The sequence below is a fragment of the Lampris incognitus genome, chromosome 9, assembly GCF_029633865.1.
Source record: "Lampris incognitus isolate fLamInc1 chromosome 9, fLamInc1.hap2, whole genome shotgun sequence".
Lineage (NCBI taxonomy): Eukaryota > Metazoa > Chordata > Actinopteri > Lampriformes > Lampridae > Lampris > Lampris incognitus.
In genome coordinates this window covers 53,636,362-53,697,309 of record NC_079219.1, presented here as the reverse complement: position 1 = coordinate 53,697,309, position 60,948 = coordinate 53,636,362, and the positions used below count along the sequence as shown (strand labels likewise).

The 60,948-nt window shown below is 45.7% G+C and overlaps 4 protein-coding genes across 5 annotated transcripts in view; 2 read left to right on the top strand and 2 right to left on the bottom strand.

The window, feature by feature from the left end:
* Positions 1 to 432: 432 nt before the first annotated feature.
* On the bottom strand, positions 433 to 12,112 carry zdhhc11 (zinc finger DHHC-type containing 11). The gene is made up of 11 exons (XM_056287020.1): positions 11,826 to 12,112; positions 7,558 to 7,805; positions 5,617 to 5,795; positions 4,890 to 4,991; positions 4,664 to 4,788; positions 1,993 to 2,148; positions 1,736 to 1,857; positions 1,599 to 1,648; positions 1,454 to 1,517; positions 1,278 to 1,359; positions 433 to 599 (listed from the first exon to the last, which is right to left on the bottom strand). The coding sequence occupies exons 2-11, from the start codon at positions 7,777 to 7,779 to the stop codon at positions 433 to 435; spliced, it is 1,269 nt and encodes a 422-aa protein (XP_056142995.1). The 5' UTR covers positions 7,780 to 7,805; positions 11,826 to 12,112.
* A 602-nt stretch (positions 12,113 to 12,714) lies between these two features.
* brd9 (bromodomain containing 9) lies at positions 12,715 to 24,000 on the bottom strand. Of its 2 annotated transcripts, none has more exons than XM_056286200.1 (17): positions 23,870 to 24,000; positions 21,970 to 22,190; positions 21,774 to 21,899; positions 21,551 to 21,680; positions 21,273 to 21,330; positions 20,955 to 21,099; positions 20,691 to 20,801; positions 20,060 to 20,247; positions 19,603 to 19,735; positions 18,340 to 18,415; positions 17,727 to 17,822; positions 17,456 to 17,588; positions 16,922 to 17,033; positions 16,111 to 16,167; positions 15,921 to 16,026; positions 15,650 to 15,820; positions 12,715 to 13,029 (listed from the first exon to the last, which is right to left on the bottom strand). In XM_056286200.1, the coding sequence occupies exons 1-17, from the start codon at positions 23,916 to 23,918 to the stop codon at positions 12,929 to 12,931; spliced, it is 2,013 nt and encodes a 670-aa protein (XP_056142175.1). In that variant the 5' UTR covers positions 23,919 to 24,000; the 3' UTR covers positions 12,715 to 12,928. The 2 variants fall into 2 exon arrangements, with proteins under 2 accessions (XP_056142175.1, XP_056142176.1); XM_056286201.1 differs by having other exon boundaries at positions 20,060 to 20,187.
* A 67-nt stretch (positions 24,001 to 24,067) lies between these two features.
* On the top strand, positions 24,068 to 52,067 carry trip13 (thyroid hormone receptor interactor 13). The gene is made up of 13 exons (XM_056286662.1): positions 24,068 to 24,486; positions 26,652 to 26,802; positions 26,932 to 27,058; positions 36,656 to 36,711; positions 36,840 to 36,930; positions 37,072 to 37,144; positions 37,235 to 37,298; positions 37,393 to 37,479; positions 39,335 to 39,441; positions 39,616 to 39,769; positions 46,401 to 46,513; positions 51,311 to 51,380; positions 51,471 to 52,067. Exons 1-13 carry the CDS (start codon positions 24,413 to 24,415, stop codon positions 51,564 to 51,566), a joined length of 1,263 nt encoding a protein of 420 aa, XP_056142637.1. The 5' UTR covers positions 24,068 to 24,412; the 3' UTR covers positions 51,567 to 52,067.
* A 6,732-nt stretch (positions 52,068 to 58,799) lies between these two features.
* Positions 58,800 to 60,948, top strand: part of nkd2b (NKD inhibitor of WNT signaling pathway 2b) — a 43,384-nt gene continuing 41,235 nt past the window's right edge. Inside the window, exons 1-3 of the mRNA XM_056286741.1 lie at positions 58,800 to 58,824; positions 58,992 to 59,018; positions 59,188 to 59,279. Of these exons, the coding sequence (XP_056142716.1) occupies positions 58,800 to 58,824; positions 58,992 to 59,018; positions 59,188 to 59,279 (144 nt within the window). The remainder of the gene's footprint in view (positions 58,825 to 58,991; positions 59,019 to 59,187; positions 59,280 to 60,948) is intronic.

Genomic DNA, 60,948 nt, shown 5'->3' with positions numbered 1-60,948 from the left:
CTGCGACAGCGCCCCCGTGTGGTGGCGAGGTGGAAATAAAAGTCCCCCCCCCCAAAAAAAACGATGGGAAAATATTTTTCAGACTTTACTTCCAAATCACGAGAAGTTGAACAAGGCACATCATCCCAATGGGAAATAATCAATTTAAAAAAAAAAAGCATTACATTTAAAAAATGTGCTAAAATCGCATTTTAAGATTAACGACAACACGTTATAAAATTTCAGTAAATTACAAAAGTGATAGCAAACGTGCCAACACAAAACATTAAAAAAGGATAGAGGAAAAAAGATGTCCAGTTGACGTCAGGGCTCTGGCACCGGGGCCAGTCCTCCTCCGTCCGTGGTAACACATGGCTCAGTTTTCATAAAGCAGTTTTTAAAAATGTCCTGAGTGTTGCGTGTCGAGGCACACCGCGCCGCGGCAGACATCCGCTACTGGGGACCGTCGTCTGGGGCCATGACGGAGCTCCCCAGTGGGTTCTGCACCCCAGGAACACCGTCCACAGACCTCACGCTGCTCCGCTCGGGACTCTGAGCCTCCTCCTCCTTCTCCTCCGCTTTGGGCATCGAGGTTTTCATGTCACTCAAGGCTGTTTCATCTTTGACAGACACACAGAACAGACAGACAGAGTCACACAGACAGACACACAGACACACAGACAGACAGACAGACAGACAGGCAGACAGACAGACAGACACACAGACAGACAGACAGACAGACAGACAGATACACAGACAGACAGACAGACAGACAGACAGACAGACAGACAGACAGATACACAGACAGACAGACAGACAGACAGACAGACAGACAGAGACACACAGACAGACAAACACACAGGACAGACAGAGACACACAGACAGACAGACAGACAGACACACAGACAGATACACAGACAGACAGACAAACACAGAACAGACAGACAGAGACACACAGACAGACACACAGACAAAGACACAGAACAGACACACAGACAGACACACACACAGAACAGACAGACAGAGACACAAACAGACAGACACACAGAGATGAAGCAAAGGTCCTGAGTGTGAAATAACCCATCCACATTGAACCCCATGCATTTTACTGCATCTAAAAAAAAAAAGTCACAGTTGTTCCAGATCATCTTTACTTTTTCTACTCTTTATACACGTTAGTTGAAAGGAAGACCTTGGTCTTTTCTCTTCAAGATAAATCCACTTTCATTTTAGGACTGTAAAATTCAAAAGCAAAAACGCATCACGTTGCAGTAATCCAATGAGGTTTGCAAACCTACTTTTTATCCTCTCTGAGGGGTTTTCTATTTCATAATGAAAGCCGCCGTTCTCCTTCTCTTCCGGGTGCTCGAAGTTGTCCAACTAGACCAGAAACATCCAGGTTTTTAAATCGCGATAATTCAAAACATCTGAGAAAAACCAGACAAATAAATTCGTCAAAGGAGCCTTTCCTCACCTCAGTGCAGGCGGACTCCGGCAGGCGGCTGGTCATCGGTCTTCCATTGTCAAATTTGCACATACTGCAGAAAAGCCCAGGCAGAGCTAGTAAGTAACATTACCAGAACCCCTTTTAAAACCCTACATGTTAAAACTGAGTTTACCTTGAACTGTGTGGCATCGCTGGCTCACAGTTTATAGTGTTGCCCGAGTTCTGGAAGTGAAGACACAAATGAAGTGAAGATATGGACGACGGTGTGAAGGAGAGCGACAAGGGGAACGGAGTGGAGGTAGAAGTGACCTGCATTGCCTTGTTACTGCTTCTTGCAACTTGAGATAGTCTTGCTTTGCGGTCTTGATTCATGGCGGCTTCTTTCTGCCGCTGCTCCTTTATGTAGTCGAACGTGCTCATGCCTCTGTACACTGCATCGCCGAGAGGGAAACACCAAAACAACAATGATTAGGTTCACTGAGGGCAGGCAAAGTTGCACGAAAAATAACGATAAAGCTTCAAAATGAAGCCGCTGCATTTACAGAAGGAAAACGACTGTTACTCACAGAGATAAAAGTGTAGGCATAGCAGGTGACCCAAGAGCAGCAGACAGGTAATGCACATCATAATGGTTATGAAGGCTAACACGAGGAGACCAGCAGAGCTAATCTGTATTGATGCCAACGGCAAGAACACTAGCCAGGTGCCATTTCCCAGTACACCTAAGGAGACAAGGGGTATGAGATATTACAACACACATACACACTATCCTAATATGTGACTACAAGGTTGATATTTAAGATGAACTAATAATATGAGGATGTACAAGTTTGATTGGCAATTTTCATATTTACCTTGTCAACACACAAGCCTCTGACCTCCTCCACCTCAACTTGTAACTGTGCTGCCTCATACTACCTTTCTTACTTAGCGTCGCAACCTCTGCTCTCCATCTCCTATGAACCTATCAACTTCTGTGTCCTCGAGCCCACCTCATATACGAGACTCTGATGCTCGTTATTCTGACGGTGGAACTCAGGGTGCGGTGTTTGCCCCACTCCTTTTTACTATCTATGCTACTATTATTGGCTCAATCCCTGCACATGGCGTTTCTTACCATTGCTATGCTGATGATACCCATCTCTACTTTTCCTTTCCACCGGATGACACTGAAGTGTCGACAAGGGTTGCCACTTGCCTGACTGACATGTCTGCTTGGATGAGGGAGTACCACCTACTACTACTACTTTCGGCTGCTCCCGTTAGGGGTCACCACGGTGGATCATCTGTTTCCATTTCTTCCTGTCCTCTGCATCTTCCTGTCACACCAGCCACCTGCATGTCCTCTCTCACCACATCCATAAACCTCCTCTTTGGCCTTCCTCTTTTCCTCTCCCCTGGCAGCTCCATATTCAGCATCCTTCTCCCAATATACCCAGCATCTCTCCTCCGCACATGTCCAAGCCATCTCAATCTTGCCTCTCTTGCTTTGTCTCCAGACCGTCCAACCTGAGCTGTCCCTCTAATATCCTCGTTCCTAATCCTGTCCTTCTTCATCACTCCCATAAAAATCTTAGCATCTTCAACTCTGTCACCTCCAGCTCCGCCTCCTGTCTTTTCCTCAGCGCCATTGTCTCCAAACCATATAACATAGCTGGTCTCACAACCATCCTGTAAACCTTCTAAACCTTCTTGTAAATCGTTGTAAACCTTGTGAGGGAGTATCACCTCCAGCTCATTTATCCAAAACAGAGCTACTAGTCCTGCTAACTCCTCCATCCCCAGGGATTTATTGATCAGCCTCAGTACATCAATAATCATGTCTTCCGGTTCAGTGAATTACCTTGGGGTGATGACTGACAACAGATTATCATTCTATGACCATATTACGACTGTGTCCCGTTCCTGCCACTTTGCTTGATATTACATCCGCAAAATCAGGTAGTGCCCATCAGTACATGCCACACAGCTCCTGGTCTAAACACCAGTTCCCTAACAACTAGACTGCTGCAGTGGACATCTCACTAGTATCCCAGCCAGTGCAAGCCAACCACTACCACTAAGAGTGCCAGCAGGAGTATTTCACTGGGGTCATCAAGTGAGCATCTTCCTTCACCAATTTTTTTTTTTTTGGAATTAGGCCCACAACACCTCAGAAGGCTCACTGTCGAGCCCTCCAACACCCTCTGTCTACCAATATCCTCCAGGTTTATTTGCTCATCCACCACCAGCATAACACAGACCTGCCCATTGACTAGCAGCCGTGGTACCGGTTCCATATGGGCCTCCTAGGTAGCTGCCATCCATCTCTAGTGAATTCAGTGGATCCAAAATGATTCTGCGTGCCGGGTTTCCCCAACTGTCTCAATCTGCACACAGCAGTCCTCTCTTTGTGTCCTTACGCTGGCTACCTGTTGCTGCCCACATAAAGCTCAAAACTCTGATGTTGGCATTCCTGGCGTTCCGTTTTATTAGCCGAATTTGATTCTGGACACGACAAATTTGAGCTACATGAAATGTGGGATGCAACACAAAGTTGTAAACTAGAATATCTTTTTTGACCCCCCCCCCTTTTTTTCTCCCCAGTTGTATCCAGCCAATTACCCCACTCTTCTGAGCCATCCCGATCGCTGCTCCACCCCCTCTGCTGATCCGGGGAGGGCTGCAGACTACCACGTCTCCTCCGATACATGTGGAGTTGCCAGCTACTTCTTTTCACCTGACAGTGAGGAGTTTCCCCAGGGGGACGTAGCACGAGGGAGGATCACGCTATTCCCCCCAGTTCCCCCTCCCGTCCTAACAGGCACCTCAACCGACCAGAGGAGGCGCTAGTGCAGCGACCAGGACACATACCCACATCCGGCTTCCCACCCGCAGACACGGCCGATCGTCTGTGTCTGTAGGGACGCCCGACCAAGCCGGAGGTAACACGGGGATTCAAACTGCCGAACCCCGTGTTGGTAGGCAACGGTATAGACCGCTACGCTACCCAGCCGCCCCAATAAACTAGAATATCTGTGTTCAGTAGGCAAGGGAAGCAAGGAAAACTAGTGAATGGAGTGTCTCTTTTGTGCAGGGTGCAAAATAAAACTCTAGTTCCCAAATATGGAAAAATTACAAACAGTGGGTCTCTTCACACTGGAGTACTGCATCAGCAAGAAACATGACCAGTACGAAGGTCTGCCGCGTCATTCATCCCGTCAGGTAAAGCAGGTCACACACTGCGTCGAGTCTCACCGTCAAACTGCGGGGCTGTCCGCAGGCTGCCGGGTTCCAGGTAGTGCTGTATGAATATGAACAAAAGGACCAGAAGAAGCAGGAGGGTGCCGAGCGTCGCAGAGAATAACGCTGAAAAGAAGTACCTGGAGGGACGGCACCAAAAATAAAGCCATTAATTCACCAATCATACCACACGTTCCAAACACACAGGTCAAAATTGATCATAATTGAAACTCCCTCTTACCAGTAGTTGCGTCCACCGATACAGTTGTTCAGCCATTTGCAGTGGTGATCGAAGTCTGCCACACACTTGTTGCAAACGCCACAGTGTTTGACCTTGGGGCCGCTGCGTGAAGATCAGAAACAGGAGTCAGTTTTGTGTGTACAATAGTGGTCCATGTGTCCGGGTAGGTTCGGTTTTAAACAGCAGGAATCCGACTCGGTTTGTTTGCGGGAACTCTTGGATATTATATATGAGCATCGGTGGAATTCTATGTCTACAAAATTAGAGAAAATATTAGATAAAGTCTATGCACGACAGAGGGAGTTTATCAATAAAATATGGGGGTGGGCCTCAACTTTACAGTAGCCACACTATACAGGATTCATATCATATAAATCACTGGAAGAAATAATGCATGGAGATCTGATGCAAGGGGACGCGGGGAGAACATGCAAACTCCGCACAGAGGACGACCTGGGATGACCCCCAAGGTTGGACAACCCCGGGGTTCGAACCCAGGACCTTCTTGCTGCGAGGCGACAGCGCTAACCACTGCGCCAACGTGCCGCACAGTAACATAAACGATAAATAACAGCGGGGATGGGTGCTCGATGCTTGGAGTAGAGTAATGGCAGATAACAACGAAGCAATCACATCAAATGCAACCTTTAGATAGTTACCAAGCATCATCATCATCATTACATCCAGTGATAACTATTAAGAGGCGACTGCTGCGTGGGATACCTACACCTGGACGTCACAGAGGTAACAGTGTAGATCCTGGATGACATGTGGCTGACTCGACCTGTCAAATATTGGCATCGGACTGACGTAGCTGGTTTTGGCCCTGACAACGGCGTCTGCTGGATCCACACTCGTCGCCGCTAGATGGGTGACAAAATGTACAACAAAGGTGGTGCCGATCACCTGCGCACAGCGAGAGTCAAGGACAGAGAAGTGCTGAAGTTTGGGACATGTTGCCATCTCGCCGTGATAAAACGCAGGAGTTCAGCTGCAGACAAGCACATGTGGACAAGTGTGACCATTGGGGGGAGCCGCCGCTGTACACACAAAGCATCTTATGAAGAAATCAACCGTTACCGTTACCAGCAACCCCCCATCTGCCATCTGAATTGAATGTTGACGTCATATAGCATTCAATGCCCAACAAGAAGCCAAGACATGGCTCTTTGGTTGAATGGAGGGTATAGTAACTGAGACAAAGTAGGCAATGTCTGGCACGACAACAGCTTACACAGAAATCTTCACAACAAAACCCTTGTCTAGCTCAGAAGTCCACTCTTAATTACTAACCAGTGACCAAAGGGTAGACCAGCATTTGTGGTAGCTGGATAGTCAATTCAAATTTGAGACTGGGGGGGGTTTCGGGTAGCATCACGGTCTATTCCATTGTCTACCAACACGGGGATCGCCGGTTCGAATCCCCGTGTTACCTCCGGCTTGGTCGGGCATCCCTACAGACACAATTGGCCGTGTCTGCGGGTGGGAAGCCGGATGTGGGTATGTGTCCTGGTCTCTGCATTAGCGCCTCCTCTGGTCGGTTGGGGTGCCTATTCGTGGGGGGGATAACGTGATCCTCCCACACGCTACGTCTCCCTGGTGAAACTCCTCACTGTCAGGTAAAAAGAAGCAGCTGGTGACTCCACATGTATCGGAGGAGGCATGCGGTAGTCTGCAGCCTTCCCCAGGTCAGCAGAGGGGGTGGAGCAGCGACCGGGGCGGCTCGGAAAGAGTGGAGTAATTGTCCAAGTACAATTGGGGCGAAAATGGGAGGGGGGGATTGAGACTCGGGGATGCATTAAAGGCCTATTCCTTGATAAAATAGGCAAGACACCTTACATTTCAAGGTGCAATGAATAAATCTATACTTGAATCTCAGCCTCCATTGTTCAGTGATAATAATTAATAAAAAAGAATGAAAATAAGCCAGTGCAAGCAAGGCAAACAAATTCAAATAGAAAGGTAGTGGATACACAGCACCTGGCCAACATGAAATGAAATGAAAGCCATTTTTATTTGTCATTGTACTGTCACAATGACATTTGTTCTCTGTATTTAACCCATCCTATTGCATAGGAGCAGTGGGCGGCTGCAGCACCCGGGGACCAACTCCAGTTCTTCTTTCCATTGCCTTGCTCAGGAGCACAGACAGGGGTGTTAACCCCAACATGCATGTCTTTTTGATGGTGGGAGGAAACCGGAGCACCTGGAGGAAACCCACGCAGACACGGGGAGAACATGCAAACTCCACACAGAAAGGACCTGGGACAGCCTGGGGTTCGAACCCAGGACCTTCTTGCTGTGAGGCAACGGTGCTAACCACTGGGCCACCGTGCCGCGGTTCCATTTTTGAACATCCTCGGTAGATACGGTTTGCTGCATACTTTACTGCAGGGGGGGCAGGTTTGAACCAGGTCTTTCTGGGGGGTAGGGTGTCAAACAGCAGCTCTGCTGGCCTCGCACCTGTGTTTGTGAATGCAAGGGACAGTGTTTGTGTGTGTGCACATATTTCCCTTTGTTTCAATCAGTACCTTTCAGCAAGCCCAGCTGATATCAACTACTCTTAATATGCTTTTAGGAAAGCAGAAGTGTTTCACAAAGCACCTTAAAAAAAAAAGAAGATATCAAACCCTCATACAGCAAAACTTCAGCTCAGTATAAAGGATACAGCATAGGTAATATACTTCCACAACCGAGGCAGAAGAGGAATGTAAATACCAAATCCAGCTACGGCCATGTAGGTAAAGACCAGCCAGCAGACCACTTGGAACACCTGAAGTGGCCATGACCACCCGTTGATTCGAGGAGGCTTGGAGGGAGCCATCTTGCTTCTTATGTTGCTGCTGGCCATAGGGGTGACGCGGCTGTTTCGGGCCTTGCAGCAGCTCATCTTGACAACACAGAGGGGGAGAAAGACTGACGGACAGACAACCGAGAGAGAATAAACGGGCCACACTTTTCCTCGACAAAGACCTACACGATAAAATGAGACTAGCTACCGCAGACCGTGGCCACATTTGCCACAGGAAATAAGTTAGGGAAATGAGTTAAACACAAGGACTTTTCTCCCTCCCGCGTGTCGAGAGAAAGGAGGCCGAGGTAGACGGCTTATTACCTCCGGATCCCTTTTAGTTGTGAAAGTTACCCATGGAGAATACCGACGTGTAATAACTCCCGCATCAAAAGTGCCGCAACACCGAGACCGCGACAGAAGAGCAGCAAGGGCACAGGTGTGGTCAACCTGAGGTTTTAATACAGTTAAATTATAACGTCCATTTTCAAAATGGACGTTATATTGGCTGCAGTAAGAGATCTGACAACCAAGTAAAGCACCACAGGGCATTGGTTATATTCTAAATGCTGAATATTATTCTGAATGACATGCTGGATATGGGATGAGATCTGTCAGGTTTACGTAATACAATACTACTATTTATCCAACTTATATGCATCCAATTTCCTGCATCTTTCTCCGTCTTATAACACGAAAGGTGACCGTCAGTCTGCCTTGTTCTTGCTTTCTGCTCTGTGTCGTAATCCGATCTTTCCAGATGTTGATCAATAAAGTTTTATGATCTGGCTAAAAGATGAACAGGCTTTACATGGTCTGTCACCTCATGCAAATTTTAATGCACACACACACACAGAGCCATTGTTAACCTGTTAGATTTATCTAGAAATCAATAGTAGTCGATAGTAACTGGTGTTTCATTACAGTGACTTCTACTTCAGTTATCTGTAGTTTTATCAGCTATTCAGCTTTAATAGCGTTACTGTCCAGCATCTTCCTGCTCAGGCAGAGGCATTTTGAGTAAAAGCATGTGATGTCCATTTGTTTTTCTCTGCCACATCAGTGTTGATCTGTAGACAGCCACATCCACACAGTGTTTAAAACAGGCCTACAACTCGAACCGACTTCTAAAATACATTTGAAGTCCCTGAAAAGAAGTGGATAAAAAAATAAAAATAAAAAACTACATCCATAGAGGGGAAACCCCCCCCCCCAAAAAAAATTGATTAGAAATTTTGAAAATTCAAATTGCAATTTATTTATAGCTGTAAAATCACAATTGATAAAATGATGGGACTCACACAGGGGCTGTGCCATAAAAAGAAAGTGTGTGGGATCCACTGTGAACCTTGAACCTGGTCTGGACCAGGAGCCTGTATCATAACGCAGGATAAGCCAGATAACTGCACTGAGTAAAGCCTTTTAATAACTCGTTTTACTTCAGTCCATGTTCCAGATTTTGGGGACAGCAGATTTTACTCAGTTATCTTCAGTAATGCTGCTTTGCCATGCAGGCCCCTGGTCTGGCTCTAAGAATAAACCACCACAGCAGCACAGACGGCGTTTCTCCAAGCTTGGTTTAGGCAACAGTTTAACCCTGAGGTTCACCAGGCTGGCTGAAATAAGCCTGGTTTAAGGACTAAACTCAGTTCATGAAAGACCCTCCATCGGGTGTTTCAGGAAGTAGATGAGTGAATGGACCTCAGGTCTGTCTGGGCGACATATTGATTGATTGACATATTGATTGACATATTCCAGCTCTGATAAGACGCATACAGTTCAAGTGTTTTAGCACCTACAACACTTTTTCCTCTTGAGTGTTCTCAGTGTTTGGCCCAAGCTTAATTGGTGATTTCATTCTCAATATTTTGTCAACATGATCCAGATCTTCCACGCTCGTTTATTGTCATGGTGCAACCACCGGCGCCCGGCATTGATGGATCACGTTTCCTCCGCCTCCGGTCGATAAAGAGCCCTCTGATCAGCGTCGTCACCCTGTTTACACTTGGTTTTAAAATGAGATTTTGGGCGATCGGATCACAAGTGGGCAGCGAGACACGTCGCCGTTTACACCCACGTTTATTATGCGTCTCCAAATGCGTCCTGCGCCCCACTTGTGATCAGATTTCGTTACCCCGAAGAAGAGCGTCTGTCTACGTCACTTCCGCTACAAGGTCAAAGGGCCTCAGTCAAGCGCCAGATTTGCCGACGAGCTGTGAAAACAATACCTAACGGTTGAAGCACTAATATACATCTACAGACTATTCCAACTGCTGAGACCGACAGGACTGATTCTTCTGCATTAGGCATCTCGTTTCACCTCTACTCCAACCACATACACTCTCCTTCCTCTCCATTGTTTTTTCTCGAAAGTTGGCGCGCTGTTACCAGAGCCCTAGAAAGAGAGCGTTACGTCAATCAACGAGGGGTCAGAACGCGAGAGGGTCACGTGGTTCACGTAGCCGCCGAATAGTTCCACACGAAACTCGGCGGGTCATTTAAATCTGTTTCTCAACCGGGGGTCCGCGGACCCCTAGTGGTCCGTGGTGTAATTGCAAGGGGTCCGTGAAAATAAAATATCTTTAAAAAAAAAGATCCTATGACATTTATAGAAATAGGATTATTTTACTCAAATGTGACCGAGACCTTTATCTACCTAAACTATAAAGGGTAACAGGACTTTTTTCTCTAATTACATCTGTTTCACAAGTGTAATTTATTGTATTTTAATAAGAGATCTCGCTCCCATTTGCATTGTTAAAAGTTACTGCATAAAAATCCTGTTGTTACATATATCTGAAAGTTACTGAATACATATTCTGTTTTGTTACATATATCTGAAAGTTACTGAATACATATTCTGTTTTGTTACATATATCTGAAAGTTACTGAATACATATTCTGTTTTGTTACATATATCTGAAAGTTACTGCATAAGAATTCTGTTGTGTTAACTATTTCTAAGTTACAACTGAAAGCTCTTATTTTACACCAAAGAGTGAATAAATGCTATAATGCAATTTAAAATGCAGTTTCTACTGCTTCTATCAAATTGCAACCAATACACTTGTATTTAACGCTGTCCTCTTGTGGTCCGATTGCCAAAAAAAAAAAACGCATTTTAAAACCAAGTGTAGACGGGGCGCGCGTCTTCTGACAGACGCGTTCTTGGGTTTTTGTCTCAGGCCACCAGGGGCGCTAACGTGCGATTGACGCAAGACGTCGACTTGGAAGCGTTGTAGTGTTCAAATTTGGGGTAACGAAAAGCTAAATGAAAAAAAATAAAACAAAAATCAGGATTTTGTCTTATTGATTTTAACGTTTCGCGTGTTCTCTGGAAATGGCTTTGTTTTCGACCTTCGCTGCCGCAAGCGGCGAGCGAGCGCTCGAGTTGTAATTAAAAGCCACGGTTTCCATGGGAAACGCGCAGGGCTGCGCGTGCAATCGGAGCCGGACATCTGTGGCCGGGGCGACTCGCGCTTCAGGCTCTTTTAGGGCATACGTTGACGTCACAGAACAGATCCGTCCAACTTCAGCCCCAAACAGGTCGAATCAGCCGTAGTCTCCAATAAACCCATCTGTGTCCAGAGGCTTCAACGCCTCAATGTTTGTTTGTTTTTGTTTTCTTTTTTAATTAAAACCTAAAGTTTAATAAATGATCATGTCCCCGTCTTGCTTGAAGCAATTCTACATTTACATTTCTTTTTAAAAAAAAAAAACCCAAAACCATTCTGGTAACTACGACATCATCCAACGACCATTGATAAACGCGCAACTGGTGATCTGGGTGTTTGCAATACACAACAGTAAGTTTGGGTGTCTAGTTCAGTCCATCGGGTGGTGCAGGTTAAGTTTGTCCTGCGGGGACGGTAGTAAATCCCCATGGCGAGTGTTTGCGCCCTCGGCAGGTTCGGCAGTGGCGGCGGTTTTGCTTAAACAAATAACGCAGCCATAGTTTCCACGGTGGTGGGAAGAGGACCGAGACATGACAACTGGGATGAAGGAGGCCCTTTGTCTCACCTCTTGGCACCCTTCCCCGCTGCTCTGCTCACTTTTTTTTATTTTCACATCTTCTAACAAAATAAAATTCACAGAAATATTAAAAAAAGAAAAAAACTGAAATAGCTCTGAAGAAGTTGGCTTACCTTTTATTGATCAGGCTCAGCGACCGCAACATAAACCCGGAGGCTGCCTCCCCCCCCCAGTGTCGCTCAGGTAGTCTAACAATATGGTTTTCCTCCGCTCCACTGCCCATTATTAACGTGGCGCAGGGCAGGTGTGCTCACTAGGCGATGCGCCCGCATGGCGCAAAAAAACGCCTTCGGCCGGTCGACGAAAACAAAACACTTCAAGTCCCCGTAGACACCCTTAAAAGTGGTCGGACGACCCGCGGGGCTTCTTTCTCAACTCGAGGGAAAGGACCGTCCCCGAGCGAGAGCGTCAGGGCAAGCGCAGCGCCATGAGGACCGTCTCCGCTGGCCTCTGCTCTGCGCATGCTCGGTGCCATCGCGCAGTCACCGGTGACCGCGCGGGCTCGGCGTGTGGCGAGCCCGTCATCAGGTCCGTAGGAAAGACTCACAGGCGTCACGTGTTCTTCTCTTCGCCTCTTAAAGTCTCGGGGGTTATGGACCCCTAATAAAACGGCTCCGTGTTCCCGAGAGAAGAACTCGAGGGAGAGGCATGGGGACGGCGGGGAGGTTCCTGCTTTCACAAATAAGAGGCTTCCATTGAGTAAACCGTATTTTGCTTTCTTTTTTGTGTGCTTTTCAGCTGTCATAAGAGCTGCATTTCAATTAGTTCAGGGGCAGCCGGTCATTCTTCACAGGACAGGAGCCAACACTGAAACACCAATAACTACATTTCAAACTAAGCTTGCATAACCCAGCCCAGCAGGGTTACGGCTTCCAGCGTTGCTAAATGTGCTGAAATTGGCCACGTTTTTAAGTGAGTTAAAGTTGTTATAACGCCTGCGGTTATAATCTGATGTCAGTGAGGTTGATTTTGAGCTCCCCGCGGAAGCAAGTGAGACACCAGTTCCACAAGATTTGTTTTAACATTTTCATTATATACACACATTTGACAGTATTGGAACTCAGAAAACTGGCCCTCAAAATACAAATAGTCCATACAGTCACGAGCAGCCTTCAGCAAGGTCAGGGGTCCTTGATATCCCCTTGAAGTGTTCAAGCAGAATCGAGACCAAACGCAGAGTGCAGTTGACGCCAGGACACCAAATGGCTGTGTTCGGTCAGCTATTGGCTGTGGAGCCCGGCTCGGGAGATTGCAGGAACTCGTAAGGGTCGTGAACCATCTCAGACTGGTCACCGACACCCAGGTGTGATGGGCTTCCTGTGGGCAACGAGAACAAGAAGACCTTTGGCTGAGACTTGGTTTTAATGCTGTAGTGAAGGACAATTTGAGCAACAGTTCTGGGCAACCATCATTTAGTTGATATTTATCAAATAAATACACTGACGAGCCAAAACATTATGACCACCTGCCGAATATGTTGTTGGTTTTCCATGTGCCACCAAAAGAGCGCCAACCCACCGATGCATGGACTCTACAAGACCCTTGAAGGTGACCTGTGGTATCTGGCATCAAAACATTAGCAGCAGATCCTTCAAGTCCTGTAAGTTGCGAGGTGGAGCCACCGTGGATCAGACTTGTCGGTCCAGCACATCCCACAGATGCTCAATCAGACTGAGATCTGGAGACTTCGGAAGCCAGGGCAACACCTTGAATCCATCGTATTCCTCAACCCATTCCCAAACAATGTGTGCAGTGTGGCAGGTTGCATTATACTGCTGAAAAGAGGCCACTGCCATCAGGGAATACCATTGCTATGAAGGGGTGTATCTGGTCTGCAACGATGTTTAGGTAGGTTGTGGAATAACCTGCCTGCTGCCATCACACAATCGGAGTCTGTTGAGTCCTTTAAATCCAAACTTAAAACTCATCTTATTGCTGCAGCCTACAATTAGTTGCCTTTAAGTTGAGCGCTTCACAAGCGGTACTGCATGGCGGGTTGGTTTCTGTCTCAATGAATTTACCAACCACTGTTCTGTTTATGAGATTATAGCATAGAGATTATTGACTATTGCGAACTGTTTCTCTTCTCTCACGTCTTTTCTCTCTCTCTCTGAATGATGTCTTCTCCTTTCTCTTCTTGTGTGTGAATGGTGTGATGTGAGTCTCCCTTGTGAGCACGTGCAGTCTGTCCTCCTCCCAGGTCTCCGTGGTGTCAGTGGTCGCCACCTGGACACCGCTTGGCATCCCCCTCATCACATTTTCTTTTTATATATCTTATAAATCCATGTAATTTTGTTATCCTGTTTTAGTGTTATATCCTTCTCACACTAAGATGTGTGACTAATTCTTTTTTTTTTTTTTACAGGGTATTGCAGGTCACATGGCTCAGGTCCTGGGCTGTTCCGGTGGCGTTTGGACACTGCTTAGCCTCCTCCTCACCATAATTTTCATATATTTTATAATTCCATTATAATTCTGTTATCCTCTTTCAATTGTTGTATTGTGTAAATTGTGTAAACACAACATCCATTGCACGTTGTCCATCTTGGGAGAGAGATCCCTCCTCAGTTGCTCTCCCCATTAAAGGGTTTTTCTAGGGAGTTGTTCCTTATCCGATGTGAGGGTCTAAGTACAGGATGTTGTGTTGCTGTAAAGCCCCTTGAGGCAAATTTCTAATTTGTGATACTGGGCTCTACAAATAAAATTGACTTGACTAGGTGGCACGTGTCAAATTGACATCCACGAGTGGCCGCACCCAGGATTTCCCAGCAGAACATTGGCCAGATCATCACACTCCCTCCACCGGTTTGTCGTCTTCCCACAGTGCATCCTGGTGCCATAACCTCCCCAGGTAAAGAGAGCACATGTACACGGTCATCCACGTGATCTAAGAGAAAATGGGACTCATCTGACCAGGCAACCTTCTTCCACTAATCCAAGGTCCAGTTCTGATGTTCGCATCCCCACTGTAGTTGCTTTCGACGGTGGACATCATGGGCACTCTGACTGGTCTGCAGCTACGCAGCTCTGTACACGGCAGGGCACGGTGCGCTGTGTGTTGTGATACATTCCTCCCGTAACCATCATTAAACTTTTCTATGACTTGTGCCTCAGTAGATCTTCTGTCGGTTCAGACCAGACAGGATAGCCTTCGTTGACCTCGTGCATTGATGAGCCTTTGGTGCCCAACACCCTGTTGCCGGTTAGTGGTTTGTCCCTCCTTGGACCACCGTCTGTAGGTACTCACCATTACTGACCGGGAGCACCCTACAAGCCTTGCTGTTTCAGAGATGCTCTGACCCAGTTGTCTGGCCAGAACATTTTGGCCCTTGTCAAAGTCGCTCAGGTCTTTACTCCTGCCCATTTCTCCAGCATGCAACACGTTGACTATGAGAACTGATTGTTCGCTTACCATCTAATCTACCCAGACCTTGACATGTGCCCTTTTCTGGAGATGATCAACGTCATTCGGTTCACCTGTGAGTGGTCATAATGTTTTGGCTCATCAGTGTATACACAGCAAGACATATTATTCGGCTACAACTGACTTTTGACTGAATGTGACCAGCATCAGAGCACCAGGGTTGTAGAATGACTTCCCTGTAGATAATTAAGACTCACTAATTCCTTATCAGCTTAATCCTCTTGGTGACATTGTCTTTCAGCCATTTTATTGTCCTAGTCCAACATTTTTACCACTTTGCTCACATCTTTTTTCGTGGTACGTTCTTGTTTATTATCGTTCACATATTAAGGGTGATGTTTGCTTGCTGATGGTTAAAGTACTTTGTAAACTCTGTTTTTTTTTAAAATGAGATACAAATAATGTTTATCATTATCGAGACTTAATTTACTAATGACACTGGTACAGGGGAAATATAAATAAAATGTGACTAAAAAGAACAAGCAGACAACATTTCTGTGTTGTTCGTGTTACCTAGGTGGTGCTGGTCCCTCTCTGAGGCATTGGAGAGAGAGGACAGGTTGGAGGAGGGCCTGGAGCCGACCCGGTCCACCTGTGTCTCCTGGAACTCCTGCAAGAGTTTGTCTGTGTCGTGAAAGTGTTGCTGGCCCTCCTCATGCCCCGGCTCTTTCTTAACCGGTTTGCCTGATGACAGAGCCAGAGACAGTTAAGATCAACTTTGAAAATCTAACAGACTTCATGCTGAAAGCAGCGTTCGGTGAGTGTGCTGATTGAGGATTATCACCTAATGAGTTGAGCATGGATATGTCCAGAGACATGTCTGGGTAGTTCTTTATTGACATGAAGTCCAGCACTGAGCCGCTCTCTCCCAGACCACTGCCATCTGCCATCTGAACAAGCACGAAACAACCTATATCAGACCATCAAGCGTTTGGGGAAAAGCAAAATGTTTTCTTCCAACAGCTCTAGCATACCTGCATGTCACAAATGTTGGTCTTAGCTTCATCAGGCTTCAGTGGCATGTTTCTTTTCTGAAATATAACAAATATCATCTATAAACACAGAGCAGGTATCACTGCGGTCAAAAACAGCAAAATCTCCCAACGCTATTCTGGGGTGGATATGAATGCAAATCTGATTAGATCTAGGCTAATATGCCTATGTTGTTAGGGTTAGCACTCTGGACTCAGAATACAGAGATCTGAGCCAAATTATGTCCGGGCTGCCAAAATATGTCTGGGTGACATCATCGCAATGCAATCGTGACAACTCGCATTCCGTGACCCTTTTTTGGGTTGCTAGCTACCTAGCCAACTTGTCACTGATGTAGAACAAAAACATAATAGCAAATATTGGACATTTCATTTTAATGGAAAATAGGTTTATAGAACATCTTTATTGAAAATTTCATCGAGCTACATAACGTTAGCTAGCTTGTTTGCTAGCTAGCTAACGTAGCTAAAGAGTACACTATTAAACCTGCTTTTGCCTGCAATATTACGACTCTACGAACTACAGCAAGAGAGGAATGTCAGGAATGCGAGCTGTCACGATTGCATCGCGATGACATCACCCGGACACCATTTTGGCAGCCCGGACACAATTTGGCCTGACAGAGCCTACAAGTTATGGATTATTATTATGGATTAGTTATATATGCTCTATAAGATTAAATATATGTGAGCAACTCAAGTCAAATTAATAGTATAAATACAGATAAAGCCATTTCAACGATTAAAACCAATTCTGATGCTCTTATGAACAGCTAAAGGTGCTGTAGGATACCTGATGGATTTGATTGACGGCCTTGGTGTGATCCCCTGCGGTCATCTTATCCAGAAGCCCATCAACCATATGCTTTGTGATGCTCCCACAGTCCTTGACAAACTCCTGTACACTGAGAGTCAAAATGAACCAGTTATATATAACTAACTAAAAGGGAACATAGGATAGGGTATCAAAGACAGCTGAACTAATTGATGCTCAGCTAAGTGATGTCACTTAATTGAGTGATGAAACTTATCTGTCAATTAACGTTGTATCCAGATGAACTGATTCAACCTTCTTTGATTTTCTTACCTGGACTTTTGAGAGATTAACTCCATTTATCCCTATGAATAAAATCAATAAATCCTGTGTTGGATAAAAATGTTACCGCATTAGATGAATGTGAACCAGCCACTGACAGCTTAGGTGACCTATTATACTGCAGACATCTGGGCTTGGTAGGGATTTGTGGATCTACTTGATGGCACTTCACTAAACCACCCCGCTGCTATTTCAGTGTTAAAATTTTTCCATGACAGAAAAGCGCCCTACCTGAGAGCACACTGTACCCCCGTCTCATCTCCATAGGCTGAATACAACATGTCCATCTCATCAGTCAGCAGATCAGGAAATATAGAGTTCTTCTGAAGGCTCTGAATGTTGTAAGCACTGCTCAGGAAGGTGACTGTACAGTGAGAGAGGAAATCATGAACCATAAACCTGCAATTTACATTTCTCTCCTTATCATTCATTGGAGCAAATGAGCAAGCTGATCACACTTCTATTTTGACGAATCTATCGAATGTGCACTCTGATAACATACCCTTGTGTCTCCTATCATCTTTGAAGCCCAGGGTTGTTAAACCAGGCAGTAGCTTATTTGACAGGGAGCTCAGGTCAACAGTGTGGGTCTCCTCTTCTGCAAAACACAAAAGAGAAAAATGTACTTCTTCTACAAAACGCACATCAGCTTGTGTTTAGTAATGTGATGCATGTCCTGAGTGTATGAATAACATAAATTAGTAGAGCTTTTAATCACTAATTAAAAAGTAACCCCTCCCCCCAGTGTCAGCTGTGCTCTGCCCATTCTCATGTTTAAAAATAGGATATTTTTGGGGCATCTCATATAAGAAAGGGGAGGTGGTTGGTTGGGATCTGAATTTCTATCTGATCAGTGGAAGCGGGTCTGTGGACATATGTATTTGGACACGGGACCATTCGGGACCACGCGCCTATTGAGTTCAACCAGCAGGGATCCAGTGTTGACAGATTTATTACAGGAAATGCAGATATAATATTTCCACACTAATATTGAGAATCTTTCCAGGACTGATGTCTTTTGTTAAAATGAAGCCACATACCTCAGTGTTTCACTCAAATAACGTTTGTTAAATGTGAAGTTACTCTTTAAAGCAAAATAAGTTGGGATATCAAACCTTCTGCATCAGGGTCAAGCTGGTTTACAACAGTATACACAAGAGAACTGTCTGCCTCTTTACGCAAGTAGCCCATCTGGAAATGGGAAGAAAGATGAAGTCAACACTAAGTATATTTAAAGGAAACGTTACACAGACTCTTCCAACAACACATTACCCTTTCCATCTCCCTCTGACATTTAATGTCAGTTTATTCAAACTTTAAGCCCAGCATCCAATACTCCATCCATCCATTATCCCAACCGCTTATCCTGCTCTCAGGGTTGCGGGGATGCTGGAGCCTATCCCAGCAATCATTGGGTAGCAGGCGGGGAGACACCCTGGACAGGCCGCCAGGCCATCAAACAGGGCCGACATACACACATGGAAGATTTAGTATGGCTGATTCACCTGACCTACATGTCTTTGGACTGTGGGAGGAAACCGGAGCCCCTGGAGGAAACCCACGCAGACACAAGGAGAACATGCAAACGCCACACAGAGGACGCCCCCCCAGGTTGGACTACCCCGGGGCTCAAACCCAGGACCTTCTTGCTGTGAGGCAGCCGTGCTAACCACTGCGCCACCCGTATCCAATATTTATCCAATAAAATGTATGCAATAATATGCATAAGGAGCAACCATTTTAGGATTTCTAAAGGGAACAATTATTTTTCACTTCCCTGCAGACCCGTGCTAGTAGTAGCTGTGTGTGAATATTATGATAATGTTCACAGTGGTTCAAACAGCACAATTCTATTGTAGCCAATTTGTCACGAACAAATAAATAAATAACAAAAGAACAAACAAAAATCTCAAAAAATAGAGTGTAAACAGTTCCACAAGACACTTTAAAAACTGCAAACTAATCCTTCAGGTTCGTTATCCGTTGTCTTTTCATTTTTTCAATTAATACATTTCATCCTGAGTAGATTTTCCATCACCAACTTCTGTTTGTTCACTGCATTTATAAGCTTGAGATAGTTTGGGACTGGGATAGACTGGGTTCACAGGGAGTGAGTGATGAAGTGAGCAAAACAAGACAAAAAACCCTGGAATGTGAAAATGTCCTTTGCAAATAAAACAGATTTCAGCTGTGATTCAGATGTACCAGATGGGCTGAGCAAGGTGACAGATACAGCCGGGTCATTAATACAGTTATTATTCATTATAATGTTTCCGGTGTATGAAAGCACTTCTGCAGCTGGCGAAAAACAAAATTAAGTGATAGTAATATCAATGCACAGGTCCTAACCCACTAATATATACAGTTAAGCGGAGAACCTTAGAGTTAGGCATGTATCGGCTGATGCGGTCCCGTGCTTCGTCTGCTGCGTGCTCCACAAGAGCCAGAACATGCTCCTCCGCTGTGCTGTCAGTCAAACTGCAGGCATTTCCCTCCGGTTCATAAAGGTAGCTGGGAAAAGAGCGGCAAAATATTATCATACCAGACACCTTAATGAATTCTTATATTGAAAGTTAACTGAAATACAAAAAACTACAAAGCAAGGATTCACCAAAATTTTGGTATATCTTCCATCTTTGCTATGAGCTGAAAAAACAGCTTTTGATCGAGTGATAGAATAATACCTTAAATTCTGAATTGCATCCATCTATCTATAGCCTGTGCAATAAAATGCTTAACTGAGGATACGGAGGGATACACTCAGTATCTTTATGTTCCCATATCAAACTGTTACGTGCTCAGCACCTTCCCATAAGGCCATATTGTGTGGTATACCTGATGACTTCCTTCATATCTTTGACTGGCTGTTTCTTGGACTTTTTGGCTGACTCGACTGGGATTGGGATGATCTCTGGTGGGGGTATCTCAGCTGTAACGTCCTCATCTCCCAAAATGGCCGCCTGCTGAGAAAAGTCCATGTCCTGCATGAAAGACATGCTGCGCTTCAGAGCTAACAGCCGCTCCTGCGGACATAGGAGAGCCATGAAATAAAGCTTTACTTCATCTGCATAGCTGGCAACGGAGTGATAAGATAGAAAAAAGAATGGGAAGGGATGGTGATGCTTTACATTTAAGAGCATTAACACCAAGTAAGAGACCCAATTCATGGAAAAACTCCTGATATACTCCATCAGTCTTGCGTAATACTTTGCCCATAACATCCATTCAATTTCCTTGGGTAAGAATCTAAGTTAGACATATTTGTTCTGACAAAACAATCAGTGCTAAATTTGTGATCAAACGTTGAAGCACAGGGGGTTGCACTGTTCCCTGTCATGAATCAATAAACAACTTAACTATGAAGTTACCACTTGAGCAATTCGCTGTACCACACTGTACCACAATACAGGAAACCCCAGCAAAGGCTACCGTCAAATGGATCACATGAGACTGATGGGAGCATTACTTTGCTCATCATCTTGAAGCCTGTGTGGAGCAGTTTCTTGGCGGCCTTATAGTATACAGTCTCTGGTCGGTTGTACACCATTGCATTGTCGCACATCAGTTTGAAGTCCGCCTAGAAGAAGAATGCATGAGAATGTAACTGATGTAATTTGAAGCTTGGTTTGTATGCAACGATTTCTTATACAGCATGATACTTTCATTGCAAATAAATATTCATGCAAGTCAGTGAAATGTGAGTGTTTAGTTAAATTCTGTACCACCTCACCTTGAATTCTGTAATAGTCTTGTATTCATTAGTTGTTATTTTGTCTTTCATTGTGCTGAAGTCCATTGGATGTTTAATGATCACAGAGTAGCCAGGGGCGATGGCATCTGTCACTGGAAAGGCAAAAAATCCATGGGGATCCTTCCTGCAAAGAAGGGATGAAGAAACTGTTTTCCATAGGGCCAGCTTAAATGTTCTCTAGACTTCTGGGTCTTTTATAACACATACAGTCTCTCTACACCACACCCAAAGCAAGGCAACAGCCTGGCATTATAGGTAGATATGCCTGCTGATATATGCCGAGCCAACATTCCTTACCTCTGAAGCTGGCGCAAGAAATGTTCCAGTAGTTGTTGACGAGGCGTGGACTCATTCTCTACATCGAGGACATGAGGGGGGGAAAAAAACAAAACAATTTACAACAGAAACAATGCCTTCTAGGAAAGGCTCCAGGCCCCCATGACCCTGAATTGGATTAATTGGGCATGAATGAATAAACGAAAGGTTGAATGATTGAGAAAACCAACAAGGATAACTCATACAAACATGAAATATAAGATTTGGTTAATTCTCAAGCATTAGAAGGGCTTTCTTACCTTGCTGCGTCCTGCATGCCCGGACGGGCCTGTCCCCTTGCTGCTCCACTTCAATCTTTACAGCAGGGTGAAACTCCTCCACCTCAGGCTCAATGTCAAATTTCTCCTTCTTCCTTTTCTTCTCCTCTGGCTGAGAAGATATGATTATAATGAAAGAATATTACCAAGATGACCATTCTGAATGCACTGGACATGTATTCACACTGAAACTTCGGTAACTCACCTCTATTCCGATAGTAACACACTTTGGGATTGTGAAAGGTTCAACTGGAACACCAGCACTGTCAGCAGTAGCTGCTGCGGCCTCTGATTCATTCTGCTCACGCTCTCTCTTCTTCCTCTTTTCTTCCTAATAGGAAAATGGTTTAGTGTCAGACAATGTATTATTTACATAAAAGAACTTTTTTTTCTAAACTAACCTTTCGTCGCCTTCTCTCCTCATCATCCACATGTTTGTCTTTATCCTTCTCAGATTTTTTCTTCTTCTTTTTCTTTTTCTCTTTGTGGCGCTCTCGTTCATGGTCTGATCTGTCATCGTAGTAACTGGAATCATGGCCAGAACCAGAGAGTTCTGTGACCTCACTTCCGCCAACTTTGAGCACAAGTTTCAGAGGCTTTTCAAGAGGCTTGTCCTCATAGTCTATAAACAAAACCCACAGTACAGCTAGTGATTAAATCTCAGCAGTTTATCACAACAATGAATCAAATAGTAAAGCATGATATAGATGGATGTTAAATACATCCCTACATGTTTTCCATATCAAAACGTAAGACTTTCACAGACATACAGTACATTTCCAGGATCCCCTAAGAATTTCTGGGTCTATGTATAACATTACAGATTACATGTCAGAGTTTTTCCTGGCTCAAATAAAGGCGGAGGTGGTACCATCCGAATCATGGGCACACACGTGCAAAAATAAAAAAGGTGCCCTGTTCAGCATTAAATTAAATGCAACATAAATGCGAATGTGTTGATTTACACACTTAACAGCAAAGTTGTTTAAAATTAAATCAAATATAACATAAGCTGCTGTTTTCATTTAAAGTTCAAATGTAGTTGAACATAAATATAACATTAAATCCTTTGCTTTAATTTACACTTTTCAAAAATGGCAACATCTGGAAAATGCAGCTCTTTTTTTCCTCTGGCAGTTTTGGCAACGCCTTTCCAGGTGCGCTGTGCTGATTACGATACAGCGCCACCACATCGGCGACGGCGTAATGTCGCAATTGCAGTTTAAAAATGACATCCACCGAGCGCAACAACGCTCCTTAGAAACCTGTTTTTCATCAAAACACCCGCTGAGAACCGGAGGAGGGACGGGGTTTGACGGAGGCGGCCGCCTCGTAATTCTCTATGCAGGAAAAACCCTGCATGTACTGATAAGCTAGATATTCATCATAAAAAGTCATTTCAAAACACTCCACTGACATGTATTGCATTCTTGAATGTATTTTATTATGTTACCCTTTGTTAAGCTCAAATCAAGACCGCTCTCGAGGTCATCAGTCTAACAATTTAGGGATGGCAACATCACTCACACAAACTAAGAACCAAACAAAGCTAAATACTTTAATAATGCTAAAAAACATCATAAGTATGATCCAATTGTTTTTGTGTAAACTAGAATGTCTGTAATGGATTTGAACCTCTATAATACTAGGTGAACAGTGGAGAAATAAGATGTAGGGTATTTGTCTTCTGACTTAACTTGCACTCACTATTTTGAGAAAAATATAAAGTCATCTTGGGCAGTGCGAAACTCATCACACTTCTTCACGGCTCTATGCTCAATTTATGACTGCAATTTGTGAATAATACGTTGAGTAATTATGCAACAGTCTGGCAAAGTGAATCTCTTTCCAGATATTCTTGGTTTGTTTATTTCAATTATTTTCCTTACATTTCCTGATCACAGCCAAATACCTGACTTTACCATACCTATACGGGAACTCGGCAGTATATACCGATACAAAGATGGGATGAAATGAGGGATGTGGAGTGATATGTACATGGAAATTGACTGGAGCTACATGGTGCAAGAGATGAATGTGATGGGTTCCGGCTAATCGATACTGCCATAGCTAATGCAATTCAACTTTACTCAAGCATAGGAAGAAGCCTGTTCTTTTCACATTACAGTTTGCCTATCCGTTCATTCATCGGGATGAATTTGTGTGAGGTTTCACCGAGGGGACGAGTCTCCTCTCTTAGCCACCAGTGAGTATTCAGTTCGCTAAGCTAGCTAACATAACGCTACCACGCCGGGAAAACCCGCTCGTGTGACGGCTAATTGTCTCCATGCACATACGTACCGTCGACTGTTCTCCACTCCGGTTTATTCCTCTTGTGCTTCTTCCCCATGATCAAACGCAAGTTTAACAGCACGTTTGTTATTGTTGTTATCTCGCTAAAAGGGCTACTACGACAATCGGCGGACGAATTGGAAACGGTGACCCGGAAGAGACTATCGAAACCAATGACGCGTATCCGGTTGAGAAAACCCCCGCGCTTTCAAGCGGATAAATCTCACCGGCCGAACGTTCTGACAGTTGACCAAAGCAGTAGCTCGTCAGAATTTAGGCTAACCCGAAAAATAGTTTCATAGCGTAAATGTTCTAAGTTACTTCCGACCTCCGTTCTCTATTCTGCTGTTCTTGAAGACCGACCTGCGAGTTTGGCATGTTGACTTGCTAATGTTAGCTAATTAGCCCCAAAGGGGACACTAGTAGCACGTTGGCTTTGCTAGCACGGCAAACCTCGCCGTTCTATGACAGGGTTGAACGTTATTTGACTTGAGCTGTCTACCCGCCGGATAGCACGGTTAGAAACCTCTATCGTCAAGCGTTTGTCCAGGCATGGAGAGTGACCGGGTGGACGGTGGCGATCAGGGAGAAAACGTCAACGTGGAGGTGCATGTTAAGTCTCACAGGTGGGTAAAATAGCTGTTAGACTGAGTGACGTTGCTGCTTGTGTGCACACAAATCCCCAACCGGCTTTACCATACGCTGACTATGATCTACTGCAGTGCTTCTCAACCGGGGGTCCGCGGACCCCTAGTGGTCCGTGGTGTAATTGCAAGGGGTCCGTGAAAATAAAAAATATCTTTAAAAAAAAGATCCTATGACATTTATAGAAATAGGATTATTTTACTCAAATGTGACTGAGACCTTTATCTACCTAAACTATAAAGGGTAACAGGACTTCTTCTCTAATTACATCTGTTTCACAAGTGTAATTTGTTGTATTTTAATAAGAGATCTCGCTCCCGTTTGCATTGTTAAAAGTTACTGCATAAAAATTCTGTTGTTACATATATCTGAAAGTTACTGAATACATATTCTGTTGTTACATATATCTGAAAGTTACTGAATACATATTCTGTTTTGTTACATATATCTGAAAGTTACTGCATAAGAATTCTGTTGTTACATACACTCACTGGCCACTTTATTAGGTACACCTTGCTAGTACCGGGTTGGACCCCCTTTTGCCTTCAGAACTGCCTTAATCCTTCGTGGCATAGATTCAACAAGGTACTGGAAACATTCCTCAGAGAGATTGGTCCATATTGACATGATTGCATCACGCAGTTGCTGCAGATTTGTCGGCTGCACATCCATGATGCGAATCTCCCGGTCCACCACATCCCAAAGGTGCTCTATTGGATTGAGATCTGGTGACTGGAGGCCATTTGAGTACAGTGAACTCATTGTCATGTTCAAGAAACCAGTCTGAGATGATTCGAGCTTTATGACATGGCGCGTTATCCTGCTGGAAGTAGCCATCAGAAGATGGGAACACTGTGGTCATAAAGGGATGGACATGGTCAGCAACAATACTCAGGTAGGCTGTGGCGTTGACACGATGCTCAATTGGTACTATGGGGCCCAAAGTGTGCCAAGAAAATATCCCCCACACCATTACACCACCACCACCAGCCTGAGCCGTTGATACAAGGCAGGATGGATCCATGCTTTCATGTTGTTGACGCCAAATTCTGACCCTACCATCCGAATGTCGCAGCAGAAATTGAGACTCATCAGACCAGGCAACGTTTTTCCAATCTTCTATTGTCCAATTTTGGTGAGCCTGTGCGAATTGTAGCCTCAGTTTCCTGTTCTTAGCTGGCAGGAGTGGCACCCGGTGTGGTCTTCTGCTGCTGTAGCCCATCTGCCTCAAGGTTCGACGTGTTGTGCGTTCAGAGATGCTCTTCTGCATACCTCGGTTGTAATGAGTGGTTATTTGAGTTACTGTTGCCTTTCTATCAGCTCGAACCAGTCTGGCCATTCTCCTCTGACCTCTGGCATCAACAAGGCATTTTCGCCCACAGAACTGCCGCTCACTGGATATTTTCTCTTTTTCGGACCATTCTCTGTAAACCCTAGAGATGGTTGTGCGTGAAAATCCCAGTAGATCAGCAGTTTCTGAAATACTCAGACCCGCCCTTCTGGCACCAACAACCATGCCACGTTCAAAGTCACTTAAATCACCTTTCTTCCCCATTCTGATGCTCGGTTTGAACTGCAGCAGATCGTCTTGACCATGTCTACATGCCTAAATGCACTGAGTTGCTGCCATGTGATTGGCTGATTAGAAATTTGCGTTAACGAGCAGTTGGACAGGTGTGCCTAATAAAGTGGCCGGTGAGTGTATATCTGAAAGTTACTGCATAAGAATTCTGTTGTTACATATATCTGAAAGTTACTGCATAAGAATTCTGTTGTTACATATATCTGAAAGTTACTGCATAAGAATTCTGTTTTGTTAGCTATATCTAAGTTACAACTGAAAGCTCTTATTTTTGCCCCAAAGAGTGAATAAATGCTATAATGCAATTTAAAATGCAGTTTCTACTGTTTCTATCAAATTGCAACCCCCCTCCCCCAAGATCAGGTGGAGGGGTCCTCAGGGTAGATCAAAAATACGCAGGGGGTCCAGGACCCCAAAAAGGTTGAGAACCACTGATCTACTGGCTGTCCTACTATGATCTATTTGTGTGTGTGTGTGTGTGGGGGGGGGTTACCATCAAGTGCAACAAACAGTATTTCGCGTCATGCTGCCCACTGCTGTAATAACGCCCATCCTGTTACACAGCACAGCGCCACGGTCTGAAGTGAGGCTCCATGTTTTAGCTCTGCTGAACCGCCACAGCATGTTTTTTGGAAACTACACGTGGACAGAGTTCGATAACGATTTCCTCAGGAAGCACGTCGAAACGGTGGCTATAGTTGACGTGGAGGAAACGGTAAGTGTGTTTTTTTTTTTGACGTGGCAACGCTGTCGGTATTTTTCACCGAGTAATTTACATTTTCTTGAATAAAGTCATTGCACTGTCTTTCCCGTTCATTTCTTGTCTTGTCTTTTCAACACTAAGCCAATTGATCTGAGGAGGTGCTCCGTCTCCATCCACATGTTCACGCTGAATGACGAGGGTTCCAGCACACTCGTTTTGGAGGACAATGAGGAACTCTCAGCAGCCAATCACTGGCTACTTCCAGCCGGTCAGATACTGAACTACAGTGGCTATGAATTAATATTATAATTGTTCTTGTTATTACTATTATTGATATTCTTTTTATTCTAGTCAACATAGCACGTGTTCTATCAAGCTGATAAGTACTTTGCATTGCCATAAAGAAGACTCTGTGTGTGTGTGTGTGTGTGCATCTCTCTCTCTCTCTCTCTCTCTCTCTCTCTCTCTCTCTATATGCGTGTGTGTGTACACTTTAGTATGGGGAACATAAAAAACTTAATTACTAGTGAATTAGTAATGATCAAGATGTCACTTTAGTATGGGGAACATATTCTAAGTAACACAAACTTAATTTACAGTAATTTCACACTATTAACACTTGTAGTTTTGTGTTTTGTTATGTAAGAACAGACCATATTCATTAAGTGTTAGTAAGGGAGAATAACTCTTCTTGTGGTACTACCACCTTATAAAGTCCATACTAAGCAAAGCATATTGAGATGGTACTACTAATAAGCAATAATTCTGAGGTTATAGAGGGAAAACTCATAGTTAATGGCTTACTGGTTGTATAATAAGGCCATGCAGAATAAGGCATTAATGAGTACGTAATAATGACCAATTAAGAGCCAATATGTTGCTAATTTGCATGCTAATAAGCACCTAATTAATGGTGACTACGTTCCCCATACTAAAGTGTTACCATATATATATACACTACCGTTCAAAAGTTTGGGATCACCCAAACAATTTTGTGTTTTCCATGAAAAGTCACACTTATTCACCACCATATGTTGTGAAATGAATAGAAAATAGAGTCAAGACATTGACAAGGTTAGAAATAATGATTTGTATTTGAAATAAGATTTTTTTTACATCAAACTTTGCTTTCGTCAAAGAATCCTCCATTTGCAGCAATTACAGCATTGCAGACCTTTGGCATTCTAGCTGTTAATTTGTTGAGGTAATCTGGAGAAATTGCACCCCACGCTTCCAGAAGCAGCTCCCACAAGTTGGATTGGTTGGATGGGCACTTCTTGCGTACCATACGGTCAAGCTGCTCCCACAACAGCTCAATGGGGTTCAGATCTGGTGACTGCGCTGGCCACTCCATTACCGATAGAATACCAGCTGCCTGCTTCTGCTCTAAATAGTTCTTGCACAATTTGGAGGTGTGTTTAGGGTCATTGTCCTGTTGTAGGATGAAATTGGCTCCAATCAAGCGCTGTCCACTGGGTATGGCATGGCGTTGCAAAATGGAGTGATAGCCTTCCTTATTCAGAATCCCTTTTACCCTGTACAAATCTCCCACCTTACCAGCACCAAAGCAACCCCAGACCATCACATTACCTCCACCATGCTTAACAGATGGCGTCAGGCATTCTTCCAGCATCTTTTCATTTGTTCTGCGTCTCACAAACGTTCTTCTTTGTGATCCAAACACCTCAAACTTGGATTCATCCGTCCACAACACTTTTTTCCAGTCTTCCTCTGTCCAATGTCTGTGTTCTTTTGCCCATCTTAATCTTTTTCTTTTATTGGTCAGTCTCAGATATGGCTTTTTCTTTGCCACTCTGCCCTGAAGCCCAGAATCCCGCAGCCGCCTCTTCACTGTAGATGTTGACACTGGTGTTTTGCGGGTACTATTTAATGAAGATGCCAGTTGGGGACCTGTGAGGCGTCTGTTTCTCAAACTAGAGACTCTAATGTACTTATCTTCTTGCTCAGTTGTGCAACGCGGCCTCCCACTTCTTTTTCTACTCTGGTTAGAGCCTGTTTGTGCTGTCCTCTGAAGGGAGTAGTACACACCGGTGTAGGAAATCTTCAATTTCTTAGCAATTTCTCGCATGGAATAGCCTTCATTTCTAAGAACAAGAATAGACTGTCGAGTTTCAGATGAAAGTTCTCTTTTTCTGGCCATTTTGAGCGTTTAATTGACCCCACAAATGTGATGCTCCAGAAACTCAATCTGCTCAAAGGAAGGTCAGTTTTGTAGCTTCTGTAATGAGCTAAACTGTTTTCAGATGTGTGAACATGATTGCACAAGGGTTTTCTAATCATCAATTAGCCTTCTGAGCCAATGAGCAAACACATTGTACCATTAGAACACTGGAGTGATAGTTGCTTGAAATGGGCCTCTATACACCTATGTAGATATTGCACCAAAAACCAGACATTTGCAGCTAGAATAGTCATTTACCACATTAGCAATGTATAGAGTGTATTTCTTTAAAGTTAAGACTAGTTTAAAGTTATCTTCATTGAAAAGTACAGTGCTTTTCCTTCAAAAATATGGACATTTCAATGTGATCCCAAACTTTTGAACGGTAGTGTATATATGTGTGTGTCTGTGTGTGTGTATGTATGTATGTATGTATGTATGTATGTATGTATGTATGTATGTATGTATGTATGTATGTATGTATGTATGTATGTATGTATGTATGTATGTATGTATGTATGTATGTATGTATGTATGTATGTATGTATGTATGTATGTATGTATGTATGTATGTATCTCCCTCTCACCCTTTTTCGGGTGGTGTGTGTCCTCAAGCTCGGGTCCTCTACCAGAGGCCAGGGAGTTTGAGGGTTCTGCGCAGTATCTTAGCTGTTCATAGGACTGCACTCTTCTGGACAGACAACTCAGATGTTCCTACAATGCCAGTTTGGGAGTCACAGCCCCTAGTGCTGCGTTTACTACTGGGACTACTGTGGATTTCACCTTCCACATCTGATCTAGTTCTTCCCTCAGCCATTGGTATTTCTCTAGCTTCTCATGCTCTTTCTTTCTGATAATGCTATCGCTCGGGATTGCTACATCGATCACTACTGCTGTCTGCTGTTCCTTGTCGACCACCACAATGTCTGGTTGCTTAGCCAGCACCTACATGTCAGTCTGGAAATTGAAGTCCCACAGGATCTTGGCTCTGCCGTTTTCAACAACCTTTGGCGGTGTCTCTCATTTGGACATGGGGACTTCCGGTTTGTATTCAGTACAGATATTCCTATACATTATCCTAGCCACTTGGTTATGCCTTTCAGTGTGCTCTTTCCCAGCTACCATTTTACACTCTGCTACTAAGTGCTGGACTGCTCAGGGATGTTTTTGTACAGCCTGCATCTTGGTTCTTGTCTGGTAGACCCCTGCCTCAGCCGATGTGGTCCTGAGTGCCTGTTCTTGTGCTGCTATGATCAGAGCCTCTGTGCTGTCCTTCAGTCCAGCTTTTCTAGCCACTGGTAGGATTTCTGTATCAGCTACATCTTCTATCTGTCAATAGTACATCCCACGGAGGGGCTTGATCGTCCATGATACCTCCTCTTCTTCCTCCACATTCGTGGACATTCATAGACAAAGGATATATATATAAAAACTTCATTAAACGAAACACTCAACGGTAGGGAAAGCACTCAACAAATAAGGAGCAAAATAATCCAGTGATTCAAGTAAATTCTTTAAATATATTTTTAAATATATATATATATGTGTGTGTGTGTGTGTGTATGTATGTATGTATGTATATATATATATATATATATATATATATATATACGTATATATAAAATCCAGTGAAACAAGTAAATTCTTTATGAGACACTACAAGCCTGTTTCATGCCAGAAGCAATCATCAGCTGTCCACCTCAGCTGAAAAGACAAGCTGGCCACATCAGCTGGCAAGATAGTGAAATGAGAACTTTCTAGCGGGCTGGACAACAAGTTTGAGCTGGTTTGAGTTACTGGTTTACATTAACTGCCCTGATCCAACCATCATCCTGTCTCTCTTCAGCAGGATAGGTCCGGTCTGTTCTGAGTTCCGCTTTTACTGGCAGGTGCGTAGGGATGTTACTCTGGAGGGGGGTGTTGTCATCAGTCTCTTGGTTGTGGTGTGGAGCTGGAACAGTGCTATCTTGTTGAGGAGGCATTGAGGTTCCATATCCGGTTCCATTTCCAGCATTGACTGAAGACGATTTGGGATGCTGAAGTACATATTCAGAAGTACTGTCATTGGGGTCTTTGGGCTTGAATGGGAGGTCGACTTTGCAGCTATGTTTTTCCTCATTGGTGTCTGCGGCTGCCTCAAGGACCTCTGCCTCAGCAATGGCAGCTGCTGTTTGTTTCTCCATGATCAGTACATCTAGTGATGCATCTTTACGTGTCCTTTCTACTTTCATTTGTATTTCATTTGTAGCAAAAGAAACTCGTGCTCTTGCTGCTTTTGCTTTGGCACGCGCAATGGCTGCTGCTTTACTTATAGATGAACTGCTTGAGCTTTTCCCAGAGCATGGGACAACAGACCTGGTTTTAAATGTGGTTGCCTGTGCATCTTCCATTTTATTGCAAAGGATGCGATGACCTGCGTTAGCGCTGCCTCTGTTGTAGCCCTCTCTCTTGGCTGTAATGTAGCAGCAGTAACTCAGACCAGCTCAAACTTGTTGTCCAGCCTGCTAGAAAGTTCTTGTTCCATTATCTTGTCAGCTGATGTGGAAAGCTGATGATTGCTTAAGGCGTGAAACAGGCTTGTACTGTCTCATGAAGAATTTACTTGACTCACTGGATTATTTTGCTCCTTATTTGATGAGCACTTTCCCTACTGTTGAGTGTTACTTTTAACAAAGTTTATATATATATATATATTCATTATCCAAACCACTTATCCTTATGAAGGGTCGCGGGGATGCTGGAGCCTATCCCAGCAGTCATTGGGCAGCAGGCGGGGACACACCCTGGACAGGCTGCCAGGCCATCACAGGGCTGACAACACACACACACACACATTCACACCTAGGGACAATTTAGTACGGCCGATTCACCTGACCTACATGTCTTTGGACTGTGGGAGGAAACCGGAGCATCCGGAGGAAACCCACACAGACATGGGGCGGGGGGGGGGGCATGCAAACGCCACACAGAGGACAACCTGGGATCACCCCCAAGGTTGGACTGCCCTGGGGCTTGTACCCAGGACATTCTTGCTGTGAGGCAACCGCACTAACCACTGCGCCATATATATTTTAGGGGTGGGATGATTCACAAATCTCACAATTCGATACGTCTCGCGATTCAGGGCTCACGATTTTGATTCAATACGATACAGTGGACGCCTTGGTAAGCAAGAGACAAAACACCATTGCAGTTCATAATTTTTCATTTATGTTGAGAATTAGGCCCAACATTTTGGCATTATCAAGGCACGTATTCAAATGTAATGTAAGTGCAAAAATTCTAATAAAATTTTGTGCCATCTGTTCTTGTTGTATAACACAATTGCTTTACTTTAAACTTTAAAAACTACTAGAACGACCAAGGCAGTCATTTTTGACCGTTTTGGATTTTCAAAGTTTACTAAGTTTGTGAGGAAAAAAAAGATACAGACTTCCCTGAATGCTCCTAAAATTGCATATATTTGCATTAAAATGAGTTTTAGATCAATTGCACCAAAAAAAATTTTTTAAATGGAATCTTCCATTTAAAGCGTTCTATGTATTGTGTAGTATTGTTTATTTATTTACTATTTATAGCAATAAAAGTAACTATTTTTAACAGCATTGCAGGAATATAATTAAGAGCTGAGAAAGTATCATAAATTGACAGCTGTTTATTTATTGGAAGGCAACATATGCAACATATTCCATTCTTTTATTAGGTCATGTAGATTATGAAGAAACTGAAACCAATGTAATAGCCTATGCTCGGCTAAAGAGCAGTTTAGCAAGTATTTTAGCCTTCCTATGGAACAAAAGCTAAAAGTACCCAACACTATGCACTATGTTTCAAATTATAAGAAAGCATAAGAAACCATTATAGCCTATATAAGGCAATAATAATCAATTCCAATAGATGGAACAAAATATAGGGCCTTTCTAAATTTAGGCCTTCTGCAATTTAGGCAATATAAAACGGCAACAAAGAAAGGCTATAGCCAGATACTGTATAAAGCACTCCTCAACATTTACATGTTTTTACAACCTGCCATGGCTACCATTCTTTAGCTTAGCCTTCTTTTTAAGCACGACGGCAAGTTTTTCATTATAAATATACTAGCAGAGGTGCCCGGCGTTGCCCGGGGAAAATGTTCTTGCCAAAACAACCAGCACGATCTGATCTTTACGATATAATCGATGATGAAATATAGGATCATTTATGATATGATACATGTGGTAAACGAATGTCGAATAAACTGATCTTATTAACGAAACTTATCAAATGTCATAATTTTCAATCCATTCATCAAGCTTCTTTGCCAGTGTGTGTATTAATCGCTCAGTGCTCAAGTGCGTCAGGGTAAACCATGTTGCGTGTCTTACTATTTGGCGCTTCTCTGCACTACCAGTTCTGGAGGCAGCTACATACAACTGGCCGTGTGAGAAACATGGAGCAGAAAGATTTACTCCAATCGTTTTAAAAAGTCTGTCCTTGGGCTTTGTTGATGGTCATTGCAAAACATGGCTTGCAGGGAAACTGAAGTCTGCAAAACCAAAAGGACAGCTCAGCGCCGCCGCTGCCACAAATCGCCACAAAATAAACTCAATTTCGCAAATAAATCAACATTTTTACTTGGTTTTTGAAATATTTTTCGAACTGTGCAATCCTTGGAAAGTGCTGATTCTAAAGATACCTTTCTTTTTGTTCTGCAATGCGTATTTCAGGAGTTTTAAGCGAACATACAAACATACACTCTCGCTTTATATATAAAAGATAGAAGCGTCGCTGCGTTTTTGGAAGTCAGCCTGTTCCTCTTCTCATCTACAGCATTCGCCGCTGTGCTGAAAAGTCACTCGCTTTCTGCACTTGTGCACGGCATGCAGTGGTAGGCTCGTGCTGCTTCTGCGAGTGCGGGGAAGCGGCTTTTATTGCCCTGCCAGAAAGCCAGCGGCTGTCCACTTCGTGGGATAAGTGTCTCTGACAAGTAGAGTTTCATCTGCGATGTGGTTTGGTTGCTGGTGTTGCCGCCATGTTATTAGGACTATTTATTTGTCATTTCCTTCCATGCACTTGCGCACATGATATGAAACGAAACATCATTTCCCCCAGCCCACAGCAGTGCAACACGGAAACAAAAACACATATCTAAACTACAAAAGAAAACTACAGAAGACATAGCCAACATATAAAAAAAAATGTTCATTGTCCAAGAAAGAGAGTGAACGCCAGGATGACTGTCGAAACTGCCGGTCAGCATGGGCTAGCAGTTAGCTTAGCCCACCCCGCTTCTGCGTCCTGTCAGACCGCCCTCGGTGTATCCTGCTCGTGCGCAGCTCCAGGCAGGGCCGTGGTCCTTGGGCCCACCGGACGCAGCAGACCAAGCTCTCCCAGTCGATCCAACGCCGGCTGTCCCAGCCAGACACCTTCGACACACCTCCCCGCACTCCACACGATGACACCAAAAACAGTCATTGCTAGGCGAGGCCACTACCAGACCTCCCTCTGTGTTATTATAATAATAGTAATCATTACATTTATATAGCGCTTTTCTAGACACCCAAAGCACTTCACACTGAAGGGGTAACTCACTTCAACAACAGTGTGTAGCACCCCCCCGGCTGATGCACGGCAGCAATTTTGCGCCAGAACGCTCACCACGAGAGGGAGGAATCATTGAGCTAATTACATGGGGGGGATGATTAGGTGGCCAGGTTGGGAATTTTGCCAGGACACCGGGGAACCTTTGACATAAGTGTCATGGGATCTTTAATGACCAGTGACTCGGGACCTCGGTTTAACGTTTCATCCGAAGGAAGGCCTCTCCTACAGCACAGTGTCCCCGCATGTTCATCCAGTAATTCAGCATATGTAGTAGGGCTGCACGATATTAGGAAAACATACGATATGTGATAACGTTGAATATTGCGATGACGATATGACTTGCGATAAATAAACAAATATTGAAGTATACAGTTTTAATGTCTTTCTGCTTTAGGTTTGCAGCTAACATAGACCCCAGACAATGAACAGCCTATGCACACTGAATAACAAAATGAAATGCATTATTTCCATTCCAGCATATTCATCACTCTGTCTGACACTCTCTTCACCTCCAACACACTCTTGACATACTGTTCCTACAGAATTACCACTACTCCATTTCTCCTCCCATTCACACCATGGTAGAAGAGTTTGAACCCACCTTCGATGCTCCTGGCCTTACTCCTCTTCCACCTGGTTTCTTGCACACACAGTATATCTACCTTCCTTCTCTCCATCATATCAGTCAGCTCTCTCCCTTTACCAGTCATAGTGCCAACATTCAAATATCCAACTCTCACCTCCACACGCCTACCCTTCCTCCTTTCCCGCTGTCTCTGGACATGCCTTCCCCCTCTCCTCCTTTGCCCAACAGTAGCATAGCTTCCACTGGCACCCTGCTGGCCAACAATACCGGTCGTTGGTAACCCAGTCTTCGACCGATCCGGTGTGGAAATCTGCTTTATGATCCGCAAATTTGATTTGGCCAGGTTTTACGCTGGATGTCTTTCATGACGCAATCCTCCCCATTTATCCGGGGGACCGGCACTAAGAGGGAGCTGAGCCGGAAGGCAAAGCTTTCAATTTACCTGTCAATCTTTGTTCCAACTCTCACCTATGGTCATGAGCTTTGGGTAGTGACCGAAAGGGTGAGATCACGGATACAAGCGACTGAAATGAGTTTCCTCCGTAGGGTGTCTGGGCTCAGCCTTAGAGCTAGGGTGAGGAGCTCAGACATCCGGAGGGAGCTCGGAGTAGAGCTGCTGCTCCTTCGCATCGACAGGAGCCAGTTGAGGTGGTTCGGGCATCTGATTAGGATGCCTCCTGGGTGCCTTCCTTTGGAGGTTGACTGGGCACGGCCAACTGGGAAGAGACCCCGGGGTAGACCCAGAACTCGCTGGAGGGACTACATGTCCAATCTGGCCTGGGAATGCCTTGGGATCCCGCAGGAGGAGCTGGAGGGTGTTGCTGGGGAGAGGGATGTCTGGAATTCCCAACTTAGCTTGCTGCCGCTGCGACCCGACCCCGGAGAAGTGGCTGAAAATGAATGAATGAACCAGCACTAAGAATGCACTGACATGTGTATCCTCAGTGGCTGGGTTTTATGTTTATGGTTTCTTTAATTCATATATTACTCTTTACTGCTGCTACAAATTTCCTGCAGAATCATCATTTATGTTAACTGGGGCTGCAAGGACGAGGAGCCGGTAGAGCGAGGTGCCAACAGGGAACACTGGGTCCAGGGCAAGAGTGCACAGGGGAGGGCGGGCCTTGACCAAACTGGGAAGCCGGAAGACAAGTGGGGTTCCATGGAGACAGACCAACAACTGGAGGCAAGGGCTGGGCAGAGCAGGCAGGACTGTGGGAGACATGGAGAGCAAGGTTTAGCCGAGGAAACCGGTAACGGGCAATGTCTCAACATAAAGGCTGGAAGCATAGACTGAACTGAGCAGGCACTACAATCTGGCAAGATGGATGTGGCAAGGCAGGGTTTATAAGGAGTAGGGTTGATTGCAGTAGATGAGATGCAGGTAAACGGGAGAGAAACTAGGGCAGGGGAGTGGGCAAGATAACGGAGTCCTGGGAGGGCGCGGCTGTGACAGTTTCATCTTATCTACATATCGGAAAAATCAGCTTACCTATGTTTTGTTTTTTTTACAGCGGAATTTCATGGGATTTGGGAGAGTCTGGTATATGAGAGCCGTGTCAAAACCCAGGTAAAAAAAAATTCTCTCTCTCTCTCTCTCTACATATAGATTGATAGGAGGAAAACAGGTTGAGAGTGACATGAATATCTATCGTAATACAATCTCACCAAAGTGCAAATTGTATCCTTTCTTTTCAGCTCTTGGATTATGTTTCAACAACAATTTACTTCTCAGACAAGAACGTTGACAGCAACCTGATTACATGGAACCGTGTTGTGCTTCTTCATGGTAAGTAACTTGAAGGCAGTCCATTTTTGATTGATGAATTCTTTGTCAGTGTGTGTGTCAGATTTAATATGACAATTATTCGAAGTGATATTATTAATGAGTTCTTAGACAATGATGCATTGTTCATTTGCCATCACTTAGGCCCCCCAGGGACGGGGAAGACATCGTTGTGCAAAGCCCTTGCCCAGAAACTGTCAATCAGGATGTCGAGCCGGTAAGGATCGTCATTTGGAAGAAATTGCTGCGGAGGTAACTTTACCCTTTCTCTTTTGTTTGTGTTACGATTTACTCCTTTTCCCTGCAGGTATTCTTACGGACAGTTTGTGGAGATAAACAGCCACAGCTTGTTCTCGAAGTGGTTTTCGGAGGTACAGCCCAACTCCCTGTACTTGACAGCAATTATTGCATTTTCCAGTTGGAGCTGTTTTTTACTGAATGGCTGCACATGGTTCTTTGTTTCAGAGTGGTAAGCTAGTCACCAAGATGTTCCAGAAGATCCAGCAACTGATAGATGACAAAGATACCCTTGTGTTTGTTCTGATCGATGAGGTACAACTGTTTCCTGCCAACATTGCAGTACTTCTTAGGTCTGTTTTTTGAAGTAAGAAAATTCTCACAGGGCCCTTGGCATGCATAGATTCAGCCTGCTTGGACTAAAATGACCCTTTAACATGGGCGAACTCAAATTGGCATTTGAAGACATAACTTTATGGTAGAGGTAGCCCGAATTGAGTTAATCAGCTCACTTTAAAGAAGCAGAGCCACTGGAGGACTAGATAAGATCTTACATTAAACCTCCAGCGTTGATATGAGGTTAGTGTTTTCAGCAGTCATTTGGCTGTGGCCAAGATAAACTTTTAGCACCAACAGAGGCCAAATGGTATAAATCAGACTAAAACAGAACTGACTTTATCTGAAAAGAAAAAGTTAATACGTGCCTTAAAATTAAAAAATATGCCATTTTGTGTTCAAAGAATTGATTAATCTTGAGTTTCAGATCTTTTTCAGTTTACTTTTCTTTTATTTTTGACATCCTGTCTAAAACTGGGATAGGCCGGTTTGTGACTCACCCCAGATTTACTAGAACAACAGAAGAAGGAAGTCCTGCATGTCCATTGCAGGGATTTGAAGAAAAAACATTGTTTCATTGGTGTCGTGGTGACTTGGTGGTTAGCACTGTGGCCTCACATGTGTGATTCCGGCCCGTTTGCATGTGTTTCTGTGTTTGCGTGGGTTTCCACCAGGCGCTCAGTTTTCCTCCTACAGTCAAGTCAATTGTATTTGTATAACCCATTATCACAGATTACAAATTTGCCTCAGCGGGCTTTGCAGCAATACAGCATCCTGTCCTTAGACCCTCGCATCAGATAAGGAACAACTCCCTAAAACAAAACCTTGAAATGGGAAGAAACCTCAGGAAGAGCAACAAAGGAGGGATCTCCCGAGATGAACAGGCGTGCAATGGATATTGTGTGTACACAATTTACAGAATACAACATTGAAAGAGGATAACAGAATTATAATGGAATTATAAAATATATGAAGAATGTGATGAGGAGGATGCCAAGCATTGTCCAGATGCCACTGGAACAGCCCAGGACCTGACCCACACGACCAGCATCACCATGTAGACTTGACAGGAGGACGGACTACACATGCATGTGAGGTGAAAGAAGTCTCGAAATAGCGCATAGTTGTTAATGGTGTGTGAGTGACTGTCTCCTTGACTTCTGCCCAGTGCCTGCTGGGACATGCTCCAGCTCCTTCAGACTCTGAATTGGATTAAGTGGGTATAAATAATGAATAGATGGAGATATATATATATATATATATATATATATATATATATATATATATATACATATATATATTGGGGGGGATTTTTCTCCCCAATTGTACCCGGCTAATTACCCCACTCGTCCGAGCTGTCCCGTTCGCTGCTCCACCCCCTCTGCCGATCTGGGGAGGGCTGCAAACTACCACATGCTTCCTCTGATACATGTGGAGTCGCCAGCCACTTCTTTTCACCTGACAGTGAGGAGTTTCACCAGGAGGACGTAGCATGTGGGAGGATCACACTATTCCCCTCAGTTCCCCCTCCCCCCCGAGCAGGTGCCCCGACCGACCAGAGGAGGCGCTAGTGCAGTGACCAGGACACATACCCACATCTGGCTTCCCACCCGCAGACACGGCCAATTGTGTCTGTAGGGATGCTTGACCAAGCCAGAGGTAACACGGGGATTCGAGTTGGCGATCCCCATGTTGGTAGGCAACGGAATAGACCACCACACCACCTGGATGCCCCCATAGATGAATATTTTATTGGCTGTCAATTATTTAGGTCATTATTCACAGACATATGTAAGAAAATGTGTTCCTAGCTCATTTGTCCTGTCATGGGTAGGTGGAGAGTCTGACAGCTGCTAGAAACGCCTCCCAGGCAGGAACAGAGCCCTCTGATGCCATCAGAGTGGTCAACGCTGTTCTTACACAACTGGACCAAATCAAACGGTTAGAGAAGATTTTAATTTAGAACTGCTGTTGCAACAATTCCACATTCATGAGAAAACAGGCCGGACTGCAGCATACACGACATTACTCATTTGCTTATGCCTGCTTGAAAATGCTCTCATTGGGCTTTCCCATTGTCTTATTTTCAGTCAGTTGTTCATTTTCATATTTCAGATATTCCAATGTAGTGATCCTGACAACCTCTAATGTGACGGAAAAGATTGACCTGGCATTTGTGGACAGAGCAGACATAAAGCAGTACATTGGGCCGCCGTGTGAGAAGGGCATCTATAACATCTACCTCTCCTGCTTGGAGGAACTCATGAAGGTGAGCGTACCCTCTGTCAACGCTTTGTATGAAGTTGCTCTTGGTTATTACCAAGAGCATATTGAATATACAGTGCCATGAAAAAGTATTTACCCCCTTCCTGATTTCCTTGATTTTTGTATATTTGTTGCACTGAATGGTTTCAGACCGTAATACAAAATATATTAAAAGACGAAGAGAACCAGAGTAAACACAAAATTCTCTTTTTAAATTATGATTTTTTATTTGAGGAAAAAAGTTATCCAACACCAACTGACCCTGTGTGAAAAAGTAATTGTCCCCTCAGTTACTCAATCAACAAATTAACCAAATTGAATTGATCAGTGGATTCAATTAGAGGAGACATACCCAGGCATGATTACTGCCAGCCCTGTTGAATCAGTATGATTTACATAGAACCTTACCATCAATGTGAAGTAAGCTACTTTCTCAAAAAGCAGCACACTACCAACAAAAAGAAATTCCAGAAGAGATGAGAAAAAAAGTTGAGATATACTATACTGATGAGCCAAAACATGACCATCATAACCAGCCAACCAACCAAATAACGTTGATCATCTCCAAACAAGGGCACATGTCATGGTCTGGGTAGGTTAGATGGTAAGCAAACAATCAGTTCTCGTAGTCAACATATTGTATGCAGGAGAAATGGGCAGGAGTGAAGAATGAGTGACTTTTGACCAGGACCAAATTGTAATGGCCAGACAATCGGGTCAGAGCATCTCTGAAATGGCACAGCTTATGAGATGCTTCCTGTCTGCAGTGGTGAGTACCTACTGACAGTGGTTCGAGGAGGGACAGACCACAAACCGGCGACAGGGTTTTGGGCACCCAAGGCTCATCTATGCGCAAGGGGGCCGAAGGCTGGTCTGAACCAGCAGAAGGTCTACTGTGACACAAGTCACAGAAAAGTTTAATGATGGTTACAGGAGGAATGTGTCACAATACACAGTGCATCCCACACTGCTGCGTATGGGGCTACATAGATGCAGACTGGTCAGAGTTCCCATGATGACCCCTGTCAACCATTGAAAGCACCTGCAATGGGCACGCGAGTGTCGGAATTGGACCTTGGAGCAGTGGAAGGTTGCCTGGTCCGATGAGTCCCATTTACTTTTAGATCACGTGGATGGCTGTGTACATGTGTGCCGTTTAGTGCTGGTAGAGGGAGTGTGATGCTCTGGGCAATGCTCTGCTGGGAAACCCTGAGTCCGTCCATTCATGTGGATGACGATTTGACACGCACCACCTGCCTAAACATCGTTGCAGACCAGGTACACCCCTTCATGCTAATGGAATTCCCTGATGGCAGTGGCCTCTTTCAGCAGGGTAATGCACCCTGCCACACTGCACATATTGTTCGGGAATGGTTTGAGGAACATGATGAAGTGTTTAAGGTGTTGCCCTGGCCTCCAAATTCTCCACATCTCAATCTGGCTGAGTATCTGTGGGATGTGCTGGACTGACAAGTCTGATTTACAACAGCTCCACCTTGCAACTTACGTAACTTGGAGGCTCTGCTGTGAATGTTTTGGTGCCAGATACCACAGGACACCTTAGGGGTCTTGTAGAATCCATGCCTCAGTGGACTGGTGCTGTTTTGGTGGCACACGGGACCAACAGCATATTCAGCAGGTGATCATAATGTTTTGGCTTATCAGTGTTTCTGCCTGGAAAGGATTAGAAAGCCATATCTAAGACTCTGGGACTCCAGTGAACCACAGTGAGAGCCACTGTCTCCAAATAGAAAGTTGCTCCAAGGGTGCAGTAACGACTCATCCAGAAAGTCACAAAAAACCAGGACAACATCTAAAGAACTGCAGGTTTCTCGTTCATGACTCAACGATAACAAAGAGACGGGGCAAAAATGGAATTCATGGGAGAGTTTCAAGGCGCAAACCGCTGCTAGATAAGAGAAACATTATTGCTCATCTCACATTTGCAAAAAAGCGCATTGATGACCTCACGCCTTCTGGGATAATGTTCTGTGGACAGACAAGTCAAAAGTGGAACTTTTTTGAAGACACTGGTCCCTTCAAGTCTGGCGTTCGTATTGTGAAAGCACCGCATTTCACAATAAGAACATCACACCAGTCACACATGATGGTGGTGGTAGTGTGATGGTGTAGTGTTGCTTTGCTGCCTCAGGGCCTTGAAGACTTGCCATCATTTAAGTAACTATGAATTCTGCTCTCTACCAGAAAATGTTGAAGGAGAATGTCCAGTCATCAGTCGGTGATCTGAGCTGAAGCGTAATTGTTTTACGCAGCAGGACAATTATGCAAAACACAAGAGTACATTTGCCTCAGAATGGCTCAAAAGAAACAAAATTAAGGTTTTGGTGTGGCCTAGTCAAAGTCCTTGACATGAACCCCTTTGAGATGCTGTAGCAGGACCTTAAATGAGCCGTTCATGCTCAGACCCTCCAATGCTCCCGAATTACAGCAGTTCAGCAAACAGTGGGCCAAAATTCCTCCACAGAGATGTGAAAGACATCTCCAATTTAGGAAAATATTTGGTTGCAGTTGTTGCTGCTAAAGGTGTCACAACCAGTTATTTAGTTAGGTCAAGTCAGTTTGATTTGTATAGCCTACTATCACAAACCACAAATTTGCCTCAGTTGGCTTTATAGCAATACAACATCCTGTCCTTAGACCCTTGCAACTCCCTAAAATAAAAATCCTTTAACAGTGAGAAAAAAATATGAAGAAACCTCAGGGAGAGTAAGAGGAGGGATCTCTCTCCCAAGACGGACAGACGAGCAATGGGTGTTGTGTGTACACAATTTACAGAATACAACATTGAAAGAGGATAACAGAATTATAATGGAATTATAAGATATGTGAAGAATATGATGAGGAGGATGCCGAGCAGTGTCCAGATGCCACCGGAAAAGCCCAGGACCTGAGCCACGCGACCACCATGAAGGATGTACAAGATACCAAAATTATATGGATTTATAATATATATATGAAAATGTGATGAGGAGGATGCCAAGCAGTGTCCAGGTGGCGATCACCATTACCATGGAGACCTGGGAGGAGGACAGACTGCATGTGCATACAAGGGACACTCGCATCACACCGTGCACATACACAAAAGAAGAGAAAGGAGAAGACATTCAGAGAGAGAGAGAGAAAAGACATGACAGAGAAGAGAACAGTTTGCAATAGTCAATAATCTATACTCTATAATCTGGTCGGCAGAACAGTGGTTGGTAAATAAATTCATTGAGACAGAAACCGACCCGCCATGCATTACAGGTTGTGAAGTACTCAACTTAAAGACAGCTAATTGTAGGCTACGGCAAAAAGATGAGTTTTAAATTTGGAGTTAAAGGACTCAACAGACTCTGATTGTCTGGCGACAGCAGGCAGGTTATTCCACAAGAACAGGGCCCGATAGGAAAAGGCCCTGCCACCAGCTGACTTCTTTTTAAGTTTGAGTACACACAGGAGGCCTGTATATTGAGAGCGGAGAGCTCGGGATGGAATGTACACTACCGTTCAAAAGTTTGGGATCACCCAAACAATTTCGTGTTTTCCATGAAAAGTCACACTTATTCACCACCATATGTTGTGAAATGAATAGAAAATAGAGTCAAGACATTGACAAGGTTAGAAATAATGATTTGTATTTGAAATAAGATTTTTTTTACATCAAACTTTGCTTTCGTCAAAGAATCCTCCATTTGCAGCAATTACAGCATTGCAGACCTTTGGCATTCTAGCTGTTAATTTGTTGAGGTAATCTGGAGAAATTGCACCCCACGCTTCCAGAAGCAGCTCCCACAAGTTGGATTGGTTGGATGGGCACTTCTTTGAGCAGATTGAGTTTCTGGAGCATCACATTTGTGGGGTCAATTAAACGCTCAAAATGGCCAGAAAAAGAGAACTTTCATCTGAAACTCGACAGTCTATTCTTGTTCTTAGAAATGAAGGCTATTCCATGCGAGAAATTGCTAAGAAATTGAAGATTTCCTACACCGGTGTGTACTACTCCCTTCAGAGGACAGCACAAACAGGCTCTAACAGGTACTATTTAATGAAGATGCCAGTTGGGGACCTGTGAGGCGTCTGTTTCTCAAACTAGAGACTCTAATGTACTTATCTTCTTGCTCAGTTGTGCAACGCGGCCTCCCACTTCTTTTTCTACTCTGGTTAGAGCCTGTTTGTGCTGTCCTCTGAAGGGAGTAGTACACACCGGTGTAGGAAATCTTCAATTTCTTAGCAATTTCTCGCATGGAATAGCCTTCATTTCTAAGAACAAGAATAGACTGTCGAGTTTCAGATGAAAGTTCTCTTTTTCTGGCCATTTTGAGCGTTTAATTGACCCCACAAATGTGATGCTCCAGAAACTCAATCTGCTCAAAGAAGTGCCCATCCAACCAATCCAACTTGTGGGAGCTGCTTCTGGAAGCGTGGGGTGCAATTTCTCCAGATTACCTCAACAAATTAACAGCTAGAATGCCAAAGGTCTGCAATGCTGTAATTGCTGCAAATGGAGGATTCTTTGACGAAAGCAAAGTTTGATGTAAAAAAAATCTTATTTCAAATACAAATCATTATTTCTAACCTTGTCAATGTCTTGACTCTATTTTCTATTCATTTCACAACATATGGTGGTGAATAAGTGTGACTTTTCATGGAAAACACAAAATTGTTTGGGTGATCCCAAACTTTTGAACGGTAGTGTACGTTTTAAGGAGATCAGACAGGGATGATGGGGCAAGCCCGTTTAGGATTTTATAAGTCAGTAGAAGCACCTTGAAGTCTGATCTAACATGGCCAATGAAGGGAGGCAAGAATTGGTGTAATATGGTCAAATTTCCTAGATTTAGTTAGGATTCTAGGTGGCGCTGGAGGTGGCAGTGAATGAATCTTAGCATTTTTACTCCCAATGAAGATGCTAAGATTTTCGTGGGAGTGACGAAGAAGGACAGGATTAGGAACGAGTATATTAGAGGGACAGCTCAGGTTGGACGGTTTGGGGACAAAGCAAGAGAGGCAAGATTGAGATGGTTTGGACATGTGTGGAGGAGAGATGCTGGATATATTAGGAGAAGGATGCTGAATATGGAGCTGCCAGGGAAGAGGGAAAGAGGAAGGACAAAAGAGGAGGTTTATGGATGTGGTGAGGGAGGACATGCAGGTGGCTGGTGTGACAGAGGAAGATGCAGAGGACAGGTAGTGATGGAAATGAATGATCCGCTGTGGCGACCCCTAACAGGAGCAGCCGAAAGTAGTAGTAATAGTAGTTGTTAGGTTTCTAGCTGCAGCATTTTGAACCAGACTTTCACTTCAAGTTCAGGGGGGCAGTTACTTTTTTCGCATGGGTGATATGGGCGTGGGATAACTTTTTTCCTTCAATAAATGAAATGGTCATTTAAAAACTGTATTTTGTGTTTACTCGTTAGGTTCTTTTCGTCTTACATTACATTTTGTATGAAGATCTGAAACCATTCAGTGTGACAAATACGCAGAAATAGCGGAAATCGGAAACGGGGCAAAGACTTTTTCACTGTACTGTAACATTAAATATAGCGTAACTGAGCAGTAATGACGTAACAAAATCGTTTTAAGATGAGCCAGACCTTAGCCAGACCCTACTCCACACTGGGACTTTTATATATTATAATGCTGTGTGTGTTTAGTAATACAACATAGCAGCGCAGCGTCCGGGTAGCGTAGCGGACTATTCCGTTGCCTACCAACATGGGGATCGCCAGTTCGAATCCCCGTGTTACCTCCAGCTTGGTCGGGCATCTCTGCAGACACAATTGGCTGTGTCTGCGGGTGGGAAGCCGGATGTGAGTATGTGTCCTGGTGGCTGCACTAGCGCCTCCTCTGGTCGGCCGGGGTGCCTGTTCGGGGGGGAGGGGGAACTGGGGGGAATAGCGTGATCCTCCCACGCGCTACGTCCCTCTGGCGAAACGCGTCACTGCCAGGTGAAAAGAAGCAGCTGGCGACTCCACATGTATTGGAGGAGGCATGCGGTAGTCTGCAGCCCTCCCCGGATCGGCAGAGGGGGTGGAGCAGAGATCGGGACGACTCGGAAGAGTGGGGTAATTGGTCGGGTACAATTGGGGAGAATATATATATATATATAGCAGAGCAGTTACAGGATGAACAGCAAATGTATGAAGCAGCATTTAGCAGAAATGAGAACAGTCAAGAACATCCTTCTGACCGCTGACCTTGTTGACCTCAGCTATGTATTCACCACACACTAACCACGATCCCTCCCCACCGAGAAGACGGGCTGTTCATGTGGAAAGACCACCAGCCCCTATTCAGCGCTGTAAAGCAAAATGAGCTGCTGCTCACCCACCTCCCTCACCTGGCGCCTGTTTGTACCGGCTTGTGTATTGTATGGGCGAGCTGTGCGCTGTCACTGACAACCCCACTGCAGCGGCAGTCCACACACAAGTCGATCCAGTCACTGCTGCAAAAACTGCGGCGATATTGCTAATCTAATTCAATGAAATAATTATTTTCACAATTGTTTGTTTTCCCCAACTTAATTGTCTTTGTAATGTAAACTGAATCACACCCAGACCCTGCTCCACGCTGGACTTTTATATTTTGTAACGCTGTGTGTATTTAACTGTTTTAATGTGCTATACATGCAGTGCCAGATAATCTACCCCCGGCTGCAGCTGTTTACCTTACATGAGCTGGAGACAATGGGCTTTACCGAGAGCAAGGTGTCGCAACACAGCCTGACACTCAGAAATATTGCTCTGTGAGTACAGGAATCAAACCTTTAAAACCAGATTAAATACTACTGTTGCTAACAGGTACCGTAACAGCAGGAAGTCAGTTTTACCCTTATAAAGTATTTTCTTATAAGTGCATGGTGTTTTCTTATTTGTTTGTTCCTAACCAGTGCAGTACTGAATATGTGTGAATACTGTAGTAGACTGTGTAGTAGTATATGCAGATTTTACCTCTTTGGGATTGTTCTTTTTTTGTTGCACTCTGCAGAAGATAGATCTCGTTTATTAATCTATTACTTGTTGGATTTCCTTTTAAGAAATTTAAGTCTTCTTTGGCACGTACAGACAGGTGACAAATCAAAGGAAAAACCTGAATGCTTGACCCCGGGGCTGTGTTACGCTGCGGGGGTCGTTCTCCTGACATGGTTTGGGTCCACTTGTTCTCTTAGAGGGAAGTGTCACTGCAAATCAGTATGAAGTTATTCTGAGTGATCGCCTTTATCCCATGATTAGACATTTCTATCCTGATGGGAGTGGTCTCTTCAAGGAAGACAATGCCCCCATTCACAGGGGGGGGGGGTCACTGAATGGTTTGATGAGTATAAACATGATGTAACTCATATGCTATGGCCTTCGCAGTCACTAGATCTCAACCCAATTGGACACCTATGGGAGATTTTGGACCGACGTGTTACACAGCGCTCTCCATCACCATCATCAAAACACCAAATGAGGGAATATTTTGATTTTTTTCTTTTTTCTAATATATATACTTTATTAATCCCCGTGGGGAAATTCTTCTCTGCATTTAACCTATCCTAGCCGTGTAGCTAGGAGCAGTGAGCAACCACCGTGCAGCACCCGGAGGGGGGTGGGCAACTCCAGTTCGTCTTGCCATGCCTGGGTCAGGGGCACAGGCAGGAGTATTAACCCTAACGTGCATGTCTTTTTGATGCTGGGGGAAACCGCCGGAGCACCCAGAGAAAACCCACAGCAGACATGGGGAGAACATTCAAACTCCACACAGAGGACGACCTGGTATGACCCCCAAGGTTGGACAACCCCGGGGTTCGAACCCAGGACCTTCTTGCTGTGAGGCGACAGCACTAACCACAGCGCCACTGTGCCTCCAATATATTTTGGAAGAATGGTGTTCCATCTCTCCAGTAATGTTCAGAGACTTGTAGAATCTTTGACAAGGAGCATTTGAGCTGTTGTGGTGGCCCAACACCGTACTGCTACCACTACCTTCTCCTTCTTTTTTTCTTTTTCTTCTGCTTCTTCTCCTTCTTTTCTTCTTTGTCTTCTCCTACTTTCTTCTTCTGTTGCTGTTAGGGTCGCGACAGTGGCTCATCCGTTTCCATCTCTTCCTGTCCTCTTCATTGTCTGTCACACCAACCACCTGCATGTCCTCCCTCATACCATCCATAAACCTTCTCGTTGGCCTTCCTCTTGCCTGGCAGCTCCATCTTCAGCATCCCAATATACCCAGCATCTCTCCTCTGCATATGTCCAAACCATCTCAGTCTCGCCCCTCTTGCTTTGTCTCCAAACTGTCCAACCTGAGCTGTCCCTTTAATATACTTATTCCTAATCCTGTCCTTCTTTGTCACTCCCAACGAAAATCTTAGCATCTTCAACTCTTCCCCTCCAGCTCTGCCTCCTGTCTTTTCGTCGGTGCCACCGTCTCCAAACCATATAACATAGCTGGTCTCACAACCATCTTCCCTTTCACTCTTGCTGGTACCCTTCTGCCCAAATCACTCCTGACACTCTTCTCCACCCACTCCATCCTACCTGCACTCTCTTTACCTTTCTTCCGCACTCTCCGTTACTTTGAACAGTTGACCCCAAGTATTTAAACTCATTCACCTTCACCACCTCTACTCCTTGCATCCTCACCATTCTGTTGTCCTCCCTCTTATTCACGCGTATGTAGTATTTAGTTTTGCTCCTACTGACTTTCATATCTCCACCTCCCCAGGCTCTCCTCAACTTGCTCCCAACTCTCACTACAGATCACAATGTCATCCGCGAACATCATAGTCCACGGAGACTCTGCCTGATCTCGTCCGTCAACCTGTCCATCACCATTGCAAACAAGAAAGAACAAGAAAGGGCTCAGAGCCAATCTTTGATGTAATCCCACCTCCACCTTGAACCCATCTGTCATTCCTTCCACTCACCTCACCATTATCACACTGCCCTCATACATATCCTGCACCACTCTTACATACTTCTCTGCCACTCCCGACTTCCTCATACAATACCACACCTCCTCTCGGCACCCTGTCATATGCTTTCTGTGAAGACACAATGTAACTCCTTCTGACCTTCTCTATACTTCTCCATCAACACTCTCAAAGCAAACATCACATCTGTGGTGCTCTTTCCTGGCATGAAACCATACTGCTGCTCGCTAATCATCACCTCTCCTCTTAACCTAGCTCCCACTACTTTCCCATATCTTCATGCTGTGGCTGATCAACTTTATACCTCTGTAGTTACTACAGCTCTGCACATCACCCTTATTCTTGAAAATCGGTACCAGTATGCGTCTTCTCCACTCCTCGGGCATCCTCTCACTTTCCAAGATTGTGTTAAACAATCTAGTTAAAAACTCCACTGCCATCTCTCCTAAACATCTCCATGCCTCCACAGGTATGTCACCTGGACCAACCGCTTTTCCACTCTTCATAGCTGCCCTCACTTCATCCTTGCTAATCCACCGCACTCCCAGTTTTACTGTCCCCACGTCATCTAGCCTTCTTTCGCTCTCTCTCTTCATTCATCAGCCTCTCAAAGTACTCCTTCCACCTTCTCAACACACTCTCCTCGCTTGTTAGCACATTCCCATCTATCCTTCATTACCCTAACCTGCTGTGAATCCTTCCCAGCTCGGTCCTTCTGTCTAGCCAATCGGAACAAGTCTTTTTCTCCTTCCTTAGTGTCCAACCTCTCATTTAACTCGCCATACGCCTTTTCCTTTGTCTTCGCAACCTCTCCCTTCACCGTACGCTGCATCTCCTTGTACTCCTGTCTACTTTCTTCGTCTCTCTTACTATCCCACTTCTTCTTCGCCAACCTCTTCCTCCATATACTTTTCTCTTCGCTACCACCCAGTGTCTGTTTTAGGTCCTCCCTGAACTCCACACAACAGTCTTCCTTCTTCAACTTCCGCCATTTGAGCCATGGTTCTGCCTTCACTCTCTTCCTCTTCTTGATCTCCGAAGTCATCCTACAGACCACCATCCGATGCTACCTAGCTACGTTCTCCCCTGTCACCACCTTACAGTCTCCAATCCCTTTAAGATCGCACCTCCTGCATAAGATATAGTCCACCTGTGTGCACTTTCCTCTACTCTTATATACGTCACCCTGTGTTCCTCCCTCTTCTTGAAAGACGTTTTCACCGCAGCCGTTTCCATCCTCTTCACAAAATCCACCACCATCTGTCCTTCCACATTCCTGTCCTCGACACCATACCTACCCATCACTGCCTCATCCCCTCTGTTCCCTTCACCAACATGCCCATTGAAGTCCACTCCAATCACCACTCTCTCCTCCTTTGGTACACTTTCCACCACTTTGTCCAACTCACTCCAGAATTCTTTCTCTTCCATCTCACACCCAACTTCTGGGGCATATGTGCTGACAGCATTCATCGTCACATCTTTGATTTCCAGCTTCATACTCATCACTCTGTCTAACACTCTCTTCACCTCCAACACCCTCTTGACATATACATACTCTTCCTTCAGAATTACCCCTACCCCATTTCTTCTCGCATCTGTACCATGGTAAAGAGTTTGAAGCCTCCTGCGATACTCCTGGCCTTACTCCCCTTCCACCTGGTCTCTTGCACACACAGTATATCTACCTTCCTCCCCTCCATCCTACCAGCCAGCTCTCTCCGTTTATCAGTCATAGTGCCAGCATTCAAAGTTCCGACTCACCGCCGCACTCCTACCCTTCCTCCTCTCCCGCTGTCTCCTTTTCCTTTGCCCAACAGTAGCATCGCTTCCACCAGCACCCTGCTGGCCAACAATACCAGTGGCGGTCATTGGTAACCCGGGCCTCAACCGAACTGGTATGGAAATCTGATTTATGATCCGCATATTTGATTTGGCAAAGGTTTTACACCAGATGCCCTTCCTGATGCAACTGTCTTCAATTATCTGGGCTTGGGACTAGTACTAAGAATGCACTGGCTTTTTTTTTGTTTTTTTTTTTTTTTTTTTGATATACTTTATTAATCCTCGTGGGGAAATTCCTCTCTGCATTTAACCCATCCTAGCTGTATAGCTAGGAGCAGTGAGCAGCTGCCGTGCAGCACCCGGGGACCACCTCCAGTTCATCTTGCCATGCCTCGGTCAGGAGCACAGACAGGAGTATTAACCCTAACATGCATGTCTTTTTGATGGTGGGGGAAACCGGAGCACCCGGAGAGAAAACCCACCGTAGACATGGGGAGAACATGCAAACTCCACACAGAGGGCGACCTGGGAGGACCCCCCAAGGTTCGAACCCAGGACCTTCTTGCTGTGAGGCGACACCACTAACCACTGGGCCACCGTGCTGCTCGTGCATCCCCAGTAGCTGGGTTGGCCCAACACCTTACCAAGACACTTTGTTGGTTTTTCCTTTAATTTGTCACCCTTCTGTATATACTCTCCCATAGATAATGTTTATATTGTTTGATTTTTACTAGTTTTAAAAACTGTTTACGTCTTTGTGTCTTTACTCTGATCAACCCACCAGAACAGTTTATTCACACTTACTCAGCAGTCAATATAACATGAACATTTCATCTTCATTCTTAGAAAAAGCAAAGGCTTGAGTGGCAGAGCGCTCAGGAAGTTACCATTTTTGGCTCATGCAATGTTTGTCAAGGTAAGTATTTGATTTTCTTCTACTGAATTAAAAAAAAAGAAGTGGGGGAGAAAATCATTACTTTTCCTTTTTTTTCGGCTTTGGCTGCAGGCACGAACGGCGACTCTTGAACGGTTTTTGGAGGCTATGGACCAGGCTGTGGAGAAACAGAAAGAGGAGAAGAGTAACCTGACCGACAGCGTTTGAATCTTTTCGCGGTGCTCAAAAACTGGTACCAAACGGTTGTTGTGCCGTCAACGTTCTTTCCCGTTGATCGGTAGTTTAAAGAAGTAAAACCTCTGCCAACTTTTCATGAAGCTGTATCACCGCACTTGATTTTATTGTGTTGGCAATGGTGACAGCCTATGGTAAAAAAAAAAAAACATCTTTTTAACAAAAACTGCCTTTATCATATTTCAACTTTAGATCAGTTTTCATTCAGGTGGTGTGATGGTTCTGTTCAGTGCTCCAGTTGGATCATAGCACTCTTAATCTCTGCACCCTCCAGATGGTTTTAGGATCGGGTTGTCTGTTCTTTCATTTTCTAACGTACTGTTATTAACTAAAAGGTTTGCTTCATCGTTGATATTTACAATTTCTTTGTCTTTTTTTAACATGCCTTTTAAATTTGTTGGCTATCTGTAGAGGAAAAAAGTCCGTGTTTTGCCATTGGTCGGTTCAAAGAAAGCGTCACTTGATCATTTTTCATTTTCATGAGGGATATGCAAATCCTGCAAATCCTCTTCAAACTCGTTCTCAGGATTCAATTGTTCACTAAGTATTCATTTTGTATATAACATTATATTAAACGTTTGTTGTTTTTTTTTTAAATATATGCTTTTCTGAAATTCCACGTTTGAGGTTGGGTTATTTTTTTTTTTAGACTATTCAATTCCCACTGGCCACCACTAGGTGGCGTATAGGTCGTGTTCTATGACCGGCTCAGACGACAGGTTCGATCGGTTGTATTGCTCTGTGCAGCGTGGCCTACCTGAGGCCAACAGGGTTGCATCATCGGCAGAAAGGGACGGTTGTAATTGAAGAAAATCGCAGAGATGGGGGGGGGGGGGAGAAAGATCAGCTTACTGTTCATTTCGAAATGTAACGTTGCGTTTGCAGCCTCTCCCCATTTGATTTCCAAGCATGTTTTGCAACCTAATTGACGCAAGTAGAATATTGACAGATTCTGCGGTTTTTAGATAGTCCTGTGTGAATGTGTCTGAGCAGGGTTCAGATGGCTGGCTCGGCTCTTCCTGGTATAAGCGTGCTTTACATTCTGGGAACGCTGCTGCGCTGCTTTTCATGTCAGCTGCTGTGCTCAGACAATGTGGCCTTTGTTTGTTGTTGGCCAACAGCCTTTTCACTCCACTTCAAAAGGATCCCTGAGGCAGTTCCTGAATTTGAAAAGAGAGTAAACACTGATCATTCAGTGGCTTCATTTCTTCTCAGTTAAACTTGATTCTGCTCAGTGAGCGGTGCCTTGTGAGGAGACCCCTCGGTGACTGTTCGCTGAAGCTCCCAGCAGCTTACATCTGTTGATGTAATGATGCTGCACAATAGCAGGTTGGATATTAGAAGTCTGGAAGGGTCGATGACCGATTGTTGCGGGGTTGAAATTTGTGCTTTCATTTCCTCTTCTTCATCCCTTCAAATTGCATGACGTACATACCTAGCATTAAAAAAAAAGGGGGGGGGGTTGCTTGAATTCTTCTTTTCAGTCCACAAGACCCAGGCGGTGGAACCCACATTCTTTGCGGCACAATGTCTTCCTCCGTCAATGCAATTTTGTTACATAAGATACTTAACCTACAGAGCCTTTGCTTTTTTTGGCTGTTTAATTGGCTGTTTAATCGAAGATTGTAGAGTCGTGGGATGTGTGCAGGGCGAGAAAGGAGATGTAAGAATGGGCACGTAAATAAAGTCATAATTGCTCTGTCTGGAGGCCTTTCTCTCCTGACTGTAGTCTGTCCAAAACCAGGCAGCTGTTAAGGCAGCCATCAGGACAGGAGGGGGAATCAAAAGCCTCATTGTTCTGGGGTTTTATCACTGTTCTAAGCAGTTTAAAAATGTCAGAAAACTCCAAACAAAACAAACAGTCTGATGTTTATACTTTCAACCGTTGTTCAGGTACCTTGCCGAAAGCAATGGAATATCACTACAGGTGCCAATAGTGATTCACGTAGGGAGTGGGTGAACTTACAGCATTCTTATCGACGTGTTGAATGGAAACCCATAACAGAGCTGCAAACAAAACTATTACACTGTCTTTTAGTGGCGAGTTAAAGATTCCCAGCTGTTCATCTGCAGACATAGGTGCAGTTGCTAGCAGCGTTTTAGCTGACGCTAGCATGACGGCCAGATGGGATCTGCCCTCTTCGGCCAGTCTCAACCAAAGGGGTCTCGGCACGCTAAGCCAAAGACAGCTCGTGGAGGTGAAGCAGAGCTGTCATCTCGTGCTCCACTTTCCTCTGGAAGGAGACGTGACGGCCTTGGGGAATAAACAAGGATCTGCATCAGCAAAACACGCCTATGTGAAAAGACGCCATTTCATGTCACCGTTTCAAAGCATCCTGTCTGAAGAGCGGGAGAACAGTTGTCTCAGCCTGACTTCTGCGCTTTTGTTTCTCCCGTTGTGTTCGTCATCCATTTATGCATGCTGTTAGATGCGAGCTGCTTGTTTTGGGGAGGGGGGGGGGCGGGTGGTGCAGGGGAGAGATACCTTCCAAACAGATGGGAGCCTGAGAAGCCGGGGCTGCACAGCAAGCGGGATCAAAAAGAAGCTGTCATCAGTGACTTATGCAAATGTCTCCTGGCAGCCGCAGCGATCCGAGAGTCGCGCAACTGTCGCACTCGGCGTGCGCGCGCCAGATAAACGAGACGAGACAAATTGAGAGGAAGCCGCCGCGTGCCATGTTCAGCAAAGGTAGGCGGAAACTGGGACGTCTCGGTACTGTAGGAGCAGCCCAGGGGGGAAATGATTCCTAATGGCACACGGAGCGGTACATTAGCATGCCGGTCTCAGCAGAGCCCTGTTTAGATAAACCAAATTAACTTTGGTGCCAAAGAGCCATGTGGTTCAGTGAGAGGGTGCATGATTGACGTCAGGTGTAGCCCATTATAACAGTGTGGTGAGCCGGCGTGGAGGAAGGAGTCGAGAGGCAAGAGATCTCGTTTTAATGGCAGCACCCGTGTCCCGTAAACTGGCCAGAACAGAGCAGAACTAACGACACACAACGACACCCCCCCCCCGAGGTCATAACTGGTGACATCAGTCTAAGTCGCGGTCCTACAGTCAGTAAAATGGTCCACTTGGTCCGAATCGAACCCTCCTCCGGTCGTTACATAGCCCCCACCCGAGGGGTCAGTCGTCCCTGACGACCCTGTCACCCAACACAAAATCTCCCAAATGTCTAGGATACTGCCACTGACGAAAAGACTACCCACAACACCGTGTGTCATAGGCCCTCTTCTGCCGGCGGGTGCAGGAGTCGTAGTAGTGCACATCCAGCTCCACGTCTTGTCGACAGCCAGGCCAGTAGAACCGCTCACGGAGGTGGTGGAGGATCTTGGCGTTCCCATAGTGCCCCGCCCCCATTGACCCATGGACCATTTGGCGCAATAGGAGACGCACCATGGGGCACCAATAGCTGCAGGAGGCCGCTCCCTCACCCGGGAGTTTGCCACCTCCATTACGCCAATCCGTCGTGGAGCTCAAAGTTGCCCCATTGAGAGTGGTAAGGCCTTTACCTTGCGCCCCAGTGCTGACACCTCCAACCAGCCCGTCATCAGCGTACAGGACACGTCTGCCTCCTGCTGCTGCCTCAGTTGCTGCGTGGTCAACGGGAACAACCTCTCCTCGTTGCTGACGGTCTGAACGCCTGCCACCGTCGGCGTCATCTGGCCCTGCTCCTCCTGCTGCTGGCAGAAGCAGCACTCCAATGCCGCACCAGGGCGCTGAGCCTGCTGAGCGGAGGCTGCTCGGTGACTGGCTCGCTGATCCCTGAGCCCGCTCCTCCTCCAGCCGAACCCGAGCGTCATGGTTTTCGTGCCGAGGGTGATGACTGCCTCCGACACTTAACACGGGCTCCGCAGTGGGTCAGCAGGCCCAGGCCGATGATGCACTGGTCCCGGATGTTGGTGACCCAGAACTTTAGACGCAGACGTGGACAAAGGCACTGCACCGACGTTACTGGGTGAGGCCGCCGCAAACGTAAGTTCACGCCACCATCTTCCCACACCGGTAGTGGGTGAGGCCGCTGCAAACACGTGAGTTCGCGTCGCCATCTTCCCACACCGGAAGCGGAAGTTGTGGTGGAAGCCAAACATGGTAGATCTCCTCTACCTCTTCCTCATTGTCAGCCAAACTGACGTGTGGTCGGAGAGCGGGGCCTTCTGCTGGGTAAGCCACGTGGAGAGTACCACCTCGGCCCGTTCAGCTTCACCGAGAGCCTCGCTGAGGGACTGGGGCGTGGCAAGGCAAACTGCGGGTCCTGCGTGAGCCCCCGCAGGAAAGCGTGCGGGGCCAGCGCCTCTTTAGCGGCTGCATCAGAATGCGGGTAACTGCTCGGCACGTCGCTGAACGTTTGCAGCGAAAGCACCCAGGCTCGCTCCCTCTTGGCGGTGGTGTCTGGCTAGCTGCCCCCTGCTCTGGTCGGTGAAGGGTCGTCACCTGTATCGCCTCTCCAGCGCCACGGTCAGGGCCTGGAGGTCCCGCTGCTCCGCGAGCGAGTGAGCGAGCGCCTCCTCCGGTTGTTACAATAGTTTAATGCGTGGCTAACACGCAAGAAAAAAGTAACATCCTTCCTTTTTACAATTACATGTTCTCGGTGTGGCGATACCAATGTAACCGGTTATTTTCTTGCCCGGTGCGGGATTCGATACGGGGTGTACTGCACCACAAGGCACGGTGTGTACTGCAGCACAAGGCGACATCACTAACCGCTCGGCTAAAGGGTCAGACCCGTTAGCTAGGGGCTAACGTGTCTTACCCGTTAGCTAGGGGCTAACGTGTCTTATTAGTAGTTTACAGTCGTCACCCTCCCCGGAAGCGCGCCCTCGCGCTTTGTTATTCCCGCGCTCCGAAGAGACTTCTGAGGATCTGCACACTTCCGGATCCCACCGCTGCCACCAATGTAACCGGTTATTTTCTTGTCCGGTGCGGGATTCGATACGGGGTGTACTGCACCACAAGGCGTCACGTGTCTTATAAGATACGTTAGCCCCTAGCTAACGGGTCTGACCCTTTAGCCGAGCGGTTAGTGATGTCGCCTTGTGGTGCGGTACACCTCGTATCGAATCCCGCACCGGGCAAGAAAATAACCGGTTACACTAACATCAAATATCGCGATATTTTGTGACCGAGTACCTCGATATCGATCGTATGACTTTTTTTTGTTTTGTGGGTGACTGTTGGGGCTGGGGGCTGTCACACAGCCGAAAATGTTGAGAATGATCATTAGTAATGTGGACAAGGTGACAGTAAGTTCAGAAAACGGTCTCACTTTCCAGTGATGCAGCCTTTAAGACCAGGGAACGACAACATTTAAATTATATCAACAGATTACCACAATCCCACTACACATCTAGTCTCGGATTACCACATCCGTGTTGCATCGGACCTCTACAGGAGTGGAATATTTACAAAGTACCTGCTTTCTTATTCCGAGTGAGAGGTTTTTCAGACGAATGTTTCCAACACTTCGTCCTGTAACATTTGTCTTGTGAGTAGGGTGCAGACGTTAACACTTTGCCAAAAGAAGCAAACATTGGGCGTCGAAAGGGACGCTGGGTGTTTGCTGGACCACATGTTCCTCTCAGAACAAATGTGTCATGGGTTGCAGTTTATCCCCTGTTGTCGCCGAGCCGAGCGGAGACGAAGAAAGTTAATTTCATTTCTTTAGGTGGTGAGCAGGCCTACACGCTGCTGCAGCATGGTAATCTATTTAAATGGGTTATCTTCACCTGTTGTGTGTACCCCCACACAGTCCAGTGGTGCCTGGCCAGTACAGGGCTCTGGGGCGCCGCCCCCTTCAAATATGAAGAGATGAAAATCTACTCATGTTAAATATAATGTAGTTGTATAATGCAAATAATTATGATATAAGTGTGTTTCAGTCTGTGAGCGCCTGTCAGCAGCCATTAAATATTGGTTCCAAAGGGTGTTTGGTTGTTTTCTGTCTGAATGCATATACTTCCGGGGTGAGGGGGGTCGCCGGGCCAAACGATACCTTATATAAGCCCTCAAACTTCTGGCGAGCAGGTGACCTGAGGCTGCTCTCTGATTGGTTCCTTCAGATTTTCCAGGGGGCGCAGTCTGCGCCCCAGACACGCCCACTTTTATCGGCAGCGAATCGGTATTGTTTTCATGTTTTTTGAGCCAAGGTGATCGGACGATTCTCGTGGCTGTCAATCATTTCCGCACCCACCACGACGCCTCGTCTCGGCTGTCAATCATCCACCGTCTACGAACCTTGATAAAATCTAGAGGCTACATTGTGCTTCTTAGTAACTCTGACTGTGTGGACATTAAAGCAGCCGCCAGGTGTGCTGCGCCAAGGTAAATTGCGCCCCCCCCCAAATTTTTTTTAGCGCCAGCCGCCACTGCCACACACTGAAAAATAGACCCGGTGAGGGTAAAAATATCCCAAACCCTACCAGTAGATGTTTTCATATCATATACATCAGACAACCCAGTCGCACGGACTGATTATGACCTGATTTACGTGATGTGGTCACGATCTGATAGAACCCTAACCTTCGTGACCACATCACGTAAATCAGGTCATAATCGCGATGGTATCACGACCGAAAGTCCGCGCGACTGGGCAGACATCAGATAGTCGAGAGGAAGGTCATTTTGGGCTGGTCTTCTTCAGTCACAACCGAGCCGTTGTGAATGAACAACAACAACATCCGGTAACGCACGAGTGTTGTACTGACAAACCAACCATGAGGCGGTTAACCTGCCCCCCGAGACCCCTTCCGTCGACACATCCCACCCGCCCGGGACAGCGTGGAGCCCTGGATGTCGTGTACGCGTGAGGCTGCTGGTGGCCGACAGGGGGCGCCGCGTCCGCCGACGCGCCCGTCATAAAAGTTACGGCGCGCCGGAGCGGCGCGTTCACATCGAGCGAGCGAGGCCGGAGAGCGGTCCGGAGCGCCGCCGCCGCCGCCTTGCGCGTCCATCACGCTTCTTTGCGCTTATCGGGAGGCAAGACTCCTTCCAGGAGACAGAAAGTTGGGCCGGTTTTTATTTTATTTTTATTTTCTTTTCTTTCAATGACCAACCGCTTTAACTACCTGCTCCTGGATGAGGTTGGACTTTGTACATCCCGTCGAAACGATCACCATGTGAGGGTTTTGAGGCACCGCTTGCCGGTATCCCTGACGGATTAGCGAAGACCGCGCGACCACACCGGGGGGAGCAGGAGCAGCGCGAGGATGGGGAAACTCCAGTCCAAACACGGTAAGACCCGCGCCCGCACGAGCCGGGGGGGAAGCCTTGCAACACTGTAACCCAGCCGTGTTTTAACCGATCATGCTGACTAACGGCGGTGTGCTCTCCGTCCCCGTCCCCCCCATCCCCACCTCCACCACCACCCCCGCCCGTCCATGTGTGCCCGGGCTCTGCAGCCTGCAAACGCAGAGAAAACCCCGAAGGTGAGCCCCGACCCGCACCTCCCAGCCTCCTCGCGGGAGTTCATTATAGATGCAGCCGATGGAAAGCGGCGTTTGAATGGCCGCTGATTCGATACCGTCCGTGTGTGTGTGTGTGTGTGTGTGTGTGTGTGTGTGTGTGTGTGTGTGTGTGTGTGTTGTCGTTTCACAGGAGACAGCTTTGTTGTGAATGCCTTCCTCCGGAGAGGGATGGAGGAGTGCGAGAGGTACGGCGCCCCGGAGAACAAGCTGAAGAGCATCCAGGTACCAGGCTTGTTTTGTTTATTATTACGTGTCTCCCGTTCTGATCACGAAATAACGACGGTGGCCCGTGTCCGGTCTTTTTGAGTCCGGTCCAGCTGAGAAGTTCGTTATCCCCCCACCCCCACCCACCCCTTGTCACAGCGGGCTAGGCAAGGTGACCGCAACAAAGGCAAGGCGCAGGTTTGCGTCGCAGACGGCGGTTCACGTCGCGTCAGAAAGGGCTTCTTCTTCTTCTCCTCCTCCTCCTCCTCCTCCTCCTCAGCCCTGCTCTCTTTGTGAATGGTCTCTGTTTCTCATCTCAGCACACTCCAGTGCTTTCCAGTGGGGGCAAGCATCTCTGGAAATTTTTTGCACCGCATGTTTGTATGAGTCCCAGAAGAGAGAAAAAAAAGGAAGAAGAAGAAGAAGTGTGTTTTCTAATAGTTTTTTTGTCATGCAATGTTGAAAGAAAATATGGAGAGAGGAGAAGAAGAAGAAGGAGAAAAAGAGTGCGGCCAGGTGCTCATTAGCATTTGGTGATGGGACGCCGTGTGTGCAGCGCTTCTCGGTTTGTCTGGAGGAAGCTGTTGCGTTCCCCGATGGGCTGAAAGATGAGCCGGTCTTCTGCTTACTCGCGGGGGGGGGGGGTGGGAGGAGGGGGGGAGACCGGAGTACAATTTTGCAAGCATGTGCAAAGACACGCTGGTGTCTCGGCAAAGTCCTGCGTGCTTGTTGTTGTTGCTGTCATTTTTGGCCCACGACGCAGCCGTGCGGTGGTTATTTCCCCGCCTGCACACTGGATAGATTATGACAAGCCATGAGCCCCGTACGTGAACAGGCTTGGCAGGGTGGCACACGTCCGTGCGCGTACGCGCGCACGCACACACCGCAGCGCTGCAACAACCTGAGAGGCAAGGCGAGACGGAGGGGTGTAGTTATTGCTCAGACTGCGGGAAGTAGGCTGCTCCTGCGGCCGCTGGCATCGACGACTAAAGGCTGCGTCTTATTTTCAATGCCTCGTACTCTCGCGCACGCTCCCCGGTGGGCAGCAGCAGCCCCCCCCTCGCCTTTTGTGGCATAACATGACATCACTTCAATTAGCATGTCATTTCGAGAGAGGGGCACGAGAGCCCCGAGTCCCTCGGACAGAAACCCTGAGAAGTTCGCAACCCCTGGCGCGGAGACCCGCTGAGGTGGGTGGCGGCGATAGTCAAAAGAGTTATGGATTATATCAGGGTTATTAACCACCCACTCGTGGCGAGTTAAAGGAGAACTTTCCTCTGCTTCAGAGGAGCTCTGCTGTAGTTTGGGCTCCCCTGGGAGGGGGGGCGGGGCGGCGGGGGGGGGGGGGACCACCAGAGGCAGAAGACTGGAACTTATTAGTCGGCGGTTCCCGCTCCTCGACTCCGTCAGAGTCCTGTCCTTGATTTATTGCCCGTCATTAGCCAGGTACATATTACAGCCTCGTTCATAGACAGAGCATGTAATGGGTAAATACGTATGACTCCAGATCATTAAGTCATTTGTGTTTCCTGTTCACTCCGAAACCGACTTGTGAAAAGACGAGGGGCCCGTGTCGGGGGGTGAAGAGCAACTCGCGTTTTCGCACGATTGTGTGTTTTACCCACGATATTGGTTATATAGTAAATATTGGGTTTGACACGGTTTTGTGTGATAGCAAGTATTCTGT

Coding starts and splice junctions, on each gene's coding strand:
- zdhhc11 (XM_056287020.1), bottom strand. CDS start 7,779: ATGAGCTGCTGCAAGGCCCGAAACAGCCGCGTCACCCCTATGGCCAGC. Junction 5,796..7,557: donor GGAAGTATATTACCTATGCT/GTATCCTTTATA, acceptor CGCTGTGCGCAG/GTGATCGGCACCACCTTTGT. Junction 600..1,277: donor CCCCTCAGAGAGGATAAAAA/GTAGGTTTGCAA, acceptor TGTCTGTCAAAG/ATGAAACAGCCTTGAGTGAC.
- brd9 (XM_056286200.1), bottom strand. CDS start 23,918: ATGGGGAAGAAGCACAAGAGGAATAAACCGGAGTGGAGAACAGTCGAC. Junction 17,589..17,726: donor AGATGATAGGAGACACAAGG/GTATGTTATCAG, acceptor CTCACTGTACAG/TCACCTTCCTGAGCAGTGCT. Junction 16,027..16,110: donor CCAACATTTGTGACATGCAG/GTATGCTAGAGC, acceptor GTGCTTGTTCAG/ATGGCAGATGGCAGTGGTCT.
- trip13 (XM_056286662.1), top strand. CDS start 24,413: ATGGAGAGTGACCGGGTGGACGGTGGCGATCAGGGAGAAAACGTCAAC. Junction 36,931..37,071: donor CCGTGTTGTGCTTCTTCATG/GTAAGTAACTTG, acceptor GCCATCACTTAG/GCCCCCCAGGGACGGGGAAG. Junction 46,514..51,310: donor ACACTCAGAAATATTGCTCT/GTGAGTACAGGA, acceptor CTTCATTCTTAG/AAAAAGCAAAGGCTTGAGTG.